At 45.1% G+C, this 72,089-nt stretch overlaps 2 protein-coding genes across 2 annotated transcripts in view; one reads left to right on the top strand and one right to left on the bottom strand.

The window, feature by feature from the left end:
* Positions 1-11,184, top strand: part of LOC8052971 (chymotrypsinogen B-like) — a 16,796-nt gene extending 5,612 nt beyond the window's left edge. Inside the window, exons 3-4 of the mRNA XM_040212033.1 lie at positions 5,308-5,579; positions 10,927-11,184. Of these exons, the coding sequence (XP_040067967.1) occupies positions 5,308-5,579; positions 10,927-11,184 (530 nt within the window). The remainder of the gene's footprint in view (positions 1-5,307; positions 5,580-10,926) is intronic.
* A 20,669-nt stretch (positions 11,185-31,853) lies between these two features.
* On the bottom strand, positions 31,854-71,188 carry LOC120841166 (enteropeptidase-like). Its single transcript, XM_040212034.1, has 6 exons — positions 71,140-71,188; positions 47,802-48,021; positions 47,083-47,311; positions 46,875-47,010; positions 46,345-46,610; positions 31,854-32,117 (listed from the first exon to the last, which is right to left on the bottom strand). Exons 1-6 carry the CDS (start codon positions 71,186-71,188, stop codon positions 31,854-31,856), a joined length of 1,164 nt encoding a protein of 387 aa, XP_040067968.1.
* Positions 71,189-72,089: the final 901 nt, after the last annotated feature.

Genomic DNA, 72,089 nt, shown 5'->3' with positions numbered 1-72,089 from the left:
CCCAGTTGAGTTATGTGCCTTCGCCCCCATGTTTCAAACATGATTTTTTGTTGAGACATTCTTTGGAGGTGTGTCCCTTGAGCGAACACCCGAAACATCGTCCTGCTTCTCGAAATCTTCTCTTCTTCTCCTCCAGAGAAATTGATGTCTGACAATCTCGTGTAGCTTGGTTCTTCGTGGCACAGAATGCGCACGATTCAGTCTGCTTGGAGCAACTAGTTGAGGAAAGAGAAGCGGCTGATCCCTTGAGAGAATCCTTTCTGCCTTATGTTATCTTCGTATGGCTCATACTCTTGGCTTCTCGCTGACGAACTTGTTGAGCCTTTTCACAGCTATCCACTTCGAGCTTCAGGAAGCGTTGTAGGCTCTCTATCTTGACACCGTCGTTTTCCTTGTCCGTAGGACGTCGACACTTGTGGTATTCAATTACTAACTCTTCTGTCAGCATTCTCAGTAGTGCATAGCAGAGCAAAGCTTCGTAGGTGTCGCTCTTAACTCCGAGCGCGGTGAGAGCGGCCTATTACGCTGCAAGTGGTCATTGAGACGTCGCAGTCCGCTCACCTCGCTCGAGTGTCGTACTGCTGGCAAATCAAGTTGTTGGGAGAGGTGTTCTTGAATGAGAACGTCAGTCCGACAGAAGCGCTTCCTGAGAAACTCAACGACGGTATCGTAGTATACTCCCGTTGCTTGAATGCCGGCTATCGCTGATGCTGCCTTTCCCGTAAGCGCCGACCGCAGGTACAAGAACTTTTCAGCGTTAGAAAGGCTGTCGTTGTCATGTATGGCTTGCTTGTACTGTTCCCAGAAGGGTTGTCAATCGGTAGCTGCACCGCCAAACCGTTGAAGCTCCAGTTTCGGCAGCTTCATCTTTGAAGTTGCAACGTGTCCGTCGCCGTCGTTGTAAATCCGCGTTGTACCGGCTTCGGGCCTAGCTCGTCGGAGTTCCTCTACCCCCTGTGTGATGGCGGCGATGTACGTGACGATCTTGTCGTCATATTCAATCGTGCGGGCGTAGTTTTGCTCAACGTCTCGGTCAGGTACCAGTGGTTCGATGGATGCGCTCACTTTGCTCAGCTCTATTCGCAACCCACTGAGCCTCACCGATAATACGTTGAGGCTTCGCTCGTCGGAGTGGCTTGCGATAGCTGTGTAGATGTCGGAGATCAGTCTCGTTACTTGAGACCTCAGAGCCGTCCGCTTCTGCTTTAGTCGTCCTATGGCGTCTGTGGGTCTAGCGGCCTTGCTGGCGTTGCGGCGTCACTGGGCCTCGTTGAGCGATGACGGCGGTAGTGTCGTTGGAGCTCGCTTTCTTGCGGCGTCCCTTGGCTCGTTTTGTTGCGGCGTCACAAGGCCTCGTTGAGTGATAATGTCGGTAGCGTCGCTGGAGCCCGCTCTCTTGCGGCGTCCCTCGGCTCGTTGAGTGATAACGTCGGTAGCGTCGTTGAAGCTTGTTCTCTTGCGGCTTCCTTTGGCGCGTTTTGTTGCGACGTCACTAGGCCTCGTTGAGTGATAACGTCGGTAGCGTCGTTGGGGCTCGTTCTCTCGCGGCGTCCCTTGACTCGTTTGGTTGCGGGTGGATGCCCCGTCGTCATTCCGTCGGGACTATACCGTTGTCATCCCGGGTTTTAGGCACCAAAATGTTAGAACTCCGCCACGAGGAACGAGCCGTACGCCATGTTTTGACAAAACCAAACAGAAGATTACGATGTTTATTGGGAACAATAAACATCGAAAATTGAGTTTCTTCACATGTGCTTCTGTTAAACCACAATCGAATCTTTAGCAGCTGGGCTACCCTTTTAGATTTTTATCGTCAGTTTACGTGCTATCTGATGTTACGACGTGTATATCATATCATAGCATAAAAGGCTTGTGTGAACATGTGATCGGTCGTATACATGCATGTATTGGCCCGTGAACAAATACCATAACTTCAGGCACTTTTAATATTGAGATTACCGGGTTCCACAATTTGAGCGGCGCTACAACAGTGCAATATATATATATATATATATATATATATATATATATATATATATATATATATATATATATAATACTCGAAGAACACTTTGACTGTAAGAGTCCTAGGTAGGACCGAACGGCACGAACGAATCAAAATGCAAAACTAAGGCATTCGGCGCATAAACATGTAATTTTGTCGTGCAACATCTCTTGCTGACATCACTTAGCATCAAAGTAGAAAATAATCATTATTTGAAAGCAAAAGTTTAAATATATGAGATTTATTACATTTAAATATTATATACTTAGTTTGAATAAAATTGAATTGATTTTGAACAGATTTATTTCATTTAGTTAAATTAATGTAATTGAAATGACTGTATATATAAGTAATATTTTAAGCATGACTGACTAATTGACCTATCTGTCTAATCACCGAAAATAATGTACAAGAAATAGTTTTTGCAGATTTAAAGTAGGTTAATTAAAACATTTTTGATGTGAACCTGCCATATTAAAGAAAACAACCATTGTTTCCAGTTTTCTTGTTTTTTTTTTCTTTTCTCTTTTTTTTGCATTCTGCTTTTCGTAACTGACGAACGCAATGTAGGCTAAACACTACAAGTGCCCAGAAGGGCAGTGATGTCTGCTGATGTTCAGCCTCCCAGAAGAATATCTGATTTAAGTGTAAACAAATGCACGCAGTAACAAAGCATCAAATTATAGATAAATGGCGAATAAAATAGTTTTCTGAGCATGGTTTCGGGAAATGATTTATTTATATTATCATAAGAAAACAAGTCCGAGTTAAGTCACGATTTATATGACAATTTAAATCGTATGGTTCTAAACCGGAGGCGAACTGAGCACAAGGGGACAAGCACACACATCTCAAGCGGGCGTTTGTCTCTTGTCGCCCGATCGCCTCCGCTTTAGATGTATGTGTAACATTAACCAGGTCGCCTGTTTAATAAAATTGTCATTTAAATCATATCGATTTTTTTATTCTTATTCCTGCTTAGCATGCGTCGCACAATATGCAGGTTACGGACGAGGAAAAAAAACAGTGGCATTTATATATTTTACGAGAAACATTCAACCCGATGTTGTGTTAGCAGTTTAAATACGTTGCAAATGTTTTTTTTAACATGATAGTTTATATAACATATAGGACAATTTTCCAAAAGCTTAAACTACGGGCGTCCATTCTGGCAGAGCACACAGGCTATTTTCTTATTTTCTCTCAATGAGGGCTCTGCTAACCCCCATCCTTTTATGAAAAATATTAGAATATCGCCAGAAATTTTAGTTGGATATCGTCAACCTTTGATACCCTAGTTACACTGGCGCTCTAAGCTGTCATTAGGCCAACGACAGTGGGCTCAAATGTGATAGGGCAGAGTTACACTGCGGCGCCATCAGTCATTGAGCCTATAACAATAACTGAGTTCTGAGCTGGCCTACCTAGGTTAACTGAGGTGGTTCGCCCCACTGAGTTAAAGATGACGGCATCCGCAGCATCACCGCCTATGACCAGCACCAGCGAAGAACTAAGAATTGCAGAAGGTAGGGGGAGATCTCTAGAAAGGTTTGTAGAAGGCACTGTTGTTGCAAGAGGTATGATTCGGGGCTGGAGCTGCCGCTAGAATGATCACGGCAAGCCGCAGAAGCCCAAGCTCGGTGAGGGCGGCCGTTGTGATGCCAGTGCCGATAAGACTTCCGCTGTGTGTTTCTGGCTGTAATTGGCGTGAAACGCTTTTCTTATCATTTCTTTACTCTAAAAATCAAAAAGAACTTAATTTTGTTTAGTTATAAACGCTTATAATGTATGAAAAGTGTGCATATAATTCATTTGCATCATTGTAAAAAAGTCACGTGACAAGATTTGATTTCGGCTCGGTTTAAAGTGCATTCCTTGGCGCGTATCTCAACTGCGCCCCTAGGCCTACGTACCAAGTAACTCTGTAGAACTCGATAAGAGTTGGGACATGCCACCGATCGTTAGCTTAATGACAGTTGAGAGCGCTAGTGTAACTAAGGTATAAAACATTAGCGTCTTAACCCCACCTCTACAGGGTGTTTATTTTAGCTGCACCAAATTGTCAAAAAAAGGCAACGCGAGATAGAGTAATTTAAGCCCTGGGGAAGTGCTAATGGCCGTGACGGCCTCGAGAAAAAAGGTGAAACTAGGTAATTAGTTAGCTCATTAACTGAAATGTTTTAACTACCTTCTTTTAATTTTTCACTTGAGAGCACATCATGTTTTCAGAGAATTGAAGCTCGACCTCAATATGGTCTAGCCCTGCCATCAAAGTTTGATTAAAAATGTCTAGTAGGTGCTACGGGGTCAATAAATTTCACTTTGGTACACGGCGTCAAACCGAAACTAAGCAAGAAAGAGCGCCGGTAAAGTTTTTGCTCCCCCTTTTCGGGCATGCGATTTGTTATTGTGGCGGCCGGCTCCACTTGCTTAGGCGAAGCTGGCTGCGATAACGACGATCCACGGATGCCGGAAGGGCGGAGCGATTACTTTAGCGGCGCTCTTTCTTGTTTAGTTTCGGTTTGACGCCCTGTACTAAAGTGACATTTCTTGACCTCGTAACACCTACTACAAATTTTTTAACCAAACTTTGATGGCAGGGTTACACCATTTTGAGCTTCAATTCTCTAACTACACCATGTGCCCTCAAGTAAAAAATTAAGAAGTTAGTTAAAACATTTTAGTTAATTAGCTAACTACTTACCTAATTTCACCTTTTTGCTAGAGGCCGCCATGGCCATTAACATTTCCCCAGGGCTTAATTACTCTATCTCACGTTCCTTTTTTTTTTAATTCGGTGCAACTAAAAAAAACACCCTGTATATTCGAATACAAACTGAGCTTACTTTAATTTGTAAAAAACAAATTGGGTTGTGTGTGTGTTCATACAGCCTAGAACTTAATCTGCCCCAACGGGCGACGAGTCTCCAAGCTGTAAATGAGTAATTTAGCCAGTGCAGTAGAACCACTAACCTGGGGTCTTTAACGTGCATCACGCAATAGTAATACATGACCGCACGCCGGTATGATGCTCATCCAGATCGAAACGGACAGGGGTAGGGATTGAATGCAGGATCCTGGGTTCTGCAGCGCGGGCTTTCGCTCCACGTACTTCGAGTTGGTGTGTGTTAGCCAACTCGGCCTCCCATCCTTCTACTGAATCCGTACTTTATTTTTGTTCTGTGAGACACACGGCTCCTTTTTCTTGGACAACAACATGTATACCTTAGAGCTTTACAGGACATGAAAAACGTCTAATCGACACCTCCTGCGTTATATCGTCTATGTTCCTTTATTTTCAGATTATTACGAATTCGATGATGATTATAATGAATATGATAATGGTGCCAGAGAAAGCATGAAGGAAGCTGATTTTGACCGAGCCATGAACGACCAATCAACTAAACTATCAAGCAGCAGTTCACAGGCTGTCCGAAAAGGAGTTCTCATATTAGACAGCACAAACCGGTTAATGCAACGAGAAATCGATCTCATTGATCAGGATGAATGCACAAAGCAAATGGGAAGGAAAGTTCCTGGCTATATCGTTTGCTCAAACGGTGGAGCGTGCCATGTAAGCAGAGACGACAGTAATCTGTTTTGGTCAGTCTGTTTTTGAATTGAACATGGGAAAGAAAGTTGTCCGTCCCCACCTTATATGTATCTTTCTCATGATCAGTTACTGCTACCATCACGCTCGTTTTGTACTTCACCTGTTCTGTACGTTCACCTATTTTTAAGTTCGTAAACTCATCCTGTAGCAAAAAAAAGGAAGAATACTCAGGTTCTAGTGTAAGTTTTCAAAAAGGTAGAAATTTTCTGCCACAATATCAATTCTAAATAAAAATTGAAACAATTTTGTTTAATCGAAAATTAACTGCGCTTCACTGAACATTCATCCTCCTCGCAAAGGTAGCGCTAGCGGTCGGGATCGGATGCCAAAGTTCCGGGACTTATCGTCATCGGCATCAAAAGGTAAGGGTAATTTTCTGGAGTTTTCAATTGCAAATGGGGTCCATTCTGGGTAATTCTTGTTATTCAGCTTCATGTATTCAAGGGCTTTGTCCGCCACCATTTTGAAATTCAAAAGTAAAAGAAAAAAAAAATCCCGTAACTTTTGAATAAGAGGACGTTTAGCTCTGAAACTTTGGCGTCCGGTTCCGTCCACTTGAGCTAGGTTTGAGCAAAGTGAATAAGTCTTCGCCGATGTGCACTTCCTTTTTGTGCAAAAAAAACACGCCTTTAATATTTAAACACGCAGTACATTACATAACGTAATATAGGTATAATTAATCTAAATAGTAAATGTCATGTTATACTAAATAGTCATGTTGTACTTACAAAAGATAAATCCTTGGTGTTCACACTTTTGACTTTTTACAATGTACAGCCAACTAGCCCAAGAGTTAATTTTGAGTCTTAGTTACGATCTTATTTAAACTTTCCTCGCGAATTCTTTTTTAAGTAAAACTCCCTGAAGGCAGATGTTAGTAACCGCACGTCTTGGAATTGATTTGCGGCGAGGGTTATTAGCTGTGTGAAGATATATAGTCAAAAAGAATGCTGAATTATTCTGAGGAAACTCCAAAACTCGCCACAAATCCATGGAACATTCATACAAAAATGTTACCCCAGGTTCACAGAAAGCAAATTTCTCTCTCCCGAAAGTATGGTGCCTGGAACGGGTCTCCACCTGGTCTGTTTACCGCGTCCGAAAAAGTTGTCCCTCAACTTCCGCCTGATGACGTCACAGAAGTCTCATCCTGTCGCCAGTCGCGATCCTGGCGGTATCCCAGTACCTGTGGTGAATGTGGTAGACGCCTTGTTCATCTGCAGGACACTCTCCAGCTTGGCAGTCCACGGAAACTTCAGCAGCCACGAGCTGGGACGTCACGACGACAGCGACATCCACGTACGCTCGTGCTTTGTGTAATCACCCAAGCAGCACGGATTTTGGCCAAGCAATGGCCAATGTCTGGCGATGGTCTTTTGGCCAGTGGCCAAAGAGTGGCCGTTCATTGGCCAATGCTTGGCCGATGGCTGATGGCCAGTGGTCATTGGCCAATGGCCAGATAAAGGCCAGTCACCGGCCAGTCTCTGGCCACTGTCTCGCCACTTGGCCAAGGACCATTGCCAGCCATTGGCTGATGACTGGCCAACTCTGTGCTGCTTGGGCATTTCTACGACCAACCACCAGGACCGTTACATCCTACAGCATGACACTCCGGCTTCTGTGACGTCATTTGTTGCCACTTTGGAACCACTTTTGATGTATGGGCTTGATACGACCCTAAAATCACCAGTCGGAGACGTGCTCCAGGCACCATACCAAAAGTGAAAGTCAAGTGCTACAAGGGTTCCCCGCAACTGATTTAAAGTTTTAAGCTATAATTATATTTCACATCAAGGTTTGCGTTAATCGTGTTTGTTTTTTGCGCAAACGGCACAAACTTGTGTTGTAAGGTTTTGCCATTTGCACGAACGTCACGAGTGTGCGTTTTTATGTTATCCACCTTTGTAATGTCCCTTGGGTTCTGAAAGCACTAAAATAAATAAATAAATGTGTAAATAAATAAATAAATACTTCTTTGTTTATCTCTTATACTTTAGCTCTAAAAATGTCATGTACCATTAAACACATATTGGAATTTTGAAGCAAAATGTTTTAAGATGGGATTAGTAGGTTATCCGGATGTATTTCTTCCCTCCGTATGAAACAAGCTAAGTCCAATGTATATTGTCTCCGTGCATTTTCTATTTACCACTCTCCCCTTTCATTTTACTTTGCTCTCGCTACATTTTGGTGCTTGTTGATGCTCGGCGAATTAGAAGGGAGTTGCGTTATTTGAAAAAAAAGGTGTGTTGTCTTTATAAAATATTGAAATATTTCACCACTTTCGCATGATACTACTTAAAATAAATTTTGATCTTCAGAACTTGTCACAGGAGCATTTGTTTTCTTCAGGCGCTAGCAGTAGCAGGAAAAACATGAAGAAAATAAATTAGTGTTATAAAACAAGTGAACAGGGAGCGACCAAACACGTGTAGCTGAATAGCGAATTTCGGCTGCATGTGCTCTCGAGTGAATGAGACGCTAGATCAAACTACCCACTCCTGCCAGCAACATTGTACGCTGTGCATGAAGAACGTACAAAATAATAAAAAACGAGTGTGCTGTTCAATAGATACTAATTCATGAAAGGATAAAACATTGGGAAAGGGGGACGGTAACTGGACGAAGAAGAAAACGAAAAAAATGTTAAAGGAAAGTTCCCTTTCCTTTAATGATTCTCTCCCGTCCTTCTAGGATAACGTTGAAAACTTTGGAGGCGGTTCTCTATTTTGTGTCATTCTATGTTCATACTAGACAAAACAGGTCCTGCTTCCTTTCTGTCCTCAATGTTTTGTCCTTTCATTTGTTCCAAAGTATTGATTACGCCAGTATCTGTCATAGTCATTCGCATGGGTCCGCCATTCACTGTGCACGTTCTGTGCTACAGGTCTGGATAGAGTTTTCCTATTACTGTCACCGATGCTCTGCACGCTAAACACGACCTAAATTTCCGTTAGGCATTAATACAATAAGAAATCTGGCATGTGTACCTTTCCGCCGAACACTTGGGCAAGTGAATCATTGGAGTATTTGAAACGAACTCGGTGAATTATTGAGCTAATTAAATGTTAGCACCTAGACAAAACAGTCTACTCTCTTACACTGAGCATATTAAATCATAAAGATGAGTCATAGCGCGGACTCTTTTTTAGGTGTAAATATATTATCAGCCTCGACAGCTTCCCAGCTTCCTTCGTAGATAGAGCGATTGACTCGCGCAAATTGTATGTGGAAAAGTAGAAGCTTGGGTGTGAAAACAACGTGAAAATACGGAGGACTAGAAGAAGGAACACAGAAACACGACGCTGTTTTTTTCTCATCGAGCTATACAAGACCAAGTGTCCTGACTGTATGTAATATTAGAAGTGAAATTTTCAGATTTTTTATGGTAACTGCGTCCAGGACACTGCGGTGATTCCGGGTCTACGTCAGCATTGTGATCGTCAGAACTGAGTACTCCTAAATAGCTGAAAAAGAATTGAAATAAAAATATTTTTAATTTTTCGCAACCGCTTCCCACCGAGGGTGGATTGTTGTAGCAGTTCAGTTGTGCACTTGTATTGGTATGCTTTTGTAACAGTTTGTATTGTTGAGCATTCACAACTTTAACTGTTTCATGGTTTTGAAACCCTGTTTTCGGCCTGTGACCTTACGCTATTGGTATAAAACAGTGATAAAACTCCTCCGTCCCCTTTCATCTCTTTGCACACATTACCTCCACTTTCGCCTGCACTTACGGCAAAGATGAGCGTAATGTGTCTTCGTTTAAAAATCAGGAGTTTTGTATGTTTGCGTGTCGCATGCGAAAACGACATTCATTCAGTGACATGCTGCACAGCAAAAAGGGGAAACATTTTGTGGATTATTTTTTGAGGTTATGAAAACAGTATTAGTGACATAAAAGTATCGGCCAAATATTTGTGTATTTGTACGACACACGAATAGTCCATAATACAAATGCGTTGATTTCGACATGATTCAAAATGTGCAAGGTTTAATTTAAAGGGAAGATGGGGCACTTCTACATTTGAGAAAAAAACGCTTGAATTGCGTTCATTTGGCCTTTAGATTAACAGATATCAAAATAATATTTCAATGCGACACGCCGGAGAGCCACAAGAGCAATTTCAAAATAGGGCTTAAGCCCCGCCTCTCTAGCCTAGGGCAGCCAAAAGATCCGTCGATGACGTCACGGACAGCGACTGTCTTTCGCGTTTTTCTCGCGTTTAACAATACTTACGCAGCAAATGGTTTGGGTATTCGGGTTCACGGGGTAAAAATACACTAGAATTCACTTCTAACTCATTTTTTCCAAAAAGCTCCGTAGCTTCCCTTTAAGGTATTGATTAATGTGTATACAAGCTGGAAAATATCAGCAAATTAAATGGAGCGAAGGGGAGCAGCTCCTAACTGATGGTGCAGTTGTGTCAATTGAAAAAAAAGTAATATTCTTTTACACATTACTTTCGACAGTAGTGAATATTAAAAATCTCGAAAACAGCGCAACAAACAAAAATACGAGTGAAAGAAGTGGACGGGACCAGTGCTGACTGACATCTAAAAATTTATAGAAGAAACACATAAAAACAGCCACAGCAAACACCATCAAAAGTTATAAAACCAAGCACTTGAGAACAAGATAAAAACCTATAAAAAAAATAAAAGCAAGCTAAAAGACAAAGGGTATAAACATAATTCAAAGAAAACTACGAGACTGGATTTCTTTTGAGAGCAGATAAACAGAGGTCTGGCTGATGCAGCTACCTGTACCTTGATTGATTATTTCAAAGGCCTCAAGCAAATCGCAAACAGTCCTATTATTAGTCCTGTCAAAGATCTGAATGTCGTTAAAGGTAGGGCGGCAGCGACAATCTGCCACGCGTAAAGGTCAGTACCCCTGAAGATGATTTCAAAGCAAATTATGCTCTCTCCTTCTTTCACTGATACACCTCACGGTCCGACCGATATACACTTTTACACACGACTATGTGAAAAGTGTATATTGGCCCGCCTACTTCTTCCACTCGTATTTGTGTTTGTCCCGCTGTTTTCTAGATTTAGTCATGAACCAACTCGCCTGCATCGCCACCTTAATGAATTCTCAAATGATAATATTTATAGTTCTAGAATGGGAAAGACAGCTTGCTTTTTCTTGTTTTTGCGCAGGTTTTGTAAATTGATGGAACATGCACTTTGCGTCAATATGAGGTTAAATAAAATATATATGTATATTTTCCATGCGCTTTGAGCTCTCATTTTGAATATTAATATGATATCTTTTAAGACTGTTAATGAATGGTTTTACCAGGGAGACAGCGGAGGACCTTTGATGTACGAAGATAAAGGACAATGGTTTCTTGGTGGCGTTATATCCGACGGGCCAGACGACTGCCTTCAACCGGAGCGACCTTTGCTTTTCGTAAAGGTTTCGCACTTCGTGCAATCCCTTATTTCGCCTGCATTGTCTTCTTCAAGCCAGTTTGACAAAAACGCGACGTGTGCAACCGAGGAGGCTCGTAAAGATTGTGTAAGAAAGTTTTATCAGTTCTACAACAACACCTTCTAAAGACCAAAGCAATTTTGGGAAAAAAATATTAGCAAATTAATAAAAAGAGCACCAAGATTTATGCCCCTGTGTTCAATTTTAGCTGTTTTCTAGATTTAGTCATTTAGAGTTTTACTTAGTTCATGCAAACAAGCGAATGTTTGATAAAGACTATATCAATTCTCTGTTCAGGATTAAAAATCAATGGGCTCATTCTTTTTAGCCCAGATTTCACGCGAAAATCTTCACTGTCAAGCCCAACGCAGTCACGCGCAGGTCATTGTAAGCATTCTAAGCAGTCACGCGCAGGTCATTGTAACAGAAAGCATACATATCAGGCTATGTATGCTTAAGCTGCGTTTTTTTTAAAGTTTCCTGTTCATGTGTTCCTCTTCGTACGAGAAGAGAGGGAAAATGGGAAGAAACGGTTTAAAAACTGCTTGACAAAGCCCCCTCCTCCCCTACAGCAACAGCGGAAGCAGCACTCTTTTGAAATACCAAAGGTAAAACATATTTTGTACACATAATAAACTCGCTTAGTTTCAAGTAACGAAACAAGTGGCGATAATACAGCCCTATGCAAAAAAAAAAAAATGTCTGTGAGGCCCAGTAGGATTTCCTGTGAGAGCCTGAGAGGTCCTTTAGGATATTCTGAAATGTCTGATGGGCCCACCTGGAGTAGGTCTGTGGGTCCGATCAAGATATCTTTTAGAGGGGTGTGCGTTCCTTCAAGGTCGTTCTAAAAAAATGCGTGGCCTTTCAGGGCCGTTCTAAAGGGTCTGTGAAACCCTCCAGACATTATCGGGAGGACCTCGAAGGTATTCATCCAAAGACGATAGTGCGTAAACGTGTTGTGTTCATTGATAGCCCGCTTCGTTGACGCGAGTGCGTAAACCTGCTGTGTCACTCTTAATTTTGGCTCATTGTGTAGACGGAGTTGCAAGCGAATATTGCTTTGATCGAGACTCATTGAGTGCAAACGACACCCGGATATTGCCGCCCATTGAGAAGAGGTAGAAGTCTATCAAGCTAGCTTTATCGAACGATCTCGCCTTACGAATTCAATGGCGCGAGTTGGCCACCCAGCGGCCCAGCCGCCCGTCCAACAACTAAGTAAGCCAGGCCGGTCGGAAATGTGTGACATATTCGACGGACAGCAGACGGATTAATACGTATTGGTTATTTTTACTTACATTTTCTGGCACCGTCTGCATGTATACAGCGCGTTTCAATATTTTTCAAATTCAAGGCTCACTAGCCCGTTATTGTTGCTCCAGAAAAGGAGTGTTAAAAATGCCATGCATTGAGAACTTGCCGCCATAAGATCGCGGCTTCCAAACGCGTCTTTGGGCTGCCGAAGCGAATCCGGGCCCGGCTGCATCCCCGCAGTCTAGAGGTTTTTGCGCGACACAAGGGACAATCACAAGGGAGTAGACACGGACAGCCGCAACTTTAAACTAGTTTATTCTGCCCAATTGACCACGAACACCCAGAAAGCGCATTCGCAGCACGTTATAGAAAAAACAACGCACTATGAAGATCTCTTTTTATTTTTGGGAGAGGGGGTTTGTGACCACGGAAATCATGGCATCCGGAATGTGCCGTGCTCCGTAAGCAAAGTATTCAGGTTTTACCAGCGCGCGACTGGGAGGGGCGCCTCGTCATTCTTGTGCAGCTCGCTTGCACCTGTGCAATTAGTTGCATGATAAACATAACCTTAAAATGCAAGCCTTCAACCCTTGTTGGTGTTAGACTGGTGGCAGCTGATAAAAACTGTTTGCTCTACGGTCACCTAAACTCTGGTTAGCTCAGTTGGTAGAGCCCTCCACTGGAAATGGAGGTGTCCCGGGATCGATACCCGACCAGGCGGATTTTTTGGGTGGCGCACCAGTCATCTAGCTGTATTTAGAGATTTGTGTTTGTCCTCTGTCCCCCTTCTCCCGGGATTATTTTCGTTTAAATTAGAGCCGCCGTGACGTCCCCGCGTCCGTATTGGTCAATTTGCTGCCAGTGGCAACGGTCGTATGTCGGCAGGAAAGTTTTTGTTCCTGTTATCTGTTGACGCTCGGTGGGCTCGCGTGAAGGCGCTGCTTGTGCGAATGAAGTCTGTGCATTCCTGCGGCGACTTCCCTCGGCAGGTTCTTCGGGGGTCTGGGCGGCATGGGGTTGTTTTGGATATCTGGGTGGTGCACACGGATGGCCCTACTGTCCAAGAACGCAGCCCAGCTGGACGTTGGACAAGAGTCGTCGCCCTGAGCCGAAGCCGCCAAGCGATCCGCCTTCTCATACCCTCGAATGCTGCAGTGGGCCGGCAGCCACTGGAAGGCATTTGTTCATTCTTGGCGCTGCAACATGACCGCCGCATTCGCCAACTCTCCTGTGAGCGGTGGTGCACGCTCCAGATTTGCGAGTTGGGTCAGTCCCACCTTCGAGTCGCTCAGGATTACCAGCGCCTTTCTGGAGCCCCTTTCCTCTGCATGCGCGGCTGTCACCGAGCGTGCAGAGGAAAAGCGCTCCAATGCTCGTGCTACGAAGCCGTCAAAACCTTGCGGCGGCTGTTACGGTGCGTACGTCGTAGACGAGGAACTCGTTCGTCTAGCATCGCGCCTATCCCTTGAAGCGCTATTCGTGATTCGGGCCCTCGAGGTCGGCGTTGAGTTCCACTCCGAGCGGTGCATCTGTTCGGTTTTATCAGTCGAACTGCCTTGTGTCTCAGGAATTTACCCAGCGGCATTGTGAGTACCTCGAAATATATTCTTTTGCGACGAACAACTCGGTTGTCCCTATAGGGACAACCGAGTTGTTTGTTGCAAAAGTGATCAGAGTTCGTCACAGACAAGGAATCAGACCAAATATATTTGGTCTGATCACTTGTCGGCAGCTGCTAGCGCGCGGGTTGGACTAAACGCTTTACATACAGTTTGATTTGTCGTGGCTTTCTGGAAAGCTGCATTTCTAAGGTATGTTGACTAAGGGGTTAGACTGAAGGGTAAAGTTTGGGGTCTAAAGTATTAAAGTCTGGAGTCATGAAGTCTTGAAGTCTTGAAGTATTGAAGTCTTGGAATCTTGAAGCCTGAAGGGCTAACGTTTGATGTGGTGGAGTCTGAAGTCTTGAAGGTCTAGTAGGGTCCCATAACACACCAGGGCTGAAAGGGAACACGTTCAATGCAAAGACCGCGTGAAAAGAAAATAGTTGATCGCTCTGGTTAGCTGATGGCTAATCATCTGATCTATGTAGTTGGTTCTGGAGCGCGGGACCGTCCAAACATCGGCATGACGATTAGAATGCAAATAACTCTTAAGCGAAAAGAGGCGAGTGAAATGAAACTACTGAATTCGTTATATAGAGCTGTTTTATATGCTAGTGCAAGTTTGTAGTTGAAAAAGTTTGTTATCTAAGCAATTCCAAATGTTTCATATCGCGGCACCGTACGGCTGTCAGACTTTGCACAGAAAACGAATTACTTTCTTTTGTAGTACATGCAGCTAGGCTATGGACATTAGTAACAGCGGTGCCCCCCCCCCCCCTCCCCCCGTTCCTTACCAGAAAGCAGGAATTGAAGCAAGCATAAAATAAACGGTTATAAAGAAGTCGTAGTATAGACGACGGTAATGTTTTTTGTACTTATGAATTATGCCTACAACTTTAGATAGCTTTTTTCTAATCATGACGACCTCATCATCCCATCGCATGTGTTCATTATATATAACGCCAAGAAACTTAACCTTTTCTACAATTTTTATGCTACAAGTTCCTAGGAAGAAAATTTGATTATCGCAAAACCGTACTCCCTTCGGCCTAAAAACTATCGCCTTTGTTTTATAACTGTTCCTTACTAACGAATTCAAAGTCGTCCACACATTAAGTTTTTCTAAAAGTCAATTGCCGGTTTCTATAACTTTGGAATTGTTTGACCCAGAAAACAATACAGTGTTGTCATCAGCATAAATTATCATGCTTGCTTTGCAGTCAAGGTTGGTAATGCCATTAACATATAAATTAAAAAGTAGGGGTCCTAAGATACTTCCCTGCGGTATGTTTGCATTTACTTTTCTAGACTGAAAATGGTGTCCTCCTATTACGGCACTTTAAAAACGGAACTCTAGGTAGTTCTCAAATATGTTTTCTTTTTTTTTTGCTATTTCCCTGATGCCATCTTACTGTAGCTTAAGAAATAACGTTTGATGATTAAGACGATAAAAAGCCACCGATAAGTCGTGAATTATTCCTAGTGTAAGGAGCTTATTCTCAATAATATTTAGAATTATTTAAGTTTGATTTAGCAAGGCTAACTCAGTCGAGCATCCTTTCCGAAACCCGTACTGATAAGGAGTAAGAATACGGTGGGTTTTGCAGCAGAGTAGAACGCCAACGCTAAATATAACCCCCTCCCCCCCCCCCCCCCCTCCCCAGTTGTTCAAGTGTGTGACACGGCTGAGTTGACGCCAGCTACCAGCGACAAACCGCATCATCCTCGGACGCAGCGCCGTACAGAGCGGGTACCTTCGCTCAGGCCGCAGGACAAGCTTCCGGGAGTACTGAATACCGGATCATCATGCCAGCGCTGCCAAGTGGACCAAGGCTGGCCACGACGATCTTCCTCTATGGAGCCATCAAAGGTATGCTGTACAATACTCAGGTTTTTGCAGACGCATTGGAGGAAGCCATCGGCGTTGCGAACGTGGTTGGGCTGGGCGCCTTCCAGTATAATCACGTGTTATTGTGCACGATGGACTCGGGAGAGAGCAAAGAGAAGCTGGTTGCTGGTGAGAAACTCATCATCAAAGTCAACAGATGTCTCGTGATCGACCCGAACGTCACGAAGCTCGGGATTACGATCTACTGGCTTCTTAACTACGTGACTGAAGGGGAGGCCTCAGCTTTTGAAGACTACGGGAGGATTGTCAAGATATTGTCACGGGTGGTGACCAAAAAACAATAAATATCCAGGAATAAACAAACGTTTAACGTGGCGAACTTGTGCAAAAAATAAAAGGGTATAAAGATAATAACAGAGCGTCGCGGGCGTCGAAGTCGGCGTAACACCAGAGTCGACCGCTGGGGCGAGACTGTCTCCGGCTTGCCACGCGGAGCCGCATTTGTACACGCGTGGGCTTCTGGAGCATTCGGCGTAGAAGGTTCGGCGCGTAGAACATTCTAGTCTCGAATCAGCCAAGACGGTTCTCGAATTTACCAGAATACTAGTCGGCAGGAATATACAAAAAGATGCGCCGCTCCCAGGAATCGAACCCTGGCCCTTCGCGTGGGAGGTAAGCGCGATAACTGTTAGGGCGCGGCCGCGCTGCCTACTTGGCGCGCGGCAATATTCAGGGAGACGTGAAAGTCCCCGAGCAGGAACTACGTGGTTTAAACTTCGACCAGCTTGGCGGCCATCGTGCTCAAAGAGAGCACCATGAAGGACGAACTACCGCACCAGACAATTGTCAATCGCTACTTGGTGCTTGTGTCGGTGTCAGGCAGGTCCCCGATGTGCCTCCGGTGCAACCAGCTGAGTCACATGAGAAAGCAGTGTCCGGCGCCATGGCGTTGCCAGTGCCGTGGCAGCGGTCACGTGGAGGAAGATCGAGTGCGTGCCCACGTACACCACCAAAACCAGGGGTTCCCCCATTAGCCAATAATCTTCGCACTAGAGCTTGTAGGGTTTTATTCCGATTCCTTAGTCCCCTGTCTCCGGATGAACATGACACGGCAGCGCATAGCTCTCGTCAGAAAAGGTTTATTCCACTCACATTCTGCGGGAGTCACGGTGCCAGGTCACCGAGGAAACCTGGGAGAGGTGTGCTCCCACTGGGGGCTGCTTGCCGATCGTCTATGCTGTGCTGGTCCGCACCGCATCTTGGGGACGTCGCCACCGGGGGTTGGTTCCGGCGACTAAGTCTGGACCTAGCAAACGGGCCGTCGCTAAAGCGGAAACCGGGTCACCTCCGTCGTGACCCGGTTTCCGCTCAAGAGTCCCCCTCTAATCTGCCGTAGTCCGTCGTCCCAGCTTCCGTAGCTGCTCCCACGGTCGCCGCGCACCAGGCAGATGGGAGACTTCTGTTTTCCATCGTGGATGGTCTTCCGCTGGAACTCCCCGTCTTGCTGTGCCAGAGCGTATGCAGGTCCTCGGGCGCCGACGCTCTCCGGGAAGGAAATTGAGGATGTTAAACGCCGCCTCCATCAATGTCATCCACATGGGTTTCGAGGGAGGAGACACTCGGGAGCCAAAGGCGCCGTCTTCGCAACGGAGGCGACCCTAGCTGCTGATGTCCGGTTGTCGAACAGACGGGGCTGACGACACCCCACGAACTGGAACCACTATGCCGCTCCATCATCGTAGAAAACAGTATCAGGGCACTGCGACTAGAAGACGGAGGAGAGGTCAGCGTTTTAGCATACGCAGACGGCGTGTCGTTCAACTGCACGTCCAGAAGGCAGGTGGAGACCGTACTTTTGAATGTGGAGGACTTTATCGCCGTATTAGACGCAGAGGTAAACCGTGAGAACTTGCTGGGTTTTAGGGTTGGGGGATGGATCACGACTCCCTCACACTTCGCGGGCTTAAACTGGAGCACCTCGGTCGGGAACAACCTTGGCCCTCCTTTCGACTCGGCGCTATCCTTGATGGCAGTGTAGAAGGGGGCCGCCAACTCCATGGCACTAAGTTGTCACCGTGCCACCATATAAACATCTCTCCTTCTACCGTGCCCGTGTCTGCAATACCGTTACTTATTCGGCCGTGTCCTACATGGCCCAACCCGTCTGCTGCCCTGGGGTGACGGCAAGATGATCTATAGAAGCTGGGTTACTTTCATTTGGCAGTCATCTTCCAGTGTGGGGCAAAATGCTCAATCAAAGTATTTAAGTTAAGTTACTAAATACCTGCTTCATGAAGTATTTAAAATACTGCTCAAATTTCTTTCACTGTAAGGTATCTTGAGTAGAGTTCAGACACTTAGAAATGTAATTCAATTACTTTTGCAGATACTTCCGCATTGTTTAACTTGTATTGACGTCATTGACATCCACAATTTAACAGCTACGCGAATCTGGTTTTCCAGAATGGTTTATCAACACGCAACAAGACAAAACAAAAAATACACACAAAAAACATTGTAGGTTCATTTTATGCAGTTCAACTATAAGAAGCCGGATTATGTCACAAATGACAAATGATCAGGGGACGCATAACTGAAGAAACTAAACGTTTAATGGGGCGAAGTTGTGCCCAAAACAAAATAGATGAGAAAGGCTAGCGGCGCACGCGTCAATGTTGGCGAAACAGCAGGATCGAGCGCTGGGGCGAGACTGACTCCGGAACGCCACGCGGAACACCATTTCTACCCGCGAACATTCGGCGTAGAACGTTCGGCGCCTAGAACATTCGTAACTCGATCAGACGGCAAGGTTCTCGAACTTACTAGAATGTCCAGTTGAAAAAATAAATAAAAGAGGAGTCAGCTCCCTTGAATCGAACCCAGAGCCTCCGCGCGAGAGCGAAGCGCGGCAACCATTCGGCCACGTGCTCGCTCGGTAACGCGCCTGGCAGTACCCCAATGTGGGGAGGAAATCACACCGTAGCGCCCCAACCTGTTAACTTTAGAACTGCGCGAATGGGGACAACAAATACAATCACTCAGCGCTCGGCTGACATAACCGAATGCGGCGTCAGCGTTCGGCTGGAGTTCGTGTTCTCCGGTGAGTTCGAGGAGGGGCTTTTTTGTTACCACTCCGGCCTGCATGAATAATGCGGCATATACGGTTCCCAGTTCCGCACAAAAGCCGAAATGGGTCAAGTTCGCATTCCCTGTCAACTGCTTTCAGGAGAGATCCTGCACTTAACGTCACTTTGTCTATTTTTAGTATTTTTACATTATACTGTGCCCCACGCTCTGTTGAGGAAGATGACATGGACATTCCCACGAGGCCTGAGAGCATGTGCCCAGGCCTTGTGGTGGGTAAACACCGAGGCGTGGGGACAACAAACAGGGCAGAGCGCCTTGCCAATAGTGACATCGCTGAATATCACGTCCTGCGGTGCATCTTAGACGCATCGTTTAACTACAATTCATATTCCTTATTAGGGGAGTTCACTATAAACGAACTTCGGACACGGATATGAGTGGATGGATAACAAAGAGAACCCACAGAGTAGCCAAGGCAGCGGTTGCACGTTATTCAAGTAGGTTGTGTTCAGAAAGGCACTTAACGTTGGGGGATGCTTTGTTGGCATTTTGAGAGGTCATTCAGCTCTTAGTTTATTTCATGTCCTGTTCTCTGCTTATCAATGTTTGGTCAGGCGCCCCTTTCCGGCCTCAGCGGTGTCGCCGCCGCCGTTGCCGTCGCCGGCGGTGTAACCGTGAGGTCACGTGACACCACCCTGAGCTTACGTGAACCCTCTTGGGTCACGTGAACCCACCCCTGAGGTCATGAGAACCTCCTTGAGGTCACGTGACCCCGTTCCCCCAAGGTCACGTGACCCCCCCTCCCCCCGAGGTCGCATGACCTTACGGGGCCCCGTTTAGAGCGCCGCTCCGAGGCGCTTGTTTCCGGCTTGAGCGGCGTCGCCGTCGGTGTAACCGTGAGGTCATGTCACCCGCCAGAGTTCACGTGACGCCTCCTGAGGTCACATCACCCCCTGAGGTCACGTGACTTTCCCTGATGTCGCATGACCCCCCTGAGGTCACGTGACTGTCCCTGAGGTCCCGTGACCCGACCCCCCTGACGTCATGTGACCCCCCCCTTCTGTCGCCCCCCGAGGTCACGTGGCCCCCGTGGTGGAGTAGCAGGCAGGATGACGAGGTGAGGAGGAGGTAGGAGGGGTATACACTCCCTCAGTACCCTTCTACCCTTCTCCTCAAGAGCTGCGCTCTAATTCGGCGTTACAGGGAGTTGTAAACGGCTTTCATTTTTTAGATAATGTTTTCTTAACCGCACTTAGAGAGTTTTTTTTTCTTTTTTTTTTTCAATGTTGCCGAGGCTAGGATACGTCGATCAAGTGATTTTAGCTCACGGATCGCTGTTAGGGGTCGCTTGTCCGTTTTTATGCAGAATTTCTCTTTCCAGCTTGGTAGCACCGCTGGGTACACAAAATGATCACGTTGATCTTCTAGTGCCATGGTTGCTTCTCTAACCATAGATACGTGCTCTGCGTTAAGCGCGTGCTGAAAGATAGATTCGCCGGATTCCCCTCACACCGTCGTAAAATTCGCTCATGGCATACGATAAGTGGTTTAACCGTAGCTTGGGCCGATGAAGGTATGTGCATATTCTTGGTGACATTATTCTTGACTTCTTGAGAAAAAAAGGACCTTACTGCGGCATCACCCATAATAAGGCTTCCCCTGGGGTCCAAGTTTTGTCAAGTTCAGAGCAAAAGCGTTCTCGACTGTTGATTGGACATAGCGCCGCAGCTTCCGAGTAATCAGACAATTAGATATTTTTGACGCGTTCGTAAGTTCTGAATAGCGCCACGATTTGGTGGGAACGGGTGCTTCGCAACAGACGAACCGCTTCCTTCGCTGGCGCCAACAAACGAAGCGTCTACGAACTCTTTCTTCGCTCCCTCCGCGAGAGGTACGTTTTGATCTTGATCATGCGGCCTTGAAGCGTGCCTTTATGAAAGTACGGCTAAACCCCAAAAGGCGAAAGTTACTTTTCTAATCGTAAAGCATCTTCTAGCTCGTGCCATGGTTGCAGTCGGTTGGTATATGGAGCCGACGAGAATACAGGTTTTGGGCTTCGGAGCTTGTGCGCTGAAAAGTTGATATATAAACATTACAATGGTATATAGCTATGGACGCTTTGCTCACACGCCACATTACGGCGGCTATTGCTAATTTTTATTGTCTTAACCAGATGCTGAGCCACTCAAGAGGGCATTGACGAGCCTCCAGAAAGGCCAATGGTGGGCAGAACCACAAAGTAGAATCGAAAATGCCAATAACCTGCCCCGCTGTGGTAACGATGACGTGAAGTAAACGTAATAAGAGGAAACAAGAAATAAAGGTCGGTGAGGACGGTGCCAATGCACAGCTACTGCAAATTGTCGTTATATGGGCTATTTATGTGGAGCCATATTGATGGACTTTGTTACAGTGCATGATCAGAAATAGCTCCCATTTATTGATCTTCAAGAACAACGATTCTGATTGTATGGAATGGACTGAGATCCACTAGATAAGCTACGCTTCAGTGTAACGACACTTACCCATCTCCGGGCTTAACATCGTGATTGCCAATTATCTGAAGCTTTATCTAATATCACACACAAAAAAAAACGTTCCGCTTTTTACAAATTTTTAAACAATTAACGACAGAGCAGAGCGATATTAAGTAAGAGCCCTAACACCGGATTTAATGCTGAGGAAGTCAAACCTTTGAATCATGACGGTCGGAATTTGCGTCGGCTTTGTGCTAAGCAACAAGATGGCGACGCCCACAACAATACGGGAGAACATATTGACGATAATCTAAGCGCAACTTACTTAGTTGCTCTTTAATGGACGTTGAACGTGCTTTCTCGTGCACTCCTCGCAGGCAATGAACCCAAAGCAAAGGGTACCCGCGCGCTTGCGGAATTTTATCACCGATCAAAGCTGTGCACGCACGGCGTTCGCTTTCCTCAAGTATCGTTCTGAGCATGCGCAGCGAACAACATACAACAGCTGTACCGAAGTGGGATTCATAGGGATTTTAAATGCTAGCGCAACACGGGAACGCACAAGTTTAGCAGCCATGAGCACACATCATTGCATCAGGACCCCGTTTAGCCGAATTGTGTCCCACGGGTTTTTTATATGTACACTCTAATTTCGGCATGCCGACACTTCGCCGCCGTGAAGCACACTGCATTGAGCACTTAGGATCGCAAAGCCGAGGATTGACCCACGAGGATTTCAGATGCGTACCTCAAGTCGGGAACGCCCACGTTTTGCCTCTGTTGAGCCAGCATCATCGCTGGCTCAACGGAGGCGACTGGTGTACATGTTAGAAAGCCAGAGGGTCTTTGATAATAATCAGTGTGGATTCCGCCAAGGTCGATCCACCCTTGACCACTTCGTGCGCCTAGAAACTGTGATACGTGAAGCATTTGTAAACAGGCAGCACTGTGTTGCAGTTTTTTTTCGACATAGAAAGGGCGTATGACACAGCGTGGAGGTATGGGATTCTCCGAAACCTGCATACCTGTAATATCCGTGGCCGTATGCTGCGATGCATAAAGGAATATCTGATGGACAGGACTTTTCAAGTTCGTCTCGGTTCAGTCCTATCTGATTCCTTTGTTCGAGAAAACGGAGTCCCTCAAGGAGGTGTTTTAAATGTGACTTTATTTTTACTAGCAATGAATTCACTTACACGACTGCTGCCACCTTCAATTATATATTCTCTCTATGCTGATGATATACAGATGTCATCATCCTCTTGTAACCTTTCAAGTTGTGAGCGTCAGTTGCAGTTAGCCATAAACAAACTGTCAAAGTGGGCCGACAAAAATGAGTTCAGATTCTCTGCTTCCAAAACGGTCTGTGTGCCTTTTTCTTTGCGCCGCGGGTTGTCTTTGGGTCCATCTCTGGAATTAAATGGAACCCTTATCCCAGTTAGAAAAGAGCACAGATTTCTTGGTGTAATATTTGATAAAAAGCTTAACTTTATTTTCCACCTTAAAGTGCTAAAGCGAAAATGCCTTCAGTCCACAAATCTTTTGAAAGTTTTATCTCACAAGTCTTGGGGGTCTGATAAAAAAATGTATCCTGCAGTTATACAACGCCCTTGTACGATCCCGTCTTGACTACTGTGCAGTAGTGTATGGATCGGCTCGGCCCTCTGCCCTTAAAATGTTGCACCCAGTTCACCATCTTGGCTTGCGACTGGCAACAGGAGCATTGTGGACGTCGCCCGTCCTTAGTTTGTATGCAGAATCTAATGAGTTATCCCTGAACAAACGACGTACATATCTTAGTCTAACTTATGCTTACAAGATTCTGGCCGACCCCCAGCATCCGACGTTTTCTTCACTTACAAGGTCAAGGTTCTTTCGCCTTTTTGAAAATGAACCAAGCATTGTGACACCGTTAAGCTTCCGTATTGAATATCTTCGCACTTCTCTGCACCTTCCTCTGGACCAGGTCAGCCTCGTTGGGAAAGTCAATAGTATTCCATCTTGGAAAGCACAGCGAGTTGAATCCGACTGGTCTCTTGCGAAGTTCAACAAGCATGGCATTTCCCGTGCTGTAATTAAGCAAGAATTTGGTGAACTGCAAACTAAGTATCATGGTAATCTTCATGTTTATACAGATAGTGCCAAGACCTCCTCTTTTGTTGGTTGCGCTGTGTATTCTGAATGCTTCTCCAAGGTTCAACGACTTGACTGTATTGCCAGCATTTTTACTGCGGAGCTCTATGCGATATAAATGGCGATTGAATGCATTATCAATAGGTAAATACTGAGGGTGGTCCTGTTTGTTGACTCTCAAAGTGTGATTCTTGCCGTTTGCTCTCTTAAAGGTACTAAAAATATGCTTGTACAACAGATTCGATATAAACTTAACTCTGCTTTGCATGGAGGTCAAAATATAAAACTTTGTTGGGTACCCAGTCACATTGGCATACAAGGCAATGAAGAAGCCGACAAGCTTGCAGGGTCTGCCGGTAACCTTCCACATTCGCTGTCCTGTTTACCCTATCAAGATATTAAGCCTTTGGTGAAGTCCTCGATTCTTCATTCTTGGCAATTGGAATGGGACATGGAGGGCGATAACAAGCTTCATGTTACCAAACCGGCTTTGGAAATTTGGGAAAGCTCTTCATGCAAGAGCCGACGTCATGAGACGTTGTTGTGCCGTTTGAGAATCGGACACTCATTTATAACCCATAGGTATCTGCTTTCGGGAGAAGATCCACCAGTCTGCGGTCAGTGTGGTGACAGGCTCACTGTTTTGCATATCTTGTGGTTGTGCCCCGGCCTTGAGCCCAAGCGCCATATTCATTTCCCTGAATTTTTTCAATATCATATCCCATTTCATTCTGCTCTCCTTCTGGGAGAGAACCCTCTGGTATCTTTTGAACGAGTAATAGAATTTCTTGGTAGTGTTGGCCTTTTACACCGATTTTAGCTTCTTGGTTATCCGTTTTTAAAACTCGTTTTATGGTACAATGAAGCCTAAAATTAGTTTGGCGCAGATGGCCTCGTAGCTATTGCGCCATAAACCCCCAAAATCTCTCTCTCTCTCAACTGGTCACATTTGCACTTCGCCGCTGTGGAGCCCTCCTATAGCCTTTGGACCCCATGAGCGTTTTACGTGGGTAGCCCATGTCGGGAATGCCCACGCTTCACCGCCGTTGAGCCCAGATTATCGTAACTAAGGCCCCGCACGGCCGACGTGGGACCCTTACATGTCCTGTCCAAGCTGGGCGTGCTCGCGATTTGGCCTCCATAAAGCTGAGGATAGACATGCCCGCGCTTAGCTCCTGTAAAACCGAGGTGGGACTCACGGGGGTTTTACATAGGTATCCCCACTCGGGCACGCCCATGCTTAGCCGCTGTGTATACCACATCATCACATTTGGCCCCCTTAGTGCCGAAATGGATCCGACAGGTGTTTTACATGGGCGGCCCAATTTTGGAATGCCCACACTGCCCCCCTGAAGCCTACATCTGTGATAACTGTGCCCCCGCATCGCCAAAGGGGGATCCACGGCGGTGTCGTGGGGCACCCGGATTTGGGCATACTGTCGCGCAACCGAGATGAGACCTTCAACAGTATATTGCATAGGCTTCGTGCGCTTAGGTATAAATCAAACTTTGACGCCCTCTATTTTGGGTAGTACAGGCCACCTGATTAGGCCTCGCACTACTTTTAACACGTCCTTGACCGAGTTTTTTTTTCTTTTTATGTCGCACTGAACAGCGAAAAAACACCTTTCGACCTCCGACATCGGCTAGATTCAACTCCGCAAGGCAATCCAAAGTTCCAGATTCATGCCACTACCGTCAAGATTCATGTCTCTTATCTCTGGGTTGTGGCGTAAAAATGTCTGGCGTCCCGATTTTTTTGCCTCCTTTTTTTTTGGAAGTGCGATACGGTCGTTTCTACGTTGACACTCTTATCGTCTTAGTTTAAACCTGTGCTTCGACGGCGTAAGGAAGTTTTGGTTGCTTTGTGTTTTCCTCGTTAACGCGTTCCGCATCAGTGCAGGAACGCTTCCACATCTGTGGCAGTTTGAAACACTCAAGCTTGTACTACCCAAAACAAGTTCTCATAAATCACTTTTCGCAGTGGCTCCTGTGCACCACAGAGGGCCTATGGGCAGCCCATACTGGGCATGCCCATGCTGCGCCAATGTGGCACCAACGTGGGTTCGTAGTGGCTGCCCGAGCCCACATTGCCCACGTAGGCCCCACGTAGGCCCCACGTGGGCCCCACGTGGGCCCAACCTGTTGTGCTAACCTGAGTAGTTTCTCTTTCGAGTCCAGAAAACGCTCATTGCCTGAGCGAACAAACGGTAGCCCATCTGCACGTCGCGTAGATCGGATGCGGCATACTCGAGTGCAAGGAGCTGTAATTCAGCCTTTTCTCTTTATCTGTCAGCGATCCTTATCTCCGAAAGCTTACTAAAAACTCCAGTTTAGCGGCTGTTTCGAACTACACAAATCGCAGTTTGAGAACGGTGAGCATAGGTATAAAGGCACGGGAACGTTTCGTAACGAAATCTCATACCCACAGAAAATTGCTTAACCGTCGTCTGTTTGATCGTTCCTGCATACATCATACCAAGACATGTCAGAACAATTGTTTTCTTTTTTTCATGTTGCGCGAGACGTCAAGGTCAAATTTTGACGTTAGTATCTGGCCACTAACCAGTAACGGGCGAAGCAGTGCCCGATGTCGCTTGACTTGTTCGTTTGCGCCGGGATCGAAGGAATGACTGTGTAGTTGGGGTTAGATTAAACTTTTCTGTCGCCAAGTTCAATGCCGTTCAAGGTTATGAGCAGGAAAGGCTTTTGTCGGATGGTATCTGAATTCCTGCGGCGGAGGGTCGGTTGGGGTACGTACATAAGAACAAGGAAGCGGGGATAAGCATCACAACTGTGATTGGTCCCACTTTGTGCGTCATCCTCTTTTTCCTTCCTCTGCGTGAGGATTTGCAGACGTTAAACAGTCACCAGCTGGCCTGCACGTTGGTTGTTTCTTCTATCAGGTAATGTGACGTTGCGGTATTACGTAAGACCACGACTTTATGTCTGAACCTCGCGAAACCTTTCTCAGTAAATCCGTGCCGGACGCCAGTCATCTTCACGCGCTGAAGCCCACCACGGTCATCGCAGCGCTTGGATCGATTTCCGCTTCCGCGGTTACGTCACCTGTGAGACACCTACAAAGGGAGCTGCCACAACATTTCATCCTCAGTGGGCACGGCGATTGTCGAGCAAGCATGTCGCCTAACCTCTGCTGGCTCTTCCTACAGGCGCTGTCATGCTTCTACGGATGCTCCAACGGGGAATGCAACATCACTAGCCACCTGGCCCCCACGCCCACGATGACGCTCAGTAAATCCGTGCCGGACGCCAGTCATCTTCACGCGCTGAAGCCCACCACGGTCATCGCAGCGCTTGGATCGATTTCCGCTTCCGCGGTTACGTCACCTGTGAGACACCTACAAAGGGAGCTGCCACAACATTTCATCCTCAGTGGGCACGGCGATTGTCGAGCAAGCATGTCGCCTAACCTCTGCTGGCTCTTCCTACAGGCGCTGTCATGCTTCTACGGATGCTCCAACGGGGAATGCAACATCACTAGCCACCTGGCCCCCACGCCCACGATGACGCTCAGTAAATCCGTGCCGGACGCCAGTCATCTTCACGCGCTGAAGCCCACCACGGTCATCGCAGCGCTTGGATCGATTTCCGCTTCCGCGGTTACGTCACCTGTGAGACACCTACAAAGGGAGCTGCCACAACATTTCATCTTCAGTGGGCACGGCGATTATCAAGCAAGCATGTCGCATAACCTCTGCTGGCTCTTCCTACAGGTTGGTTATTCATTCAGATCGTTTAGAAGTGATGATATTACGATTGTAGTTGTGTCGTGCCCACGGACTTTGTGTCACATTGCGCATGACTGTTTGTTAGTATGTACGCTTCTTTTGTGTGGGGATGTGGAGTCAAACCCGGGGCCTACAATTGAAGAAATGTTTCAGACAATCATTGATGGCCAAATCGCGATTAAAAGTGAAATATCTGAGCTCAGGGCTCGACACGATCGTAATGACAAAAAAATTGAAGACCTAACGTCTAAATGCACGGGAATCGAGAGAACTCTGAGCGATCTACAAATAAAGACTATGCAGATTGATTCCCTAAAGCAAACTGTAACTGCTCTTGAGCAAATTATATTGAAACAAAATGCAAAAATTACTGATCTGGAAGACAGAAGTCGCCGTTCAAACCTTGTAATCCATGGCATCCCCAAAACTCCCAATGAAACCGACGACCAATTAAAAAGAACAGTACTCGTTGAACTTTTTCAAGATAAACTGGCGTTGCGTGTTCGTCCGTGGCGCGTGCTCACAGGCTTGGTAAACATGGCTCCAAAAGACCGATTATTTTATACTTTCAGGATTACAATGAAAAAACGGAAATCCTTCGTGATGCTAAAAAACTTAAAGGCTCGAAAGTGTTTATAAACAATGATTACTCGCAGGCTACACTCATGAAAAGAAAAATGCTGTGGGAGAGTGCCAGAAACGATAAAGATAAAGGCGCCCGTGTTTATCTATTTAATGATAAGCTTCACGTGAATGACGATGTATTTCTATGGGACGAAAACAAAAATACACGCGCAAGTATTTCAACCCAGATGAAAACCACCCGTTCTGAATGACTTGTACCTAATCGTAAACAGTTTCGACTTTTGAACTTAAATGCACAAAGTGTCGTCAACAAATCACACGCACTTGAATCTATCCTTCTTACGCATGACCCGCATGTTTGTGTTATAACCGAAACCTGGCTTACTGATTACATTAGTGACGGAGAGGTATTTCCGGATCAGTACAATGTATTTCGCAGGGATCGTGATGGAAGGGGTGGCGGACTGGCTGTTTTACTTAAACCAGGCATTGAAGCGGTCCTGGAAACCCAAATAGAAAATCATGAAAGCTTGTTTCTACGCCTTAACTGTTGGGGCAACACTGTTATCCTTGGAACTGTTTATCGACCCCCCTCTGCTACTCCTGACTACTTGTGCAGGTTATTTGACCACTTGTTTAAATTTAGCAGCCATAAAATAATCCTGGCTGGTGACATTAATACCCCGTCCGTTGACTGGCCGAATATGTGTGGTTCTTCTTCTGCAACTGAAATTATTTTTGATATGATGTTCGCCTTTGATCTGACGCAGTTAGTTCAGGATCCAACCAGAGTACATGGTACAAGTCACTCAATTCTTGATCTTGTTTTCGTAAACAATTCGCTTAGTGATTGCACCATATCTGTTGAACAGGGTATATCTGATCACTATTTGGTCTTCTTGACTTGTTTACTTGAGCGCTTTTCACCTACAAAAAGAGTTATATATTCACCTTTCAAAGACTACTCGCGAGCTGACGATACTAGCATACTCGATTATCTTGACATAAATCTTGATAATTTCACTGATACAAATGTTGATACCCTTTGGCTAAAATTTAAGAACTTATGTGAATACTGCCTTGAAAAATTTGTACCTACAAAATACAAGCGTATTAATCGTAATAATCCGTGGATTAACAGAAATATCATACATCTCAAACGCAAGATAAAACGAGCGAAGAAATCAAGGCCAGTTAACTATGATGTCACCAATCAGCAGAGCGATCTTCGTAGCCCAATTGCAGTGGCTAGAAACAACTACTTCTCCGGTACGCTTCTAAACTATCTTAAACATGACCCCCAAAAGTTTTGGCGCTACTTGACTGAAACAAATAAGCCTGTTGAGCAAATCGTGGTGAATGACACTGTCTCAACTGATCCTGGTGTTATAGCGTGCCATTTCAATGAGTATTTTCAGTCGGTTTTTTCCGATATCCGTAACCATGATTATGTGATTTCCACCACATCAAACTATCACTCTGAGTTCATAACTTATTACGGCATAGTTTCTTTGCTGTTGTCACTGAAAACGAAAACACGTGCTGGTCCCGATAAGATTCCAAACACGTTTTTACGACGGTACGCTGAGTCCCCAGCCCATTATCTTCTCATTATTTTTCGTGCATCATACTCAAACAGCTCGCTGCCAGATGATTGGCGAACTGCCATAGTGGTACCTGTGCACAAAAAAGGGGATCGCCTAGCAGTTGAGAACTACCGTCCAATTTCCTTGACTTCTTCTTCGTGTAAATTAATAGAGCATATCATCTGCAGCCAAATCAATGAACTGCTGGACAGTCGTAATTTTCTAACAGAATTTCAACATGGCTTTCGCAAAGGCTTATCAACTACGACCCAACTCGTCACTACCATCCATGAGTTTGCGCAAATCCTCGATAGGGGAGGTCAAATCGATGTGCTTTTCCTGGACTTCAGAAAAGCTTTCGATAAGGTGCCTCATGAACAACTGCTTTGTAAACTTGAACAGCTTGGTCTTCCACATGGTTTTGTTAACTGGATTGCTGCATACTTGTCACATCGCACACAGTCTGTTTCCGTCGGAGGTTGCATCTCTCCAGTTCTGCCTGTAACGTCAGGGGTCCCCCAAGGAAGCGTTTTAGGTCCTCTTTTGTTCTTGGTGTACATTAATGATATTGTTTCAATCATTGACGCAGGTGTCCATATACGTCTTTTTGCCGACAATTGCATTATTTTTAAAGAAATAACTTCGAGCTCGGATCAGTTATTGCTAGATCATAGTTTGCATTCCGTTGTATCATGGTGCGATACGTGGAAAATGAAGCTTAACTCTGCTAAATCAACACTTTTACGTATTACAAAAAAGAAGCAACCCTTTGAATACATTTATAATATCGCGGACATCCCGGTTACTGTGGAGCGGGAATGTAAATATCTTGGTTTAATTATATCGGACACACTTTCTTGGTCTCCTCATATAAAACATATCTGTACTTCGGCATCCAGGAAGTTGGGTTTCATTAAAAGAAAGTTGACCGACGCTCCGATTCAGGTTAAGCTACATGCGTATTATTCATTAGTCAGATCCAAGTTGGAGTATGCAAATATCGTTTGGGATCCATTCACTCAGAAAGATATCCGGAAGTTGGAGATGGTGCAACGTCGAGCGGTTCGGTTTATTTACGGAAAGTATAGAAGGCTGGATTCACCATCTCAACTTATGCAGGCTAACGGAATACAGACTCTTCAGGCCAGAAGGAAACTAGCGCGGTTGAAATTCTTGTTTCATCTTCAGCAAGGACAGACTCGCGTAGACCCATTGCAATATATTTCCCCTTTAGCGTCGAGAGCTACGCGGCACAGACATCAGTTTTCACTAACACCCATTTTTGCGCGTACTAATATGTTTAAGTTTAGCTTTTTCTCTCGCACTATTAGCGACTGGAACGGTTTACCTCTCGAACTATTTATCGACACCAACTTTGTAGAAGGTCTCGAGCGTCTTGATAACTAACATGTTTTGCTTTGTACATTGCTGCACCTTCATCTTTTTCGCATGGACATTAGGATTGTATAAACCTTCATACTACATCTGGATAGGTCATTTTGTATTAGTGCATGATGGAATTACATACTGCTTGATGCTTGGTTTCCCCCCCTCCCCTTTTTTTAAAAATAATATATCCTGTATATTTGCTAGTTAGTTGTAAACCTTTTAATGTCGTGTTATTTGCTTTCGTTTTATGTGTGAATGTATATGTTTTATCCCACACCTACTTGGGCCTTCGATGGCTTGTAGTATCCTCTAAATAAAAAAAAATAAAAAAAAACGAGACGGCGTTGAGTGATGTCAGGTCACACGTCCACGTCACCTGACGTAAGGTCACGTGACGTCACGGCGTCTCGTGACCACGTCGAGTGACGCCAAGACATTTGACTTTATGGTATCACGTGACAGACCGACCTGACAACATAATATCACGTGACGTTTACTGCCTTCTAAACTAATTTAATCCATCGCTCAGTTAAGTGCTGCATCCCTCGAATTATAATTTTCAAAATAAGCGTTTCTGAACATTTTTCTTTAATCAATCTGCGAATGGTATTTCCAAGGAGCGTTCGGAATAACCCTACTGGGAAAGAAAATATCACTTTAGTGACCACAGATGTCATCTCGAAACTGCGAATAAAAGATTCTTGCTAAAAAGAAAAAAAAGGTTATTTCCTTGCATTTTGAGCACGAGTATAGGAGGAGGAAAGACCGTTTACATTATGAATTTAGCCGGTGACTGCGCCAGACGTAAGGAATCCAGTTTACAACCAGTCTAGAGTGATAGAAAAGGTAACAGTAGAGGCCACTTCCACCAGCTCCCCTGCTCACTCACCGTATTTTCAGTACCAGTTTTCATCGAGAGCAATACCACATATTTGCACGAAGCAAGTAAGATCAGAAATGTAGGAAAATAAAACTGTACACAGGCGTAAATAGTTTTTCTTAAATTTTTATTAACTCAGGATCTCTTATGGTTCTACACACATGTTATAGAAATTATAGAAGGTAGATGCCTTCAGGATGTCTTATGGTTCTACAGACATGTTGTAGTACTGATAGAACCTCTTTACACACTCTTTACGGGCCTCCTCCGTAGCACACGTGGAATTTTTGTCATTATGACTTCCATGTTTCAAAAATTTCGAAATTAGCGAGTCCACGAAAGGAAAGACCTTCACAAAGAGCGAAGGTCTCTCTGGGATAAAGCAGTCATCTGGCCCGTCAGAAACCACACCAATAAGAGTCCACCGACCGTTATCTTCGTACATCAAGGGTCCTCCGCTGTCTCCCTGAAAATAAAGCGTAAGATATTATTAGACTGAATTTGATGTTTTATACTAAAAAGAAAGATTCGAAATATGTGTTTATGAAACATAACACGTTTCTCAGCGTGATTTACTAACAGTAATAATGCTAATGTTACAGCGTTCTGCATGTTTTCAGGTTGTAGCGCATGAGCGTTAATGACTCCTACGCTCTGCTGTAAGATATAAAAATACCAAGAACGAACAAAAGAACAGACATCAAGGTTTTGCTTGTAAACTGAAAGCATCTATTTGAGAAATTTTCTTGTTGACCTTAAAGGACGAACGAGGTTATATCTCTCAATTTATCTATTGTAAGAACAGTACATATCCGCCGTTATTCACGTAAACTTCCAATATATTGACCAGTCTTGATATTCGTAGACCGAGCACTGCAACTCAACCTTTACGATATTGATGCATACTAAGCTGCACAAATGTTGGGTCTCCAGATATTTCCTTTGATAGCAATAAAGCATAAACAAGAGGAAGTAAGAATTTTTTTCGGGTTAGCATGCTTCTGGTATTTGTAATTGGGAGCTGCTCTACAGAGTTTATGAAAAAAAATCCTGTAGTTTTATTCGTGCAGAACAGTGTAGGATATAACTAAGCGTACAAGAACGTTACCATCTAGATCGCAAGCAAGGCGCACTTCTGGATATAACAAGAAATTATGATACTTCGCTTGAGGACTAGTGCGAGCGAAAAAAAAGCTACAACTAATCATTGATGCTAACTCTTTCCTTAGAGCATGCTTTCAGTGAATAACTACAAGTTTCTGTTAGTGACACAATGAGAGTGCGGGCTGATTATTCTGGTCACATAGCAATAGTGAGTTAAATTGTTGAGCATTTCACACAAACATGCTTCACAAATGAAGCGCAGCCGAACTTACAACGAATTCTACAGAGGCAGAAGTATGTTTCTTGCGGCGTAATCTTAGGAACTATTTCTTTTAATCTTTCCTTCTCAGAGCTGGTTGACGTTGTCAAAAGGAACGCGCGAAGATTACCCATGGGCGACGTTAGTTGAATATAGTTCATCGACTAGAAAGGTGCACAGCATGATCACTTGAGCATGGGACCGGTTACCATCGAAACCATAGCAGACATTTGGGTTGTGGTTTCTGTCCAATCGCTGCTGTGACGCGTCTAGATAAAAAATTTAATTGTCGGGAGCATGTACCTTTTGGATGTGGTAACCCGCAACGCCTACCAGATATCGCGGGATATACACCTTTTCCGCGTAGTCGTCGCCATCTTGCGTGTTGCAGCGGCAGCCGCGCCGTCTGGCGTACGGTTGTTGTGCGGCCATTTTGGTATGCGGAGAGCAGCGTTGTTCCTAGCTCCCGCGTTGTCCCCATTGACCCCGTGCATCGTATCTTCATTGTTTTCCCTTTAGTGAGTTCTTAATTTGTTTGTTATTGAAAGTGTGAATTGTTCTTGTGTTCTGGCGGGTTTATTCGCATTCATCGCGCCCGTTGTTGCGCCAACCGCGCCGAGAGGTTCGTCGCCAGCGTCGCCGGTAATCGAAATCGGAGGTATGTTCACTTTTCCTGAGCATGTTTACCAGTGTTTACTCTTCGTGTGTTGTTGTTTGTGAAGAATGACAGCCTTCTGCGAATGACTAACGGAGGGTTTCTATGTGCGAGCGAGGGCGACCCTGGGCATAGAAGTATCATCGTTTTATCGTAGAAATACTCACATTGGGAGTTGGCGACACGGGCCGAACGGTTTATTGTTATGGTGCACCGTCGAGGTACGATCGCTAGTTACCGGGACATCTCTACTTCGTATGACGCCCAGATGCGTCGGAACTAGTCAGGAGATGGGAGTGAAAGGGGAGGGGGGGAGGGCGACGACGATTTTGCGCCCTCTTTTCGTATTGTTTCTATTAACGTATTTTGACGGGCGTCGCTACCGAGCAACACACAAACTTTTAGTGCACATCCTCGTAGGAATGAACGGAATGAAAAACAAGACTTGAGTAGCCAATAACAATCAATACACCCAGGGTCTTACATATGCACCACCAAGCTGCAAAATTCTTTCTACATTTGACTTGTCGAGGCCTATTACTGCACTTGTAGATGTCCGTTTCTATTCTGCCTATTTGATCTTTTTATGTGCTGATATTGCACCGCTTCCCCGCTTATATCAGCGGGGAAGCGATGCAAAGTGTATACGTTACAGCCGCATTCGCTTTGCGACTTTTTGTGTTCGGTGCACAATTTGTCGCGCGCTATATTCCGTTTTCGGAAATTGCTGCTGCAGCCAACGACTGCGCTGTGGTAGCCCGATGACCAAATATGCGCGGACATGATAAATCGACGTATTAACCCACCTTATTACAACTCACTTCGCTGTCAAGGGCTTCAAAACCCATTTAACGCGCACCACTTGAGCTCCTTGTCAACCGGCTAGGCCTGGTCCCGCATACCGTAAGTGTTAGAACCGGAAGAACTATTCCCGCTGTGCGACGAGTCGCCGAGTCGAGGCTACGCACGTTACGCGCTGGGTCGAGATTGGACGGAAAAGGTGCATAGCCCATATAAGCAAACGGCGAACTGGGAACCAGCGCACTGCGGCGGAGTGACCGAGCGGAACGCTACATTTCCTTTCTGCTCCTCAGATGGGTGCTTCTTTTTTTTTTTTTCTTCTCTCACCGCACACTTCGGTCGACTGCGCTCTCCCGTACTGAGCCATTTCTCATATCGAAGAAAATTCTTGCTCAGCATGTATGAAAGAAGTGACGAATGATAGTAAAGCGTTAAAATGCACAAACTGCAACAGCGTGTACCATATTATAAAGTGCTCGGGAGTCACATAAAAAGCCCAAAAAGCGGTAAATCCGCTGACTTGGCGCTGTGCAACCTGTAAACTGTACACCCTACGTCAAAAGCAGCAGGGAGATGACCAGATTGCACAGGACACTGCCAAAACTTCAGATCACGGACAAGCGGCTATATTGGCGCAAAAAGTGCAGACAAACAGAAAGATGACCGCGGTTTTGACTACGATTGAAAACATCGAAAAGAAGTTGAATCTGAAGCCTGTGCAACATGACGCCAAGATCCAAAAACTGGGTGATCATGAGAAAACCATTGAATTTATTAAAAATCAGTGAAGTTTCTATCTATAGAGTACGACGATCAGCTAAAAAAGATCCACTCACTAACAACTGTCACGAACAACCTAAGGAAAAGAACAAAGGAGATCGAACTGCTTACATTTGACAATGATGCGCGAATAAAAGACTTAGAGTGGGTAGTTTAAAATATAGACCAATATGAAGGAAGGAGAAACATTGCCATCCATGGGATTGTCCCAAACGAACACGAAGACCTGCCAACAATTCTGAAAATCTAGCAACCAGGCTAGACCTGCCTTTCCAAAAGCCAGATGATGTCGAGGCCATGCACAGACTAAGAGCGAGATATGATAAGAGTGCTTCGATTATTGTCCGATTCAACGACAGATCGGAAAGAGACCGGTAAGCCACAGAGCGCAGAGCGCTAAAGGCGAACCATACCTTCGTCAATGAGAAGTTGACGCAACTGCATAAATGGTTGTTCTGGAACGCAAAGGAATGTGCAAGGAAAAGGGAATACAGCTTTGTTTGCATGGGAAACGGAAAAATAATGGTCAGGCAACGCGAAGGATCGGCAGTGATACGTATCGACAGGGAAGATGACTTGAACAAAATTCGATAAAATGGCCACATGTACAACCTGTTGCACTTGTGCACTTAAGGACTGGAATAGATATTGCCACGCTCGTCGGCGAGCGACCGAGTGCGTGGCCGAGTGGTTACCGTGCTTGACTGTCGCGCGGAAAGTCTGGGTTCGATTTTAGTCAGTGGAATGCTCGTTCATTTGTTCTTTCAATATTGCGTTCTAGTGTGTTCGAAAACATTCTCGTATGATCGAGTTACGAATGTTCCAGTCGCCGAACAATCTAGGCCGATTGTTCCAGAACCCAACGCGCGTACATAAGGGACTCCGCGTGCTGATCTGCAGTCAGTCTCCCCCAGCGTTCGACTCTGCTGTTACGCCGACTTCGATGCCCACGACGCTCTGTTATTATCTTTTGTACCCTTTTATTTTTTTGGCACAAGTTCGCCACATTAAACGTTTATTTCTTCCTGTTTATTTATTGGTTTTTGGTCACCACCCGTGACATTTTCGTGGAGGTGCGGCGTACCGCACGCCCGTGCAGCGTTCCCCTCCAAGGGCCCGCAGTGCAAGTACGATTCCCAGCTCGGTGAGGAGACCACTCACCGCAGAACCTGAAACTCGGACCAGCCGCCGCACCAAGGGAGAGGCTCCTGAGTAAGGTTTACTGCTGGACAAGCCGAAGCCGAAGAAGACGACGATGCCCAACCAGTCGCAGAACCCCGCCGCTCCTGCGTCGTCTACCTACCCGTCGCTCCCCGGACACCGGCTCCCTTCCACGGCGAAAACCACGAAGACACCGACGACTCGGTCCAGCAGTCATAACGGGTGGACACCAGAACAGTGTCTACAGAATGCGTACTTCGCCTTGGAAGCAACCGCCCGAAACTGGTTCGAGAACCACGAAGCTTCGATCACGTCCTGGGAGCAACTCAAGCCTGAGTTGCAAAGAAAATTCACGAACCAACAACGAAAAGAACGCGCCGAAGAGCTTCTTCAAGCGAGGATCCAAGGCCCTAACAAGACCGTCGTTAGCTTCGTGGAAGATGTCCTGCGACTGAGCAACCGCGCCGATCCTGAAGCATCCGAAGCGAAGAAGCTCAGAGTCTTGATGCGCGGCGTGAAGGAAAACATTTTCGGTGGTCTTGTGCGAAGCCCGCCTACCACAGTCGAAGGCTTCATGACGGAGGCTACCAACATCGAACGTGCCCTTCAAGCACGAGCCACCCACTATCACCGAGTTCCCGGCGTCGGTCCCTTTTCTTCTTCAGGCTGCAACACCACGGACATCCGCGAGATAATCCGGGACGTCGTCCGGGAGGATATCAAGAAGCTTCTACCTGCCGCCGCAAGCCCAGCTTTGCCCTCAATCGCCGAGATTATCAGGGAAGAAGTCCAGCAAGCGCTGCAGCCTGAGGTTCTCGTCAGCACCGCTCCGGAACCACCAAGGTTGAGTTACGCCGCAGTGGCCCGACGGCTACCACCTCCTCGTCGCACCTATGTCGCGCCGAGCCGACGTCAATCTCCTGCGCCGCAGCACGACCGACGCCACGACGACCAGGTCCACTACGCCTTCCCGGAACCTCGCGCACCCCACAAGACCGACGTGTGGCGAACGCCCGACTGACGCCCTCTGTGCTTCCATTGCGGAGAACGGACCACACCTACCGCCGATGCCCATACCGACGACTCGGGCTACGCGGGCTCCACCCGAACGACCCGCGCCCCGTCATGGTGAACGCCCTACTGAGATCGACAAGTAACTGCGACGACCTCATTCCCCCGAGCCCGCGTCCCGTTGAGAGTTCCGGTCGCCGTCACCGCGACGTCCAGCTTCGCCAACGCACCGACCACGACGTGAAAGCCTGTCCCCCCTCGCTCCTCGCCGGGGAAACTAGGCGCGGCCACCCGTGGAGGTGGAGTTGCCGAAGACGTTCGACGCCAAGATCCTCCACGAACGTCGTAGCGCCCCCACTCGAACGCCACCAGAGACCAAAACGACGCCCCTGCAGTGGTGTCCAATAACCTAAACGTAGTTATCGACGACCAGGACACATCAGCACTCGTGTACACCGGAGCAGACTACTCAGTGTTGAGTGGGAGGCTCTCCCGCCGCCTTCGAAAAGTCACGACGTCGTGGGATGGACTGCAAATACGAACCGCCGGAGGGCACCTCATCACACCAATCGGGAGATGCACTGCTCGCGTCGAGATCCGCGGTGAGACGTGCCCTGTGAAGTTCGTCGTTCTACAAGACTGTTCCAGAGAGATTATTCTCGGCATGGACTTTCTGTGTGAATACGGCGCCGTCATCGACCTTGGTGAGAACAGATTGACGCTGCGCAAGCCTGTTCCGTCTTCCGAGAAACCTCGAACAGCGTCAGCCGCCGTCCGATTCACTGCCGACCACGTGAACCTGCCGCGGCGATCAAGTGTTGTCGTACCCGTAGTGGCCGATGCAGCTACCTGCGGCGAAGTTGTTCTTGAAGGCAACCTTCAATTACTCTTAGGAAGAGGAATAGGCGTCGCAAGAGGAGTGGCTGAACTTCAGGATGGGCGCACCGTGGTCTTCGTGACGAACTTTCGACAAGAAGCGCAACACCTCACGAAAGGTGCCGGTATAGGCCACGTCAAAGAGATTCGGAACTCCGCCGAAATCGCCGCGATTGCTGAAGAATCATTCCCACCTCAGCAACACATTATGCCGCCAGCGCAGCTTGACATTGACCCCAAGCTTCCAGGCCCGAAACGACGGCAGCTAAGTTACCTCCTCGCGGAATACAGTGACTGCTTCGCGACGTCGTCGAGGGTGCGCCAATCCGCCGTTGAGAAACACCGCATCATTACCGAGGACGACGCGCGCCCTGTGAATCGATCGCCGTACAGAGTCTCCGTTAAAGAAAGGGAGGTGATCCAGGAGCAAGTGCAAGAGGTGCTGAACGACGACATAATCCAACCTTCAAGCAGTCCGTGGGCCTCTCCAGTTGTACTGGTTAAGAAGGACGGAACGCTTAGGTTCTGCGTGGACTACCGGCAGCTGAATGCAGTGACGAAAAAAGATGTTTATCCACTCCCTCGCATCGACGACACGTTAGACCGGCTGCACCACTCCCGATACTTTTCATCCATGAACCTGAAGAGCGGCTACTGGCAGATCGAAGTCGACGAACGGGACCGAGAGAAGACAGCTTTCGTCACGCCAGATGGGCTGTACGAGTTCCAGATGATGCCCTTTGGACCGTGCACGGCTCCAGCAACTTTCCAGCGTGTCATGGACACCGTGCTGGCAGGACTGAAGTGGCAGAGCTGTCTCGTCTACCTCGATGACGTCGTAGTGTTTTCCAGCGACTTCGACGAGCACTTGCGACGACTCCGAGCAGTTCTCCAAGCCATACGGACCGCCGGACTCACCCTGAAGCCGTCAAAGTGTCGGTTCGCCCATGACGAACTGAAGTTCCTAGGTCACGTGCTTAGTAACGAAGGCGTTCGTGCCGACCCAGAGAAGACTCGCGCCGTCGCAGCATTTCCAGCACCGACAGACAAGAAGGGCGTGCGAAGGTTTCTTGGACTATGTGCCTACTATCGGCGCTTCATCCGGGATTTTGCAAAGATTTCCGCACCGCTCACAAACCTCACAAAGGACGCCGAGAAGTTCGAATTGGCCGAGGAGCAGCAGCAGGCATTCGACGAGCTGAAGCGACGACTGCAGACTCCTCCTGTTCTAGGAGATTTCGACCAAGATGAGGAAACCGAAATTCACACGGACGCAAGTAACGCTGGACTTGGCGCGGTACTGGTTCAAGTGCAAGAACGCACCGAGCGAGTTATCGCCTACGCAAGTCGGACACTGTCCAAGGCGGAGAAAAATTACTGCACGACTGAGAAAGACTGCCTTGCGGTCTTTTGGGTAATCACGAAGTTTCGTCCGTTATTGTACGGGAGCCCGTTCCGTGTAGTCACGGACCACCACTCGCTCTGCTGGCTTGCGAACCTCAAGGACCCGTCAGGACGCCTCGCTGGATGGAGTCTACGACTACAAGAGTTCAATATGACTGTGGTCTACAAGTCAGGCCCCAAGCACAGTGACGCTGACTGCCTGTCCAGAGCCCCCGTCGAAACACCTTCCGGCAGCAGCAACGACGATGACGACGAGTGCTTCCTAGGTGCAGTGAACACCGACGACATGGCACGACGTCAAAGAGACGATCCTGAGTTGCGCGCGTTAATCGAGCACCTCGAAGGAGGAGGGGCTACTGTCCCCCGTGTCTTATCGAGAGCCCTGCCGACTTTCGTCCTCTGACAAGGTGTAGTTTACGAGGAGAACTTCGGAGACAACAGCACACCATGGCTGCTGGTAATCCCTACCGACCTTAGAGCGGAGATCTTCCAAGCCTGCGACGACGACCCGACGTCCGGACACCTTGGTTACAGCCATACGCTGGCCCGAATTCGTGAAAGGTATTACTGGCCCAAGCTGCCGAAGACCGTTCACTTCTACACACGGTCCTGCCACGAGTGCCAGCGACGCAAGAAACTGCCGACTAAGCCGGCAGGTCTCCTGCATCCGATCGCTCCCCCGACCGCACTGTTCCAGCAGATCGGAATGGATCTACTTGGTCCTTTCCCACCATCGACGCAAGGAAACAGATGGATTATTGTCGCCACAGATTATCTCACAGCGTACGCCGAAACGAAAGCCCTTCCTGCAGGGACTGCTGTGGAAGTCGCCAAGTTCTTTATCGAGTCCATCATCCTCCGGCACGGCGCTCCCGAAGTTTTAATCTCACACCGTGGATCATCGTTCATGGCCCAGCTGACGCAAGAAATCCTTCGTCTCAGCCACACCAGCCATCGGCGCAGAACGGCGCACCACCCGCAGACCAATGGGCTGACGGAGAGACTCAACAAGGCCATCGCCGACATGGTTATCATGTACGTCGACGTGGAGCACAAGACATGGGACGAGGTGTTGCCGTAGGTCACATTTGCCTACAACACGGCCGTGCAAGAGACCACCGGGGCGATACCATTCCAACTGGTTCATGGTCGCAAAGTAACGACAATGCTGGACGCGATGTTACCCCACGAACCCGCTGTCGACGGAAGCGACGACGCCCAGGTGGTTGCCCAAAGGGCAGAAGAAGTCCGCCAGCTCGCCAGACACCGTATTCAAGCCCAACAACGTGTCGACACTCGCCGCTACAACCTTCGTCGTCGGGACGTCCACTTCCAACCCGGAGACAGGGTGTCGGTGTGGACACCGATCCGGCCGCCGTGGCCTCAGTGAGAAACTCCTAAAGCGCTACTTCGAGCCCTACAAAGTACTTCGTCGACTCGGGGATCTGAACTACGAGGGGATGCCCAACGGAACACGGACTTCATCACGCCGCGCTCCACGACCGGAAGTAGTCCACGTCGTGCGCCTCAAGCCGTACTACGCACAATAAGACTGCGAACTGTGATCTTGTGCACCGCTTGATAGGATTGTGTTTCGCGAGCCTCCGTATGTTCCCACTCTTTTGTTTGTTTCGCTCTGTTTTGTTGCCTTTTACGTGGCATCGAGACGATGCTTTTTTAAAGGGGGGAGTAATGCCACGCTCGTCGGCGAGCGACCGCGTGCGTGGCCGAGTGGTTACCGTGCTTGACTGTCGCGCGGAAAGTCTGGGTTCGATTCCAGTCAGTGGAATGCTCTTTTATTTGTTCTTTCAACATTGCGTTCTAGTGTGTTCGTGAACATTCTCGTATGATCGAGTTCCGAACGTTCCAGTCGCCGAACAATCTAGGCCGATTGTTCCCAGAACCCAACGCGCGCACATAAGGGACTCCGCATGCTGATCTGCAGTCAGTCTCGCCCCAGCGTTCGTCTCTGCTGTTACGTCGACTTCGACGCCCAGGACGCTCTGTTATTATCTTTTGTACCCTTTTATTTTTTTGGCACAAGTTCGCCACATTAAACGTTTATTTCTTCAAAGCCATGACATATTACATGAACTAAAAATAGATTCTAATAATGTAGTACTTCCAATACTTCTTGACCTGACAAACGCATTTGACACAATTCACTATTTCATATTACTACATAACACAGAAACCCTTGGCTTACAGGGGAACTTCCTAGATTTGTTTAAAAAAATACTTTTTGAACCGGACGCAAACAGTTCGGAAAGAACAAAATGCTTCAGTGACACCGTGCACACAACTTGCGGCGTGGCTCAGGGATCTCGTTTAAACCCTGTGCTTTTTAACATCTACATGAACGGTCTTGCCTAGCTCCCTCTAAACTCTAACCTCTATGAATACGCTGACGATACAGCATTAGTCCTGGCAAATAAAAATTATGACAATGCAGTCAAAAGCAAGCGAAGTGACTTAAATAATATAATGAAGTAGCTTTCTGAAAACTCTATATTTGACAACAATGACAAAAACAACCAATGTGCTTTCGAACGCACCACTGCCGTACTAAACTTACAAAACTCATCTTTTTACATACAACTCAACGCACTCAGTGCAGCTGTACGCCCCTTTCATACACCAAAAAAACACAAAATATCTACGCACGTATTTTGACGAGCATCTGTCGTTGAATTTGCATGAAGATCACCTAATAAATCACTTACGAACAATATCATCCTACTTATACAAATTGCGGAAGCCCGCACAATTTTGGCTAAGACGATTAATTTAGCGAATGTTAGCAGAGTCACAACTAAGATATGTAAGTATTATCTCTGCATCCTGACTTCGAAAAACCAAGAATCAATAAGTTATGAAAAGGATGGTGCAGAACATCGCCTATGAAGCAAAACCTGAAAATATAGTGTTTGGAGATATCCTGTAAGAGCTTCACCTATTGACAGTAAATAAACTGCGCAAATTCGTCATTCTAACGAATTATTACTTCACATCCGAGTTTTAAATGGACACCATCAAAGAAAGACAACTGTGAAACACGGAAAAGCTTCAGATACCAAAAATATAGACCAACTATGGAACTAGGCTCCGCATATTTTGTGCCTGCATATGTCAACCAAATTCCTTAAAAATTTCACACCCTCCACTCCTTAAAATACGTAAAAGAAGGAAACGAGGAAGTCGTGTATAAAGAAAACTGAAGGTTAACTAGTCGTTCTCCTGAGCTCTTTTTTTATTCTTTCCTGCGTACCTTGGCCGAGTACAAGATTAACAATGAAGCGAAATCTTCATGCGTTCTCCAATTCCCTGAGTACAGCATTAAAATTACTTGTAGATTTCCACCAGATACCTTGACAAGTCGCGTTGGTTTATTAGTTGCCATTGTGTATTTTCCCTTGGGACCCTTATCCTCGCTTTCGTCGTTTGTTGGAATCCTGACTGTTCTTTTGTTGTTTGTGAGTATTTGGCAAATTGGTCACACTGCAATTTCCCTAGTAGTGTGTACGTGATATCTAAAATATAACGAATATCGCTTGTCTCTATTTTGTTTCTTTTGTGCATCAACACTAAATTGTTGTTTGAAGAAAGTGTTTGTAGAGTTCTGATAACGAAGTACCCACGTAAAAACATAGTTTGAATTGACATCCCGTTCTCACGCACAAGCACGCAACTGCTTTTGTGAGATGGTATCTTTTTTTGTACCTTGATGGCATACTTGGGTAGTAATTCAATTACAGTAATTAAATTACTGTAATTTAATTACTTTTCCTAGTAATTTGTAATTGTAATAATTACTTTTGGCTGAAAGGAATTGTAATTGTAATTTAATTACTTTCTAGCATCAGTAATTGCTAAATTTCAGGCACAATTACAATTACTTTTGCAAGATTTTGCGGCGGTGGCGCTTTTCCCCCCTGGCCACGGCGACGAGAGCACGACCGAAGCAATAAAAGAGAGAGTCTCCCAACCTGCTCAAAAAAAGGGAAAAGGAAGGCTGGGATAGAACGGAATGAAGGATTTTGTAGACTGCAAAACGATTTAATGAAGAATTTCAGAAATAATTTGATAAATGAGGGCTTCATTCGCGTCCGTTTTCGTTCCTGTCGTAGTTGAATCTGACTCTTCGTCTCGTTCGCTTCCTGTTGCTCCTGTTTCTAGGGGTCTTTCTTATTTCTCATTCCCACACGGGGGTATGGGGGTCGAAGTCGAGCTGGTTGGCTCCGATCACATCATCCGGTCGAGGCGGAGAGGTTCGAAGTTTTCCTTACGCGTCTTCGCCGCTAGCATATTCGCTTACATATTTCAGTCAAGTTTGGGGACTTTTTTGTTCATGTAATTATTCTCTTTTCTTTATGAGTTTTCACGTCTTTCTCCTCTATCTCGTGTGTTGGTACCACTAACAGAGGGTCGTGCTACTCTAATATCGAGGCGAAGAAGCGCAGTTTAGCAACAACAGTTGGAAGTAAGGCAGGGTGAGTCGTGTTAATTAGACCTGCTGCTTCTTTGCTTCTTCGCCTGACATGACGATCCTAAATTTATTATATATCTCAGGAGCTTTTTTTTTTTTTTTTTTTTTTTGGTGTTACCGTGCACTGAATTAACCCAGAATCCCTGGCAAGAGAGTTGCTGCTATTGTGACACTAGTTTTGTGGAAGCGACCGCAGTTCGCGTGCTACGGTTACCCACATCCGACATGTTACAAGTCCACAGACAGGGAGAGGCAGCGAATCACCGAGTTTTATGATACCAGTACTGTCGCATATTTGTTTCCTTGTATTATTTTTAAGTTTATTTTTTGTTGGTTTGACTTGGATACCATTTGCACAAGCTCTAAAGAGATTCACCTCGCACCTGTGAATTTTGTCGCCATTTATTTTTATTTTTTGAGAATATAAGAAATCAGAAGTTCATTACTCCAAACTATTAAGTTCTATAATCCATTTAACAAATTTCATAAAAGAAAAGTACAATGCGTGACATTTATACAGCGGCCATATAACTCGTTTACAGTTATATGGCCCAAGGTGGGTAACTCTCAGAAATAAGTAATTGTAAAGTAATTGCATTACTTTTAAAAAGTAATTTGTAATTGCAATGAACTACTTTCGCGTAGTAGTAATTGTAATTGTAGTTAAACTACTTTGGGGGCTAAGTAATTGTAATTGTAATTAAATTACATTTTGAAAGTAATTTACCCATGTATGCTTGATGGCGGATCTGTGAATAAGCTAATATTATTATTACTACTTAGATGTGGCGCGCCGCTTTTTCTAAGCTGATTGACAGCGCCACTAACGACAGCGTTCGCGTTGCATCGTATAGTGAAACGCTACCCACCCAGGCCTCATCTAATGATCCCGCAGAGTCTAGGCCCCGTCTGCATACTGCCGCGGTCATCTTTTTTGATTTCGCTCTGGCGTACCCGCGTCCAGCGTTGCTCTGCATGCATTTTCATGTCATTCGACCAGCAGCAATTCTCCAAGCTCGGGCTCAATCGTGTGTTGAACAATACTCCGCATGTTTTCCGTTTATCTGCACCGGAATCTGCGTCTGCAGAGCGTTTGTTTGTTCTTCGGTCCGAATATCACGACTGCACGATATTCCTCACTGCCCGTAAATAATAATATCTATAGTAAAAGTATTTATTCCTTCACTAATAGTTTGATTGCTCTCCCTCGGCGGCGGATTGAATATACGTACAGGAATGTAGGTGATCGTGGTGGGTTTCACGTGCATATGGAGGAGATATGTCTTTTCGATCTCCAGATCTCGTTAAGAAAGGAAACGCCGATTATGACCCAGAACGTGTCCTTTCTTTGAGTAGAATGTATTAATGTGCAATTTAGGTGCTATACAACATTGAGAAGGTAGTTTAGTAACACAAGCAAATTGGAGAACCTTAGATTAATATACATATCATGCAAAACTTCTAGACAAATCAAGATGCTTGAGACAAACTTAGTTTTTCACCAGATGAACAGAGCGGCGTTTATCTTCAAAGTCCTGCAATGCATGGGATACACTATTTAATATACACTCGTCTCCATTTGATAAGAAAACGTTAAAACCTTTCGTGAGAGAAGGAGAACCAATGTTGAATAATTTCCTCCCTAGAGTTAGAGAAAAAAGTAATTGGTGTATAAGTCTCGTGACAGATATTTCCGTGCTACACTTAGCGGGAAAACAATGTTTTTCCTGTTAAATCTAGCGGGAACGCTAAATTACCGTAAAGACCACCTGACAAGTCACGTGATGTAAATTTTTTGTGTAAATTTCGCAATATTTTTAAATAGGTTTTTAAATCACGAGACATCAATTTTGTCGCCAAATTTAACGAAAAAGATGAGTTGGTACTCAGATAACGTGATTTCGATTTTCCTGCTCAATTTAGCGCAGCAACCCAGCTTTTAACGTTAGAGGACAGGCAACGTCAATTTTCTCTCTAAAAAGCGGTGAAATGATGACACGGACGGACGGACGATCGGCTCGACAAACATTTAGGACTAAAGCGTTACACTAAAATGAACTGCATGCTTTATGAACTTAGATGCACGAAGGAATAAGATGTATTATATGATATTTGAGTGTTATAGGAAACGCAATTCAAGGATTTTCTTTACTCACGCGACATGTCCCTCCACTTGTGCAAATGATATGGTCAGGAACTTTGGTTTTCATTTGGGCAGAGCATTGATCCTGATCCATGAGATCTAATTTTCTTTCTATCAGTGTGTTTGTGTCTCCAAATATTAACAATTTTGCTTGTTCCGTTTGTGATTCGACGCTTGTTCCTTCACTTGATGTTTTGTTTATGGGTTTCTGAATCTCAGGGCCTTCTATTTCTTCTTCGACTTCATGATCACCTTCATATTCTTCTAGAGAGTAATACTCTGGGAGTAAAACAAATATTTATTTTAAATAATAATAAAGGCCATACGAATGTTTTTACATTCCAGGGCATTACTGGTCATACCAGCATGTGTGAAACACCAACCGCCATCTGATCATCGTACAAGCTATATGTCACAAAAAATATCATAAAAGTATTTTTTAATTACCAGTTTAATATGTAAAATATGAAATCATTCAAAGTTCCGGAGTTGTATTTTGTAATGATTCTCGTCTGTAGTAAATATTAAAATCAGGCCATTTACCATATATTGTTCCCCAGCCAGCAGCATATGATGCATTCCTTGCAGGGCGATCGACGCAGTTTTCCGGAAGGCAGATTGGCTGAATATAGTCAGTATAGTTGACTTTCGTTTTTAATTTTACAACAGCAATGTCTTTCTGTGAAATTAATATTGACAAAACCATGATGCACAACATTTAATGATGTTACGACCGTTGCTATTTACGCACCATGAAAAGGCTACAGTTGTCTTGAATAGGGGCGCAGATGCTTTCAACTTCAATACAAACGACCTGGATTTGGGGATCCTCATTGTATTCTTCATCTAATTTTGGAAATACTTCCGCATTTCTGGTGGTCTTTTTGCGTATATTAGCATCTTGTGGAGTGTTACATTGAGAAACATTGGTTTTGAGTGTGGTTCCCAGTCGAACTGAAAACTTATGAGCGTCTTGATTTCTTTAATTATAAAGAAGAAAAAAAAAACAGAGACAGTTATTGTTACCTAATTCAGTAAGTTTTATATTGACAAATAATAAACAAATTGCATTAATGCACTTGAGATACAACTTGCGTCCTACCCCTTTGACTGGCACAATATCGTTTATTGGCCTGAAGTTAGAAATTCATATTCGAGTCTAAAGGCTACTTTTCTCACCGCGTATAATCTGAATGCCTGACACGCGATAATTGTTTAAACTTTAAAGAAAAATTTGATTATCGTTGTGTTGTCTAATTATGTTCCGCCATCGAATGCAAATTTAACGCTGCGAAAAGCGGAAACGCGTGTGTTGCTTCATGCCTCAAACCGCACTGCACAGGGAGTGGCTGAATAACCCTTCAAACTAACGAAGAACGGACTGGGAATATGCGAGGCAGCAATTAAGTATTATATGAAAACAAATGAAAATACACATATTCATTAAATTGGAAAACAAAAATCACTTACCGAAAACAATGTGCTGCCGTTACCACATAATCCTCGCCAATTAAGACCCCTCCACATGCAAAGGTATCATTTGAATTATAGAATGCGACCATCCAGGGCCAGTGATCCGCGGGAGCCTGGGTACCATTGATGATTCTTGCAGAAATATGTTTTACTTTTTGGCGCTTTCCGCACTTATATTGCGCATCCTTTTCGTCTGTGAGTGATTGACTTGCAGATTCTGTAATCATCCAAGTTGGCGAGTGCGCATTCGAGCATACAATTTGCGTTGGAAATCGTGATTGCAAAAAAGGGAATTTATGCTTGACTTTAACATTTGATTTCGGAATGCACAATTTTGTTTTCTACAAATAAGCAACATCGTTGCACAGTGTATCCTACCTGAGATATAGCTGGGATTGTTTTGGGGGTTTACGGTCGCAAAGTGTCAGGATAAAGAAGCAGGGAGCCATTTTCTATAATGGACTCAAACTCATCGCGAAACAGAAACGGTTGTTCTTTGCGGACCGAGAGAATTCTAAATCTACAGTCTAACAAAAAGCTTGTTGTAGCTGTATCTATGGCCATTACTGCTTTTCCACTAGCTGCTTCACCTCAAATATTCCACGGGCAGTAAATGTGGTTGCCATACAACTTAAGCAAATCGGGAAAGCAATGATTAGAGAGTTTTAGGAGATCGCTCCGATGACTCCGACAGCAACGCCCGATAAACCGTTGCCGTTTTTCGTCCAGCATCTTATCGCTGTCAGGGGTATTGGAGATATGGGGTCGAGCATCGAAAGCTCTCTATTACGACTTTATGTGCCTAGCAGTCAATTCTATGGACCTTTCCTGCGACATTTTCGAATAAAGTTGTTTACACCGCGTGTTTTTGGGTTTGAGAGAGTACGTCTGTGTTGGCCGACTGCGCTGGGCTGCGAGTTCTTCAAAAAGCAGTAGCAGCCTGCGTAAGCGCCATCCCAGCAACTGGTTGTGACTAAATGTATCCGTTTTATTTTATCTTTTGTGTCTTGGGGCGAATAGAATTTCGCCATGCTTTAAAAAAAGGCGATGTACCAGTTCTTGAAACAACAAAACAAATGAAAGCTATTTCTGGTGGCCCTGTACGCGACAGAACAAAATCAAAGACAGGTGGAATGTTTGTTGTATTTTATGCAGACTTTTAAGATGCCATACACTCAGCCGTGCCAACCTACAAGGTTATTAACTGTCGAAAATATTTGTCCACTCAAGAAAGCCGAAAGCCGTGGGTATTCCTCGGTCACAACATGACATCCAACAAGTCTCATCAATCGAACAATATATTGCACTTACCGTACGGTGCCGCGTGACCCGAAAAAACGTTTTATTCAAGAAAGATTTGAGATAACACAGCATATCCAATATATATTGTCGACGACATTCGGACGGAATCCGGTTTATTTCAGGGAACGTTACAAAAAGTGCGGCTTTCTTTTTTTTTTTTTTTTTGAGACAAAAAACAAAAACGGATTTATTTGTTCCATCATTTACCCTGGACCCACCAGCTATGTTTTGCGAAGAAAGCGAACATAGGTAGGAGAACATTTCGAAGATTACCTCTACTAAATCAATCATCGAAGAGCATCGAATGGACCGCGTCGCGAACTGTTTGATGCTCGCTTTCTTCGTCGGCATGCTGCAAAGCCCACGAGACCTGGTATTCCCTGGTTCTCACAGATCAAGGTAATACAAAAATTGTAACTATCCTGAACAGACAAATAAATCAAAAACTTTGAAGAACGTCCGACAGATTCCGAAAGAACAACACAGGTGAGGAGTCGCGCTGACCGGGTTTCCACAGCTTAGCAGGTTCACAGAAATTTCTGGCTGACAGGGGTCGTCCGGGTCGCAAAATGGGGCGGCCGCAGAGTTCTTCTTTGGAACAGAATGTTCAGTTGGTCTTGTTGGTTGTTCATGACTGGAGCGAAGCTGATGTATACTCATGACTTCTTTTGGATAACCGTTTAAGTCGGGAGTCTCCAAAACACAGTACGCGGGTCGGATCCGGAACGCGGAGGGCGTCCCACCTGCCGGCGACTGGCCGCGGTCCTCGCAGTGACCCCCGGGCCGCGGCCCGTCACCAGCAGTCCCGCCCCTACTGGCGCATAAATAAGCGCGTGTAAAGATATCGCGTTGCGACGCTCACCAAACGCTTCGTGTTATTTACCTGCTTATTTTCTGGCCCTCAAGGCAGGCCGCGAAAAACACCTAACCCGGTCCCTTAGCTATAAGGACCCCTCTGGGATACCTTGGAAGGCATATCAGGGGTCTCCGAAATTCCGAGTCCTTGAGCAACTTTACTGGGGTTTCGACATCCGCATGTCAACGCTGTTTCTGCATTACATAGATTGAGCGTCATGATTTAAAATGTATATATATATATATATATATATATATATATATATATATATATATATATATATATAATTATCAAAAAATATATATATTAAATTTTTTTTTGATAATTGAAAGGGCAGTCCAAGGTAATTCGGCTCCCGTGATTATGAACCACAACTTTTTTCAAGCTAGTTTTTATCTAACATCTTGATAACGACCATTTACGTCGACAATGCCTGAACGTCTTCTTACCTGCTCTACTTCACCTGGAGGTGTAAGAAAAAATAAAAACTCGTTTTTTCATACTCTAATTATGAACGTTGACGTTCTCAGCCCTAGTGCCACACTCGCACTTGATGTTGAGCTGGGCTTGCGAAGCGGCGGCGGATGCGGTTGAGCAGCAAACTGCCTTTTTGTGTTATCGGTGCAAATAGGTTTGGACTTTTATTGTTTCGGTGCAAGTTTGGGTATTGGTGTGACACACACGCCTACGCTTCTGTTCATCTTGTGGTATGGTTTCAGGTTTCTGAGTTGTGATTGTCGAGCACGCAAACGTATTGGCGTCTCTTTTCTAATGCTTTATTTGTTTTTAAGCTCGAGCCGATGCTTCCGCTGAAGCATTCTACCGTATCCAAAGGAAAATTACATCGTGTTAGACCATCTCAAATTTTGTTTTTCTTGCGACAGACGCAGATATGCCACAACAATTTAAATGATGCTGTTAATTTTATTAGCGCTGCAGTGCTTTGAGGTTATTGATGGGTTAAATCTTCTATTTATGATAAATCATAGCGGGGCCGCGATACACCAGAATGTAAGCACGCAGAACATGCTGTGCGAAGTCAAGTTATATTTGTATCGCGCTTCGTTACTGCTGGCCGTACAAGGAAGACGAAGGCGCAACTCAGTTCGGAACACCTATAGCGAAAGCTCGCGCTGCAGAACCCAAAGATCATGCGCACAATACCCACCCCTGCTAACTTACACCGGTCAACTCGCTAACGAACCCGTGTAGAAGAAACAAAGGAGAGTCCCAGTTTCCTCTTCCTCACTTCTGGGTAAACGTTGCACATCCCTCGCTCGGTTTGTTTTTAAGACTTTTTGTTTGCCAAACTTCGGGAAAATCCCACGGGACGGCAGAGAAGGCAGAGACGATAAACTATACTGATGGTGTCCACCGACGCACACGAAAACGACACCATGATTGTTTTGCAGGGCACAAGAAAATCTGCAGATAATTTAAACGAAGAAAACGCGAAAGATCTAGAAAAATGTACATAATATTGGCTCACTCTGACCAATATAATGATTACTTTGTAAAATTGAGACTACAACACATGTATATATATATTTTTCAAGTTACGCTTAACACAATATTTTGGTTGGACTATATTCAGCTGCGCATTGAAACGGCGTGCTGCGGATCTGTAACTTTGGTTCCACTGCTACATAAGGTTGTGCGGGAGTATTCGCGACTCCCGCGAAACGGACGTCACCTAGTGGGAAAAAGCCTCAACTAGACGAAACAGTATTTTTCGCGATTTCTGCTCGTCTCTCGTGGCCTCCTCGATTGTATGTTGTCGGTGGTTTTCACGATGAAACAATTGTCCCGGTGACTATCTAGCGATTGTAGTATCAGCTTTTTACCTTCATCAGCACCGTGGAAGGACAGTAGGCAGTCCTTCCGAGGGATGGCAGTAATGACATTAATTTAATTAAATGGCAGCATTAAAATTACGTAAACTTCTTTGTTAATAAGTAATGTAATGGTCTAGTTTTATAGGCTAAAGATTCAGTAATGCAATGAATTACTTTCAGTCAGTAAATTAAAATTTAACCACTCGTTAATTTTGAAATGACTTTTATCCTAAACGAGAAAGCTCAGTCGCCAACTCTTTTTTCATTTTTAAATAGAACAAATAATTTTTATCTAGACAGTTCGTGAAACAGAAAAAGGAGCAATTAAACGACGCCCATCTAAACGCAAAACCTCGTACGAAAAACTCGACAGACGCACAAAGGCGGCTGGAAAGGCGAAAGAGAAAAGCTTACGTGCAAAGACATCACTGGAAGACTACGGCTCAAGAATCCCATGCAAGCAGATCCGCTGCGGCTACGTCATCCCGACGAGACTATGCTTCCTTTATACGTAATCTGACATTGGGGTTGGAGCTATACCAGCTCACAAAAAAACAATCAACCATTTTCCTTTGATCGCCTGACCCGTCCCTTTCTCTGCACGCAGGTATGAACGAAAGCCCGGTTATGTGGCGAAAGATAGACGGTTGCCTGTTCCAACGAGCACGTATCTTCCACCTCACTGTCCGCTTAGGGATGACGGCTTCAGGGCCAAAAGGCGAAGGAAACATCACTAGTGAGGTCAACACATTTTAAAACCTGAGAGGGCAGGACAAATAGACCAGCCTTCTTGCTGGAGTGTCAAGCAAGCTCAAACCGTAAGCTTCGATCATTGTGAAGAAGTAACGACCGGAATAAATAATTAGCAACAAATGCCTTGTCAAGGCCCCGGACGTTTCATGCGTATTCTTAGCCTTGTAAAGTAAAGGCGATCCATAATGGAACAGCGCGAATTTTTGCAAGGACAGAGGAAGGAACTGGACAGGACGAGCGCTGACTAACAACTGAAAGGTTTATTCTCAGGAAACCACGAAGAAAAACATACGACAACACGACTCTCTGATCACGATGGAAATGCGCATGCGCCTCACAAAATTGGGTGCAAAATTTGCACCCAATTTCGTAAGGCGCGTGCGCATTTCCATCGTGATTAGAGAGTCGTGTTGTATGTTTTTCTTCGTGGTTTCCTGAGAATAAACCTTTCAGTCGTTAGTCAGCGCTCGTCCTGTCCAGTTCCTTCCTCTGTCCTTGCAAAAATTCGCGCTGTTCCATTATGAATCCATACCAACTCGCCCAGTTATCCGGTTTAATAAAGGCGATCCTCGCAGTCGGAAAAAACGGGAATCGAGCAAAACAGCAACCGCTCGCCGTACGCCTCACTGCCTTCCCTTAAGAACTTTATTCGGAACTAAGCCAACGAAACAGATATTGCTGCGCGTTTGATGGGAAAGTACACATTTTTAACAAGCTCGCGGCATCCATTTCGTTATGTAGCGACGCTTCCACCCAGCAAATATTAGGTCCCTTTGTGTGATAACGCGCAACAACTTAGGCTTTTCGGTTTTTTGGGAACGATCCTCCTTGGTAGGTATGACCGGGAATGCGTCAACCAGTGCTTTTGTGAGAATAGGATTAGATTCCAAAAGGTATATGTTTCAGGTAACGATTTACCGTAAAATCGAGCTCCTATGGCCCGACTTAACATACTGACACGGGCTTTTGGTCATTGCCAAAGAGGGCAAGGAAAACATAACATTTTAACTAATAACGTTGCCTGTTGAATGAACCGGGAAACCGGTCAGTCGATTCTTTTTCTATACATCTAAAGAAGAAGCTATACATATTGTTTAACGCTCATGTCGTGTCTGCCAGCAGAACGACCGTTCAGAATCGTTCGGTTCATGGTGCATCGGGCTTTTGCGGTGTAAACAGGAAGACCTGAGTTTTGGTACATATGCTGTAAATAAAATGAGCACAAATGACTGACTCGATGCATTGCAAATCAATGTCAAAGGAATTTCATTGCTTTTTTGAAGTAATTGTACTGTAATTACTTTTAGTCTGCGGTAAATTTGGATGTAATTTATTTACATCTTCAGTTTCAGAAAAGTGTTGACTAATATAATTTAACTACTTTTTGTAGCGATTTCGCCATCTCTTATCCCTTCTTTGCCTTTTCGAAGAAAGACGAGCCTCTGAAAACTCGGTTACGCCAGCACATCGCCGCAGGCTCGTAACGTTGAAGATAACAATCGGGGTTAGCCATTTTGAGTCAAATGGTTGCTTGATGATGCCGCAGCGTTGCGCGTTGAGCTTGCACATAGTACTGGACGATCTGTTTTAAACCGCCATATTTGTCCGGTAGTTGGATCTCCAATAGGTCGCTGTAGTCACAAATATACATAGAGGCGGAAACATGGGCTCTCAGCTACAGAGGAACAGGTAGTAATATTGACTGGAACGAATATTTACAGCGTGAATGGTATGTTTTCTAAGATATTAATTTCTTTTACCATTAATATTCAATGTCGAGAAACGATATTAGTGGCAAAAAGGCAGGTTGTTTGTAAATTATTTATTCGTAAGGTTGTCACCGAGAAAAGGCGTGCTTTGAGAAAGGCGGGTATAAAAGTAAGAATAGCAAACGACGCAGCAAGCGATCGGTGTAGCGTTGGTTCATCTACGTGTTTTCGCGTGCTGCGTTTGTTTACGTGATCCCTGTATGTGGTGCGTTCAGCCGATTTATGGCGTGCGTAATGTTTGTGCAGTATAAAGTGTAGACCGTGCAATTATATCCGAGCGAGCAATGCAAATAATTTGGTGGACTTTGCATTGGGATATAGCTAGCACCCCTTAGCTTCGTCTACTAAGTGGGAACTAAATCTTTTACAGCAGTGAGCATTCACCTCTAAACCAATGTAGTGGTTTCTGCTTGGTCTTGCTGATGAGACTAGTTCCCTTTATTAAATTTTGAAGTATTAACTGTTAAGAACACGCCTGTTCAACGCTGTAGTTGGTAAGAAGTTAGTAACATATGTGACAAGAGTAAAAACCAAAAGTTAGTAAATAGTACGGCCTTTTTCTAAGAGTACCCTTTAATTAATCTGACCATAAGTATAATACAAAGCATCAGAGTATTTTGCGGACATTGGGTAGTACGCAGCACTCGTTAAGGCGGTACCCGGAAGGAACCGATGCCCCAAACACATATTTCTAGATTTCTGATGAGTACAATATAGCTGTACGATAAATAAAGAGGAACTAATTTCTGCCGTGTCGCGTTTTATTGGTTTGACAGGTGCAAGGAGTAGTAGTAAAAGTGTACACGATCAGCCCACTAATCAATCAATACGAAAACATGTGTTTCCGATATCGGGGTGCCCGGTTTCTGACATCGGATACTATCTATGGAATGTGGGTGTCTATTACTGACATGGATCCTATCTATTCGGATATTTAAATGGCTAACTGCGTGCATATGTTTCCGATATTGGGGTGTCCTGTTTCTGACATCGATCCTATCTATTCGGATATATGAATGGCTAACTGCGCGCCCGCAGTTAGCCATTCATATATATATTCATATAAAAAAAAAGATATCTGAATTTATCTGAATTCTCTGAATGATATTTCAGATATCAGAAACATCCGTTTCTGATATCTGAAATATATCAGATATCAGAAACGGATGTTTCTGATATCTGAAAAAATGTTTGATTTTCGATAATCGATCAATAAATTTTACTATTGATCGATGATCGATCATCGGCCGATAGACGATCACTGCCAAGCAGTTGTCACGTGACAACCAAGTAACAACTGCGAATTTTATTTACTCCGAAAAAGGCTTTTAAAATACTTTCGGCTCGGGCGGTTTCGAACCAGCGACCTTTCGTTCTGCAGCCCGACGCGGAACCTCTGCGCCACAAAGGGAAGTGAATATTCCGAACTTAGACTTTGTATGGAAACGTGGGTAGTGCTAGGGTTCGCCGCTCTGTTCCGCTCTGTCAAGTGTAGTTTATAGTTGGTGATGCTTCCACAAGGTGGCGCTTGAGGTCGCCGTCGCCGCACCAATCAGCGTACTCCCCGCCTACGTCGCTGACTCGTGGGAAAGTGTGGGGACACGCCGCTGGATGGCGCCATGTGCCGTGTGGTTGGTGATATTCCCACAAGATGTCGCGAGTCCTGTGGCTAATCGCGTCATTTGTGCGGTGTCGTCACACCAATCAGCCTAGGGCATTTTCTCTTTATTTATATATATATATCTTCTCCATAAAGACTCCGCACATTAGTTATGGAAGTGAGACGACCGATCGTCATGCATCAAATAGCTGCCATCGTGCTTTCCCTTCCAATCATCTACATTATTGTCTTTGGACTTGCCACGTCTCAACCGAACCCTTACGGACATTGCACACTCGAGACAAGTTTGACGGAAGACATCAAAGTTCATCGATGTTCAGACTCTGTTTTGGCAATACGTGCCTGGATGAAAGTGTACTATCCCGAGAAAATTGGCGTAAATTTGGACAAAAAGCAGACTCGCAACCTAAAACAATGTCTTCACGAGGCCGACGTTCGTGTCTTGCGGAAACATGACCTACAGTGCGAAGACACTTGCAATATAAGTGAGTCGATGTATCTTCGTCGATGTCCATTCAATGTGTATCAAATTAGACGAGTGATCGGTGGTAAACCCTCGATGTATGGGATAAATTTAGATCACGAGGCAACATTGCGTCTCTTGGAGTTTTTGAATAAAGAGTAATAAAACACTCTACGTGTGTGTGTCTCAAACAAATCTGCAGAGTCTATTGAAAGACTCATTGCAGTGTAAAGAACAACATCGTATACATTTTTTTTGTTTATTTTTCAAAATCACCTGCCCTAACCCAACTGTTGTGAGAGGAATCATAGCCTCTCCATTTCACGAGGTATTGGAGATCAGCCGCACGTCGTTTTCTCAAAATCATCTCGATGATCCAGGCCTTGTTTTCGGGGTTGGAAACACGTTGTAACTGAGCTTCGTAGAAGGAACCGAGAACGAGCTCTTTTCTCACCAGGTCGACGAGGTAATATGTTGTGGGAATACCTAGTCGGATTCTGTCGACCATAAATACGTCATCTGTGAAGGACTGTTTGTACTTTTTTAAAAGAAGGTGTCGTTCTTTGGATATGCGCACATAATCCCCGATCCGAAATTTCGGTTTCTTGGGTGCTCCCGACGGAGGAGGGAAAAGATGAAGAAAGAAATCTGTCTGATTCTCCTCGGTGACGTCGATGGGTCGAGCACCCAGCGTTCGGTGGTAGCTGTGGTTGTAGGATTTTACGATTTTGGGAAGGATCTCTATTAACCGCCTCGTTCTTGCATACTCAAAGTATTTATAGATCCAACTCATAATGGTTTTTCGCACGCGTTCTACTATGGAAGCCTTTTGCTTTGAAAAAACAGAATACAATTTAACTCCCTGCTTATTCAGATATGACACGACTAATTTCCCGTAAAACTCACGGCCGTGGTCCGTGCATAGAAGCCTACTTTTCTTCATCCTACGAAAGACGATTTTAAGCGCTCTCACGACCTCTTCTCCCGTCTTTCGAGCGATCAGAACGGTGGAGAGAAATCGAGAAAACGTATCGATCACAAACAAACTGTATCTTTTTCCATCATTATATTTGGCAATTTTTTTGGATTTCCACAAGGTCCGCCTGATAGACGTCTCGAAGTCCCAGGGACAGCATCTTGCGGTATAGACGACGGCGTTTGGTTTCCCTAAACGAGGTGTAAGCGTCAGATCCCTCTAAAAACTTTTCCGCCGTTCTTCGGCCCGTATGCCTGACAAGTCTATTGACTCCACCGAAGGATGCGGGATGGGCTGCTCTGTAGTAGACCGCTTTGCTTTCCTTCTCTGACGACGGCATCTCGACTTCCGTCGGTAAGACTGAGCGCGAAAGGCTGACAGGTCCAGGAAGTTATTAATTACGGCGGAAACTGCACCTCTCACCCAGGAAGGTTGTCTATTGTAGAGCTCGTAGCGTAGTAGATCGATTATGTTGGATTCCTCGATCCTCTTTCCATGAACAACCAACTTTCCATCGGGGGTCTAGGCAATCACCGACGAAACGCTCTCCAAGAGCCCCTGAACCTTCTTTCTTTGACGTGGAGGAAATGAGGAAAAAATTAGCTCGTCGTTGAAGTAATCTTCGTCTAAAATATCTTCCATGCCTTATCTAGCACTCGTTTAGATGTCCGTGGAGCAGGATCAGCACAGGCCTCTGCAGCAGCAACAGCGAAGATCGAAGGTGAGTGCGGCGATGATGATGATTCTTGCTGCTCCGAGGAACGCTTCGGTGAAATATTCGGAGAGGAGGATCCTTCTCTACTGGTCGATCCTACTTTGACCACTCTTCCTTTAAAGCGATCGTAGTTTACGATGCTCGTCGGCAGATTTTGTTTGACCAATAGCGTCGCGACACGTTCGAAATGAATGGGAACTGACATCTGTTTCGCTCGCGAAATGAGATAAGAAACAACATCAATGATATTTGACTCATGGAGAGGCTTCTCGTCATATATAATCTCTAACGTGTGTGGGTCCCATGCAATCACTGGTTTTAACAAATTTAGAAGTGATCGACCTTTTTCCCTATAGGTTTTGCTCAAAATATTGACGACTGCATTGATATCGCGATCGTCCGTGGCATCATTCGTCTGCGTCATTTGTTCTCTCGTAAAGGGAGTCGTTTCCTGAGGCATGACGTTGTTAATATCAGGATTGTGCGGACGTAAACTTTTATGAAGCGTCTGAATGATTTTTTTCAGTTTGACGTCATCCGCTTTCCCCTCTTGTCTTAAAATATCAGGAATATGCTCTTCTTTGTAAGGTATGAGGTGGTATTTCTTCGTTTTCACACCCCGATGGCCTTGGCGATAGCTCTTCTTCCGAGCGTGGATAACAGACCCAAGAGAGCCGGAAGGATCAAAGGTAAAAAGCCTCATTTCTGTATCAATACCCTTTTTATATTCTTGTGACCTTTCTTTCGGTTTCCCAATGATCTTATGAGGGGTACAAACCTCTTTACCTTCCTTTTTATAATTGGTGTGAGTGGAACGTTTCCTCTGCAAAGGTTTAAGCAAATTTCGCGAATGATGTTTAGATGTCCCTTTTTGACGTCACGAAGAAGGACTTCTCTTTGTCTAGACGATTTAGCTTTGGATAAGAGGTGCAAAAACCGTGCATGTCCCTTCAAACGATTCATGAGGAAGTATCGTAGACGACTTCTGGTCCCTCGTCCGGCAAGATCCTTGTTCTCACGCGGAAATTATCGGGGCAAGTTTGCGACAGGTCAATCAGGATGTAACTGAATGATGTTTTACACGCGTCCGAATATATACGCGGAAGGACATGCCCTCTCTTCCCTCCAAAGAGCTGTCGAGATAGTACCTGGAGTTGATCGACAATCCTCACCGATCGGAATATCATTAGAGCCGTAGAATTTAAGCTGATTGTTCGAAAGTATGAATCTTGGTGAAACATGTTCTGAGTAATGAAAATGACGGAGGCGTTATAGTGGTGAGCAGCGCCTATGAAATACTCGCATATCTCCTTCAGTTTTGTCCTATTTGAGAGAAAGTCGTCGAAAATAATTAGGGAGTTTGTCTCGGGATCCAAATTTTGCGGAATGTCTTTAGTGAACACAACGTCCGGGTGATCTTTAAAAAACGGTTGCTCGTAAACGTACACGTAGAAAATGACGTCCAACTTCTTATCAAACATTTCCTCTCTATAATGCAACAATTTACGAATATACATGCTTTTGCCTGATTTCGAAGAACCAATCATTGTTACAGACGCGGGCGTCTCAAATTGGAATTTATTGAGAACGAGCGTCATGACGGCCGGTTTGCAAATGTGAAAGGCAGTGTATCTACACCTTTCTATATACGCCGAATACCTTTACCACCTTCCTTACGAAAATACACGATGAGACGACCCGCCAGCTTCCCTCGCGCTGGCTTATCATAACCATAAACTCAGAAGCAACCGACCCTGGTGTCGAATTCTCACTTAACACGCACAGCCGTTCGTCAGTTCGTAAACAGATTGCTTTAAAGCGAAAAGCTGAAACAACAGAAACCTAATACGATGCACGGTGTCAAATTCGCGATTGTGGAGGCTGTCACGTCCAGACATGTCTCGCGGTGCCAATCGTTTTGTAAACAGACTGCTATAAAACTGACGGACGTCCACCGTTTCTTCAGAGCGTGCCACTACACGTGAGGTGAGGGGAAAAATATTTGAAGCGCGTTTATTTTGTTTTTAACATACATTTTTATTACAGGAGCCCACTGCCGCCACCGCCGACCCAATGATGGAGAACCTCCTGGACAAGCTTAACTCCTTGAAATCGCCGTCAAACTTTGTTAAGATGGATCTGATTCCGTCTGATGTCAAGCTGCCTGTGTTAGACATTGGACGTTTGGACACACGTTACGGACCGTCCGTCTTCGTGTCCCTCCAGCTGTCAGACGACATTGTCAAGGTATTTTTGCCTAAACGATTTTCAGAGCTCAGTGACGAGGAGCTTGAAAGTATGCGTCACATGACGGGATTAGTACTAGAGAAAAGCAAGGGCGACGGACGGTCACCCATCATTGTCTTCTCGAAGTTGGACATTTAGGTGTCTTTTTTTTATTTTCTCAGAAATGGTAACCTGTCACTCGTGTAACGTACGGGAGAGGCAACAATATTCCAGCGCAATGCATTACAAGTTCATCTGGCTCTTGTACATAATGTTCCCTATCAAGATTGCATTCCATTTTGTGAAGGCGTCTGCGCTTTTCGAAACTTTACGATGGGCTATGATATGTATTTGCACGAGCGCGACGACGAGGCTCACGACGTCTCTACACTGTTCCGTCATCACTCAGATGCAATGTCCAACGTATTTAGACATTACGGAATGCCGCTGCGTTTTTTTATCACGTTAACCGCAGAACTGACACGACTTAACTCCGAAGACGAATTTGACTTTAGCGTGCATGACTTTCACTCTTTCGTTCACACGATCTGCGCCGAGGGTAACATCGCTAGCGCCCTGCAGCTTGCCTGCGGCGAGATAAACGCCCGTCTAGAGCAGTATCAGGGACGTGGGTCGGGTTTCGCGCTCGTCGCCATCCAACAATGTAGCATCACAGTTGGACGTTTCGTTCCCCAGAGGGTCGGATGTCAAAGTTTCACTTTGCCGAAGGAACTGGCAAACAAACAGTGTATTTTGAATGTGAACGAACGCATGAAGGACTCCGAAAGAAAAATGTGCTTCACCTTTTCCGTGCTTGCGGGGTTGCATCCCACTCGACATAAAACGAGAGCTTCCTCATACAGGGACCATCTGAGCAAATATTCGTTTCCTTTAAACTATCCAGTGACGTTTCCAGAAGACGTAGAGACTTTCGAAAGAAAAAATCGCGTGTCCATCAACGTGTACGGTTACGAACGGGAAAAAAAGTTTGTCTATCCTCTCAAAATCAACGATCACGAGTTGGAAAAGCATGTAGATTTGCTCTTGATTGACGACCACTTTGTCCTCATCACCAACTTCGCCGGGCTTTTCGAAAACAGGGCTAGCTACCGATTCCGTTGTAAAAGATGCATGATGGGTTTTCGTTTTCGGACTTCTCTAACCAGTCATTTTGCCTTGTGTAAAGAAAAAAAGCCAGTCCGAACGGTCTCTCCTAAAAAAGGGGACGCGCTTTATTTCCGTAACACTCACCTCATGGAGCCTTTTCCATACTTCTGCGTCTACGACTTTGAGGCCATCTTGAAACCGGAAAACACGGATCACGTTTACGAGAGTCACGTACCCAGCTCGTTTTGTATTCTAGTGATCCGTTCTACAGACTCACGAATCATGGAACGTTTCTTGTATCGAGGCGAGGATTGTGTCGAGCAGTTCATTTCCATCCTCAATCAAATGTCCAAACTCATTCCCGAGTGAATTAGGAGCGATCTCACGACGGTCAAAAAGACACAGAGCTCCGGCAGTCACCGTGATGTATGTGGCGAGTCGTTCGACAAACGTAAAAGAAAGGGCAACGATCATTTTACCGGACCTTACAGGCTGTGCAAAAGCTGTAATTTAAACGACAGGAATAACAAAAAAGTCATTCCCCTGGTGGCACACAACCACTCGTACGACCTTGCCTTTATTTTACCGAAACTACATCTATTCGAGTCGAAAGATATCAAGGTTCTCGCCAGTAGTTGTCAACAGTTTAAGCGACTCGACGTGGGTAACCTATGGTTTTTTGACAGTCTAGCTTTCCTCCCCGCGAGCTTGGACGCACTTGTGCAGGACCTCCATTCCAAAGGCTTGGAAAATTTTCGCTGCCTTCGTGAAGCGTTTCCTCAACATATTGAGTTGCTGGCACGTAAGGGTGTGTTTCCCTACGATTACATAACCGATTTCAGCGTCTACGATGAGCCCGAGCTGCCACCACGTGAGTCGTTTTACAACAAGCTTAACGACGCTCACATTTCTGAGAAGGATTATCACCATGCCCAGGTCGTTTTTGACACGTTCAAGTTAAAAAATGTGGGAGGGTACAGTGACTGCTATTTGAAACTCGACTGCTTACTTCTATCCGACGTAATGCAAAATTTTAGGAAATGGACCCTGGAAACCTACGAGATCGATCCCTTGCATTTCGTGTCGCTTCCTGCCCTCAGCTTTGCCTGTGCGCTTAAGCAAACAAAGGTCAAACTTGAGTTGCTCAACGACGTCGACGCATATCTTTTTATCGAATCGGGTTTACGAGGAGGAATCGTGCAATGTGCAATTCGACATGCGAGAGCTAACGTTCCAACCAGCGACTCGTTCGATCCTAACAAAGATGCTTCTCAAATGTTCGACCTCGATGTGAACGGTCTTTACGCATCAACGATGAGACAACCGCTTCCGTACGGCAATTTCCGATGGCTTGATCGCGAAGAAATCAATGCCCTTCAGTTCGCTCAGGTTTCAGACGACTCACCCACCGGTTACATCTTGGAGGTAGACCTAGACTATCCAGAGGAACTACACGACTCGCATGCAGACTTTCCTTTGGCTCCGGAAAAACGAGGGGTTCCTTTCGAATGGCTTTCGTCTTATCAAAAGGCGCTAGTGAAAAAATTTGGCCTACCCGACAGAGAATCTGAACGTAAGCTTCTTTTAACCCTATTTCCCAAACGTAATTACGTTATTCATTTCCGAAACCTAAAGTTGTACCTGCAGCTAGGGTTAAAACTGAAGAAGATTCATCGCGTCCTGCAGTTTTCCCAGCGGGCCTTTCTAAAAGAATTTATCGACTTCAATCACGATCTGCGCAAGCAGGCTACCAACACCTTTCAGAAGAATTTGTCAAAGCTCTTTATGAACTCGGTCTACGGAAAGACGATTGAAAATCCTCGCCAATACAACGACATTGTCATTAGCGTTTCCGAGGACGAAGTCGTAAAAAATCTGCAAGAACCTAACCTTAGACAATTTACAGCGATCGGTCCGAACGTGGTCATATTTCAATTTTCACAGAAAACTTTGCACCTGAACAAGCCCATATACGCAGGTTTTTCTATCCTAGAGATGTCGAAGATCGTCATGTACGATTTCTTCTATAATCAGATCAGAAGAGTTTTCCCGGATGCTCGCGCTGCATATAGCGACACGGACTCATTTATCCTCCAAATCAGCGGTCGGGACGTCGACGAGAGGCTCGCAGAGCTTACCGAGAGCCACCTAGATACTTCCGGTTACCCGTCCGACCACGCCTTGTATTCGCTTCAAAACAAAATGCGACTTGGAGTTTTCAAAAACGAGCTGCCGAAGGACCACATTCTAGGATTTGTCTGTCTTAAACCGAAACTCTATGCACTCGATCTAGAGTCTCAAGAACATTGTGTGAGGGCTAAAGGAGTAAAAAGATGCGAGTCGCGTAAGCTAACTTACGATCTCTACCTTCAGACTCTCGAGACACAAACTCTGCACACTGTCACCCAAAGAATCATTGCTCGTAAGCAAAATGAAAACAAAAGTGTCGTCGTAGAAAAAATTGGATTGAACCCCTTCGACAACAAGCGTTTTATCGAAGACAACGGACTTTCGACGCTTCCTTACGGACATCTCAGACTCGGCGAAATGTCCTCCTCCAAAACAACCGGGTGTGGTCGATAAAAATGTAATCGCGGCAGTGTATTTTTTTTTTCTTTTGGGATGAAGGGAGTAATGATATGATTCAAATCTTGGAAATGTCGCCCCCCCCCCCCCCCACCCTATGTACTCGATAAAAATGTTATTCCGACACTGTAATTTTTATTATTTTGAAATTGTTTTTTTAATGTATTCTTATAATATGTTATATTGTAAGTGTGTATTCATGTCTTTTTTTATGTAGAGCGTTTTCAATGCATATGAATGCATGCAATAAAACGATTCATACTTTACTTTTTGTGTTTGTTTTTATTTGACTGAAAAGAGATTACAAAACGCTGCAGCAGGATAGCTCCAACTTGGGAGATGGAAATTGTTTCCGCACAAGTACAGATATCAAACAATCGTTCCATCGATGATTGGTTGGCAAAAACGCCTTGGTGCATTCGCGGAGTGGTACACCACAACACAGGAGAGCGCCGACGTATAGACAGTAAAGTCCACACGTACTTGACTTGAATCCTTGAATTCTCTTTTTGTTGAAGAAGAAGCTGGAAACGTTTCCGATAAAGTCGTAAAATTCTTCGTGTATTGGAATCATACCAAAACTGTCAAAATAACTCATCGAATTGTCCTTTGGAGATATGAAAAAAAGAACCCAGTGTTCGCCGGAAGAAGATCTCGGTGCCGTGTTAAGTATGTAAAGACCCTGGCTTGGTCTCTCCTGGCCAATCTCGTCGCAAGAAAAAGTACCGCGAAACCAGGGTCGCGTACACTGGTTGCCTGCAAACATCGAATAAAATTCGTGTTCTTCCATTTCTTCAATTAGCGATCCTGACCCGTCTCTCCTTGTCAATTTCCAAAACGCGTGGTGTTTCTGACATGAACAGGATCGTGACTGCCGTATTTAGGTCTTGTTTGAAAGTCAGGGTGAGTCTCACATTGGCTGTGAGGATTGGACATAAACTCTGCTCTTCCCTGTCGGGAGTCAAAGTGTAGTAGAGAAGAAAAGAGTATTTTGAGAAGGCACCTTTAGAGAACGGAACGTCTTTTCGACTGAGTCGATGCACGAAGTTCATATAGGCCTTCATATAAAGATCCTGATTAAAATCGAAATTTTCTGTCTTCTGAGACCCTCCAACGTCTAGTACGGCCGTTTTCAGATTGAAGTGTTCAAATTTGAAGGGGTCGTGTTCGCGACTTCCCTGAAACGATTCACTCTTTACGAACGCGATGACGAGCTTAGATGGAACCCGATGAGGATAGAGGTCGTCGAGAACGATATGTGACACACCGGGAGAAACGGTTCTGGTTTTGATCTCCACTCCACGTAACAGGTATGATGTGGGAGTAGATTGCAATCGCCTTTCGATTCCGACAAGAACTGTCGGGGCCACTTGGACTCGTCGAATGTACAGAACGATGCGAGGAAGCTGAACAATGGGCTTTTGTTGAATCGTCGAAGCAGCCAAGAGTCTGAAATCTTCGGTATTTTGTCGCAGCACGATGCGGATGTCCACCCCGTTAAGTAGGAGCTTTTCTTGCTGGCAAATGTCGCTGAATATCGGACAGAACATGTCGCAAAGGGTAGATCCCTCGGTGCGCTTGAAGCGAGCGGCAAGTCCCTTGGCATCCGGCGGAATTTCCAGCTTTTCCGATGTATTGACTGGGTCCTTTTCGTAGAGCATCGCAGAAAGAGAATGATCTCTACTTACCTGGTTTGCATTAAGCAGAATATCAAGATATGAACGATAGGCATAGTTTTCGTACTGGCTGACAAGAGTTTGATTCAGATAAATGTGTAGGTATTGAAAGAGGGAGCTGCCAAAGGACTGAACCGGAATCACTTTATCGTTCGTAACCGACCCGTCGACTGCAACAGTGCTCGCAGGATCGTCATTAGCTCGAACGATTTTAGATTGAATGTGAAGGAAGCTCGATTTCAAATCGTAAAAGTGTGGACCCAAAGAAGGGACGTGAAATTCCAAAATGGACGAGGAGGTTGCACTAGCGACGGGAAAGAACTCAAGATATTCCGATTTTTCCAGGGCAAACGAAGTAGGCGGCAGCGAGAAAAGTTCTAGTTCACCGGTTGTGCACAAACAGGATTGTTCGTGAAGGGTAAAGATACCGCTCGACATTCTCTAGGTGTCAAAAAAGTCTAGACCCTTCCGTCTCTTTTCTCGTGGGCAGACTGAGGAAGGTTTCTCGGTCTTCTTTCTTTTATGACCTGCACCGGAGAGCTTTTGCAGAAGCTGGTCCCTCGTGTTTCGATACGTCTTGCCAATTCCTTTTTTGAGGGCATCCCGAAGTGAGGAACCTTGTCTGACGCGCTCTGCTACGTCTCTGCCAGTGGCCACGAGTTTTCGACCGAGGTACGGGGCTACTCTCTTTGTAAACACTGGCGATATTCTTTGATAGATGTCGGACAGTAGACCGCTCCCCACTTGCACCAAAGGCCCGGACACAAAATGCGGCAAATGTTTCTCTCCGGAACCGGAAAAATGGTCCACACAGCACGGTGTTGACTTTACGTGCATTTTCTAAAATGCAGGGTTGCCGCGACACGACCGGATCCGTCTAGAAATGGAATGTAAGTTCCTTTCTCACCAACGAGCTCCAGACAAATGGTGTTGACTTCCTTTGCGATCAACCTATTATATTGTAACAAATTGAATGAATACGACATCATCTCTTTTCGCTTAGTCACCACGAAAGGTACGACTCTAAAAAGAGGGGCTTTCACATCACCAACGTGTTCCGCTTCTATGATATCGCAATACGTAAAAATGTAATTATTTGGATATAATACGACTTCACGGTCTGCCACGGTAAAGGAGGTATACACGGTCTTTTCACCAAATCCGAGCATGTGTGACAAGCGGTGATTCATCAATATATATCCATTGTGATGCAACTGCAATGCTACGAGTTTTATGTAGGGGTTATGACGAAGCAACATTTTTGAGGGAGGGAGTTTGAGTGTAGATTGGTACGCACTGTTTATCGCATCAATGAGGTGTTCTCCCGATTCGTAGAAGCCCTCGAGAATCTCAATACGGTCCTGTGTCATGACGTGTTTAACTCTTGTCAGCTCTATCTCAACCTCTTTATCGAACGTCAATTCCTCTACGGGACGGCCTTCCATAGACTGACCTTTACCAAATATTTGCTCTGAGAAGCCAAGTTTTTCGGCTAAGAGAGACGACATGTGCAAAGCGTTGTTTCTCTGGAAGGTTCTGGAATACAAGCTTTCTTTTCGAACGAGGCTCGCTTTGGGTCCGAACAATTCTCTCAACCCACTTAACAACAACGAGAGGACGTCTTGTTTTGCAGGGATTCGAATCTTTTTGCTGGATTCCACATGCCCAGCGTCCGTTGGTCTGACCAAATAGATCTCGTTAGATGGCCTCGTCACATTCTTGATGCTAAATGGAAAATTAGATTCCTCTAGGGCGACCTCATACGGTTCATTTAAAAGGATAGGTTGGGACAGCTGTACCTTAAACTTACTTTAAGTATTATCGTGAAATATTTCACTGGAGGCATTGGAGAAAAGGTTCACATAAAATTGATTGCTCATTCTACAGACCGATCGTGCACTCGGTCAACACAAGACAGACCGGGCCGATAGCGAGGCCCGATCTTTTCTATCCGACAAAATGAAACACAAATAAATTAAGATGACAATTTATTTCCACGAGTCCACACTATCCGCAGTGAACAGCCTGTATCGAAGAACATCCGCGGCCAGCCGATACACGTAGGTTGCTTCGATGTGATAATTGCACCGCACTGACCGCTTGATGGTATGCACCGTGTCCGAGAGGAACTCCACCACGTCTGTCGTTTCCGCTTCGGTCACTCTGGACATCACCTTGCTCACCCATCCCGACAAGAAAGTGAAAGGACCTCGTGCGATGGCCACTCCTTGTCCTTTCCCTCGTAGTGCTCGTACACGCGGGACACTACACGGAACACAACTGGGTCCACTTCGTAGGGAGGGAACTTTCCGAACACAATCAGATCGATGAGCAGTTCCAGTGCAGTCACAAAGAAGTCGTTGTTTGTCTTACAGTCTCCAGTGCAGACTTCTATCTCGCTCCAGCGAGTGTGTTCTTCCGTGCAACTAGTCAAACGACCGCTCGCAAACGTCTCGACAGTTCGAACTTCACGACACGAATGGCATAGAGAGTTCGTCGCCTGGGTCATACGACACCTTACGAGCATGTCAACAGACTGAAGGTCAGTGATAAGATAAGCCGCAGGACTCGCGACAGTTTGTGGGAATATCACAGACTTGTACACGTTACTGAAAAAAAGTAACTGATTACAATTACAATTACTACAGTCAAAAAAGTAACCGATTACCGTTACTGATTACTGCCTCCCAGAAGTAATTGAACAATTACTGCAAAGTAATTGATTACTTTTCAAGTTACTTTCACGTTACTTCTTATTGCGATGACAGAAATACACAAATACACAGTAAAATATTGCCTACACAATTTTGTTTGGTTATTGTTCCCTTTTTTGTTTTCAGACCCGGACCTTGTCGTGTAGCTGACGCGTCGACCTAAGGAACAAAGCCACTAAAAAGTCAATAGCGAGTTCCCGCTTCCCGTCGACTTTATCAGCAATCTGCAACGAGATCCGGAACTCGCCAGCCAAGGCTGGTGGCGCGCTTGTAGAAGAGCGTGGCGCAAAAGAAAAAAGGATTTGCCGAGTAATCCTAGTTTTATTTTTTTTAGATGTTAAGAAAATGTCAATCATTTTCGCTCCATGGCTGAGTGACTATGTTGATTTTTGTGAGAAAAAAAAATTGTGTAATGAAAAATGTAATTGGTAATTGCGTAATTGATTTTGTAATTGATTACAGAAAAAAAGTAATTGAATTACTCCGAGCGTTACAGCTTGACAAATGTAATTGAAGCGTTACAAAATTACACTTAACTGTAATTGATTACAAGTAATCAATTACTTGTAACGCGTTACGTAAAGTCTGGCAATATCACCAACCACACGGCACATGGCGCCATCCAGCGGCGTGTCCCCACACTTTCCCACGAGTCAACGACGTAGGCGGGGAGTACGATGATTGGTGCGGCGACGGCGACCTCAAGCGCCACCTTGTGGAAGCATCACCCACTATAAACTACACTTGACAGAGCGTAACAGAGCGGCGAACCCTAGCACTACCCACGTTTGCATACAAAGTCTAAGTTTGGAATATTCACTTCCCTTTGTGGCGCAGAGGTACCGCGTCGGGCTACTGAACGAAAGGTCGCTGGTTCGCAACCGCCCGAGCCGAAAGTATTTGAAAAGCCTTTTTCGGAGTAAATAAAATTCGCAGTTGTTACGTGGTTGTCACGTGACAACTGCTTGGCAGCGATCGTCTATCGACCGATGGTCAACCATCGGCCGATGATCGATCATCGGCCAATGATCGATCATCGATCAATAGTAAAATTTATTGATCGATTATCAATTATCGATTATCGAAAATCAAAATTTTTTATCAGAAACATCCGTTTCTGATATCTGATATCAACTTATTCAGATATCAGAAACATCTGTTTCTGATATCTGAATAAGTTAGGATAGGATTGGCTAATAGCCGGTCGCGACTCTTACGTCAGACCCAACTGCCTGACGTAAGAGTTCGGATATCTAAACGGCTAACTGCGCGCCGCCGACGGCGGGCGCGCAGTTAGCCGTTTAGATATCCGGATAGATAGGATCGATGTCAGAAACCGGACACCCCGATATCGGAAACATATGCACGCAGTTAGCCATTTAAATATCCAAATAGATATGATTGATGTCAGTAATAGACACCCACAGTCCATAGATAGGATCCGATGTCAGAAACCGGACACCCCGATATCGGAAACATATCGGGAACATGTCGATATCGGAAACAGATGTTTTCGTATTGATTGATTATTGGGCTGATCGTGTACACTTTTACTACTACTGCAAGGGGTAAGGTTTTAATGTACTGATGTGTTTAAGGACTATTATTAAGGGTTAACGGCGGATAGTTAAGAGCAAATCTAAAGGTTCAAGTCTGGCCTACAGTCTAATCGAATAATTATCGCGTCACCTTCAATATACATTCAATAGGCTCACTGCAGATGTGTATGGACAGAGATGAGGCGAGGGAAAGCTACGAGCCTTACTGACTAGCAAACCATATTCTCCATGCGAGTGTTGAACGTTTTAGTCATAACACCACGAAAGTGACTTTTAGACCTGGACATGAACGAGCAAAACAACGAATAATCTTTTTGTATTAAAGAAAAGTCCGTTACTATTTTTCACGTGTACCAATAACATTAAGGCTAAATTTTTATGCAAAAACGAATAGTCTGCTATTTCGTGCAAAACACTATTCCAGGCTAAACGTAAAAATGATCTCTTTAAATTAGTATACAAAATACCGGCGTTCTTCAGTGAAGACATATGCTCATGATGCTTAATTTCAAACACAGGTATATTTACGGCGTGTTCAACGTTCTATCAAAAATATATATTTATTTCAAGTCTAAGTAATTCCAGAGGGTGGCAAAAGGCAACTAGATATGCCTAAGCACGTCAATTTGTGTCGAAGCCTCTGAGGGGGATTGTTTTATTAGTAAAAAGACTGGGAAGTTCATGATCCTTTTAATCACTGACTGTCCTTTTCGAGACGCAGCTGACTTGCAGAAATATTCTCACACACGCTTATGAACGTGATTTCCTTTATTTTTATACGAGCATTTCTCAGCATATATTGTTGTAGAGATCAATATCACTCAGCTAAGTTGCGAGACAATTTTTTCAAGGGGACAATGAAGAGAAACAAAGATATATTTGACCAAGCTGTAATCGCGTCTCACATTTTGAACAATTTAAAGCCAATAGACGCCCCACGATAAGCAACGAAGGCACAAACGTGACAAATACTATGCTTAGTTGTAACTGAGTGACTGCGCATTAGACTATGTAATGGAGGAATAAAAGACATATGCCCGATCTCTACACGCATACTGAGAGAGACTTAGCGCAAATGTAAGGCTAGAATCAGAAGTACGTGTCCCTCCACAATTGCTTTCTGCTGCATTAGTAAACTTATATCACTTCGCTAATTAATGGCGTTTTTCTCACTTACCGTATAGCAAAGCAATGGTGTATACGAAGACGGGAAAGAGTGAATTCATTGCTCTCAAAACCGGCAAGGACCTTCCAGGCTGTTTTCTGATTCCAAACTGGGAAAAAACACAAGTGCTGCGTGTCCGCGTTAAATGCGCTTAAATGTGACTTAAATGACCTTTTGGTGATGCAAGATCTTCCTCCATTCATCCTCAGATACAAAGCGCTCGGTTAATGACATTTGAACTATGAAGTTGTTTTGATGCAGCGCAAATCCGTTTTCAGATTATGATATTTCCGCACACTTGTAAACAACTGAAAGTCCCCTTTGCAAATGTATTTTGTTATTTTTATCCCCATATCAAACGTTTCGGCATTGAGATGCCAGAGAGGTTTTGAAATTACACTCTAAAAAAAGGGCATCACCTTACACCCTTTTGTCCCATATAATACACCCCAAAATTTCATTTCGACGTACAGCGCCCTATAGTCAAACAGACGGGCCCAAATTTTGCGAGGGGCTTGATAACGGTGCGATATAACTTATTAAATTGCTAAAGTACGTATCAAAAACCAAAGAAAGAAAACATGGAGTTTTTGCAGTAGGGCCAAGAAAAATCCGATAATCTTTTTTGTAGTCAATAATACCTACATTAGCTATCTTAATCAGTTGTACCACACGGCTATCGAGCCCCTGGTAAAATTTGGGGCCGTTTGTTCGACTATAGGGCGCTGTACGTCGAATTGAAATTTCGGGGTGTATTATATGGGACAAGGGGTGTAATAATACACCCTTTTTTCTGAGAGTGATATATTACTATTGTTTGGAACGCAAAGTAGACGTATACTTACGACTTCGTTGGTTCAGAGTATTAGGGGTTTTCAAAACACGGTCCGCTGGCCACATCCGGCTGGCGGAAGTTTTCTCACCTGCCAAAGGCTGGCCGCGGTCCTTTCAGAAACCCCGGG

Source organism: Ixodes scapularis, unplaced genomic scaffold (assembly GCF_016920785.2).
Source record: "Ixodes scapularis isolate PalLabHiFi unplaced genomic scaffold, ASM1692078v2 PGA_scaffold1__304_contigs__length_218370807, whole genome shotgun sequence".
NCBI lineage: Eukaryota > Metazoa > Arthropoda > Arachnida > Ixodida > Ixodidae > Ixodes > Ixodes scapularis.
The sequence above is the reverse complement of the archived record's forward strand: the minus strand, read 5'-3'. Positions and strand labels throughout refer to the sequence as shown.

Bases quoted from the DNA above. Each gene is read 5' to 3' on its own strand.
- LOC120841166 (XM_040212034.1), bottom strand. From the start codon at position 71,188: ATGAATTCACTCTTTCCCGTCTTCGTATACACCATTGCTTTGCTATAC. The intron at 48,022-71,139 runs GTAAGTGAGAAA...GGATGATTACAG, and splicing joins CACCATTGCTTTGCTATACG to AATCTGCAAGTCAATCACTC. The intron at 47,011-47,082 runs GTGCGTAAATAG...TTAATTTCACAG, and splicing joins ACAACTGTAGCCTTTTCATG to AAAGACATTGCTGTTGTAAA.